At 33.0% G+C, this 72,089-nt stretch overlaps 2 protein-coding genes across 2 annotated transcripts; both read left to right on the top strand.

Annotated features, from left to right (window-relative positions):
• The first annotated feature begins 3,904 nt into the window (after window positions 1-3,904).
• On the top strand, window positions 3,905-6,662 carry LOC133692996 (protein IQ-DOMAIN 17-like). Its single transcript, XM_062114184.1, has 5 exons — window positions 3,905-4,249; window positions 4,366-4,683; window positions 4,829-5,074; window positions 5,253-5,390; window positions 5,487-6,662. Exons 1-5 carry the CDS (start codon window positions 4,127-4,129, stop codon window positions 6,330-6,332), a joined length of 1,671 nt encoding a protein of 556 aa, XP_061970168.1. The 5' UTR covers window positions 3,905-4,126; the 3' UTR covers window positions 6,333-6,662.
• A 54,907-nt stretch (window positions 6,663-61,569) lies between these two features.
• On the top strand, window positions 61,570-71,602 carry LOC133690468 (probable L-gulonolactone oxidase 6). The gene is made up of 4 exons (XM_062110688.1): window positions 61,570-62,263; window positions 70,089-70,344; window positions 70,477-70,578; window positions 70,662-71,602. Exons 1-4 carry the CDS (start codon window positions 61,577-61,579, stop codon window positions 71,381-71,383), a joined length of 1,767 nt encoding a protein of 588 aa, XP_061966672.1. The 5' UTR covers window positions 61,570-61,576; the 3' UTR covers window positions 71,384-71,602.
• Window positions 71,603-72,089: the final 487 nt, after the last annotated feature.

Raw genomic sequence — 72,089 nt, 5'->3', positions numbered from 1 at the left:
CCAGTAAATTAAAACTGTTTCTATTACTGTTGCTAACACTCATTTGCATTGTGGACGAAACAGTGCAGATTAGAGGTACCTTCTTCTTTTTTTGTCCTTGGTTCGTTATTTGTTTCGGCCCCTCAAATTTCTTTTTCCGTTTCGCCTTTTACTGTTATGTCTGGATGAGTTAAAGCCTGCTAATTTTCCTTTCGGATCAGATGAATCATCGTGCTCTTCGTGTTGAAAAATACCTCACCCTTGAATTGATACTTGATTTTGTAAAATCAAATTTAATCTTATTGATCAAAAAACTTAAAATAACTGAGGTTAGTTATATTTTGACCACAAATAAAAATCTAGTTTACTGTCTGGACATTTTTTTTCCATGAAAGGAGAATTATTAAGGTGTTTTTAAGTTTTTATATCATTAAAAAATTTTAAAAAAAGGAGACCAAGGCTAAGAATTTTTTTTGTTTAATTTTGAATTTTTAAACCAATTTAAAAATGTTTTAGGCTTAAAAGGTTGGTTTATTAAGCTTCTCATTATGTTTATTAGGTAAAAAAAAATAAAAATTGAGTTTTCTAACAAATCAAGCTCAATTTTTCAATAATCTCTCCAATGTACAGAGACTAAACCAAAAGACTTGTCACCTCTCCAGTTGAAAAAAAAGTTTTTTTCTTATTGCTTTTGTTTTTATTCAATGTTCTATGGTGGTCATAAAAAAATTGTTTTGTGGTAAAAAAATCAAAATTTCAAGAATGATAATAGAGATATTTTTTTATGAAAAAACATCAAGTTTCCTACAGTTAAAATAAAAAAAATGATGAAATTATAGAGGTTAAATGTAATTTTTTAAAAAATATATTTTTCTCCTTCACAATTTTATTTTTAATCATGTGAATATTTATTTTCATTATTATATAATTAAATAAAAAATAAATTTTATAAAATAAAGTTATTAAACTTGAACAAGTTCATGATCTCTCTCATGGGATGGGATAGATTGATTAACCCCATTTGAAAATGTTTTAGTGGTTTTTAATACAAAAAAAAAATGTTAAATCAACATATCTATTGGGGATTTGTTTTAAAATCAAATGGATTTCTAATAGATTCAACCAAGTTCTTGATTCACTGGCTTGATGAATTGAGCCAGCCCCATCATGTTTAATTTAAAACCGAACACGAGCCAAAAGCCAAGTTAACTGGTCAGCATGCTGGCCTGCCGAGCCGAATCAGAGAAGTTGCCTGCGACAGCTAACTAGTTATATCTATGTTGCAAGATGAGGTTGTTCTTATCTGTCAAATCAGAAATATCAACAAGAATTGGATGATTGTTGAAACTTATTTCTTTATAACTTGATTTCATCTTTGATGTTCTGATGGATAATCTGCAGAGTCTATCTATTTCCTTGGATTAATGCCCAAGATCAGATGAAGAGGTATTTGAGGATATCAGGAGTACTGTTTTCTCCGAGCTCAATCCAGGAAGTTGGGTGGCTTCTACGAATCAATAAAATATCCTGGAATTTGCTTCATCACTTGTACCTTGAACTCAGAGTTTTCTGGTACTTTTCCTATGATTCAACTGTTTTCCCCAAGGATGAAGATGCACTTATTTGTTAGTAACATTCAGTAGCAAAAGAGACCTCATTTTGATGGTCAGTTTTCTCCGAGCATTCAAAGTAGAAAATGAATTATTATTTTTTATGGAAATTGCAATTATTATCGCTTTTGATTTATAAGTTGACAAATGAGTAAAATTCATACTTCGGAGGGGGAGCACTTTGCCCTCGGTACCATGACATGAGACTTGATTTTGTGGTCTCGGGCAAATTAAAAATCCTGTATTTTTTCTTCCAAGCTTCGTTTGTTGGATCCAAGGAAACTGGGTTGTGGCATCCAAACTCCTCTTGTTTTTTGTGCTTCCAGTAGCCTGTTTGCACCCCTCGCATTTTCCATGAGCCCAGAGAAACAAAGACGTGGATATAACGTTTCGTTTGGCTTTGTTTATTCGAAAATATCTTTTTAAATGATTTTATAAAATATTTTTTTAGAAAATATTTTTTTTAATGTTTGATAATATTATAAAAAATAAATTAAAAATAATTATTATTGTTTGTCAATGTCGTAAAAAATAACTTATTAATATTTTTTCAAATATACTACAAAAATAAAAATCAAATTTGATAAGTGAAAAAATTAAATTTATAAATTATTTTAAATAAAAAAATAAAAATCAAATCTAACAGTTAAAAAAGTTGAAAATGAATAAAATTAAAAAAACTTATTTCAAAAATTATTTTAAATAACACAAATAATAATAAAAAATAATATAGACCAAATATAACAAATAAAAAATAATAAAATAATAAAATTAATATTAAATTAATATTATAAATTATCTAAATAAAACAAATAACAATAAAAAAAATATTTAGTCATTTCACTCTTTTTAAATTTTTAGTGAAGGTTTTTTTAAAAAAAAATAGATGAAAAACACATTTAACTAATTTTTTTCCTTCACTGTAGAGTATTTTTCCATTTTCAACTTTCTTTTGGATTATTGAACATTGAAAAGTGAGAAAAATGATTTTTAAAAAAGTTAATTGTTTCTAAGAATAAACGGTGCCTAAATTCGCGTTGTTTCATTGTGCTTGCACGAGGCCCTGTCGAATTACGTCTTCTCAAGAATGGGAGGCGTTCGAAGCTTTTTTGGAGGTCAAGGTGATATGGAATTGGCTCAGTCCTCGAGCCCAATAAAACAAGGAACTGGGTTCCAGCCCCTCCTTTTTTGTGGCTAGCGCATAAGCCTGGCCCTTGCAATAACTTTATGGATAAATTGTAAACACGTTGATCTGTCCCTTTCCTCCTCTAAAAGTAAAAGGGAAATCAAATGGAAACATGGGGAGGGGCCGCATTTCCAACCACTGATCAAAAAGCTTCTGAGCTACAAGGCACTGGAGCTGGATTGGTGAAGATTTTAGGTTTAGATAACCCGAGCACCAAAGATTTTAGTGGATAAAATAGTTTTACAGTTCCGGCTAGATGTTATGATTTTAGGAAATGACAATATAATGTATTTTAATGTTGAGCAATAAGTGGGGGTAATTCATTGCTAGTAATTGATTCATCCAACACTAAGGACATAAAAATCTTGAACTCTGACAATAATTTGGAGGCCGAGGAATGAAATCTAGTCTCGACCAGTCATGATATGATCGAAAGCCATTCTTACGTCCCAATTCATAGAGTTGTGAAAAAGAAAAGAAATGCTTCCTCGTAACAACAAGAACAATTACAAACAATGATATTAAAAGAGATAAAAAAACGAAGCAGCAGCGGAATAACCTCCAGGGAGGGCGGCATCACCACCATTGATTTTAGTGAAAGGTTGTCCAAACCGTGAGCTAACCAAAACACCTGCCTATTGACTGAACTGTGGTCCATCGACTATCAGATAATCTTTCACCAGCTGCTGCTTTCACGTGATGCCATGCGAGGTCACTTTATCCTTTCTTTTTTAAATAAAAAGTGTGTGAAACTCAAAAAAGCTTAAATTGAAAAAGAAAGAACCTTTGTTCCGCCGATTAAAGCTGTTTTTGGTGCCCTATGCAATTCACCCTCCCTCTCACCTCAACTTGCACTCCCTCCCTCACTGTACTTTCAACGTTCTTCTCGATAACACTCTGTTCCTGATCACCACGTTCTCTTAGATACTTAATTATATATGTGTTTGTGTCTGAATCAGTCCATAGATGGAACAATTTAACGTTGACGGACTCACTGACACTACCATTACTGTCTCCTCCATTTTCATGCCACAAAAATACACCAACTTAATTTTAACCTCACATGAAAAAAAAAAAATATATATATATATATATATATATATATATATATATAACGTTCAAATTAATAAATACGTACACACGTTACATTCTATATCGATGTTAATTTATTATTCTCACAGCCCAGCAACTTCCCTCAGAAAGACGACACACATGCTAGCTAGCATCAGGCAAGCAAGACCCCATCATCCTTACCTCAATTTTCTGGCTCTTTATGATATAATTTTTTTCTAGAAGGGGTTGGTGTAAATGCAGCAGCTTGGTATAACTTAACCTACTTATCTTTAATCTGATGGGGAAGAAGGGAGGTAGCTCATGGTTGACTGCTGTGAAAAGGGCGTTTAGATCTCCAACTAAAGAAAGTGACAAGAGGGCTACTGGGGCTGGCCATAACCAAGAAGAAGATGAAGAAAAGGTCCTTCCTTTTCGCCTCTCTTTTAATTTTATCGATTGAAAACTAACGTCTCGTTGTTTCTCGATCTGTTTTTGAGTTGTAATGGCTGACCCTTTTGTGGGCTTTTCTTCTTGCAGAAGAGAGGGAAGCGAAGATGGTTATTTAGGAAACCTACGAATCAAGAACCAGCTACACAACAGAACCTGTCAAAGGCAGGAAATGTTAAGGCATCCCCAGGTGGTTGTGGAGGTGCTCCAACAGACCATGTGTCGGCAGCTGCAGCAGCCGAGCAAAGGCATGCGATTGCAGTAGCAGTTGCTACTGCAGCTGCAGCTGAAGCTGCTGTAGCCACTGATCAGGAAGCGGTGGAGGTGGCTCGGCTCACTAGGCCTTCATATCATCCTAGAGAACATTATGCTGCCATTGTCATTCAAACAGCTTTTAGAGGATACTTGGTAAAAACCGAATATTGAACATATATAGGAATAGATGCTATTTTTTTTCCTCTCTTGCATTGCAAATAGTGAAAAGTCATTCATGAATTATCAATATTTGTAGTGATTAGAAGAGATGGTGTGTGTTAATTTGTGGTGTGTGTAGGCAAGGCGGGCTCTTCGTGCACTTAAAGGGCTAGTGAAGTTGCAAGCTTTAGTAAGGGGACACAATGTGAGGAAACAGGCCAAGATGACCCTGCGATGCATGCAAGCTCTGGCTCGAGTGCAGGCTCGAGTGCTTGATCAACGCGTGAGACTTTCACATGAAGGCAGCAGGAAATCTGCATTTAGTGACACCAATAGCGTGCTTGAATCGCGATATCTTCAAGACATTTCAGATAGAAAATCCATGGTAATTAATTTGTTCTGTACTTTCTAAGCATTGCTTAGCATTTCAATCTGGTCATACCTTGCTTGAACTTAATTCAAAGCAATAACAACGGTTTTTCTACTAATTAATGACCTTATGATTTTGTACTTTAAAGCTATAAGAGTCTAATGTATTTCAGTGTTGAATCAAAATTTGACAGTCAAGAGAAAGCAGTAGCATTGCAGATGATTGGGATGATCGGCCACACTCCATTGAGGAAGTCAAGGCCATGTTGCAACGCAGGAAAGAAGCTGCGTTCAAGCGTGAAAAGACCTTATCTCAAGCTTTCTCTCAGCAGGTTCATTTCTTGCACTTTTTTCTGCCCCTGTTTTCTGAATTGTTAAGAGTATAGCTCATGGCTAATTGGTTCAATTTTTTCAAACCCATGTCCAAGATATGGAGAAATGGCAGAAGCCCATCAAATGGCAATGAAGATGATCTCCAAGAAAGACCACAATGGCTTGATCAATGGATGCCTGCAAAGCCTTGGGACAATAGCAGCAGAGCAAGAGCTTCAACTGATCAAAGAGACCCCGTCAAAACTGTAGAAATTGACACCTCCCAACCTTATTCATATTTAGTTCCTAATTTTAGAAGAACAAACCAAAACCAACATCACCAACACCAGAGATCCAATTCATCAAGCAATGGTGTAGCACACTCTGCTCCTTCTCCACTCCATAGAGCTCATCAAACTGCTCCACTCCACCACTCTCCTATCACACCCTCCCCATCAAAAACTAGGCCTCTTCAGGTTCGTTCAGCTAGTCCACGATGTGCAAGAGAAGATAGAAGTTGTAATTCCTCTCAAACACCAAGTTTAAGGTCCAATTATTTTTACAATGGAAGTTCGAATCAACATGGAATCAGGGGTGGTGCTAGTGTTAGTAGTAATGGCAATGCTACATTGCCAAATTACATGGCTGCAACCGAGTCTGCCAAGGCTAGATTGAGATCACAGAGTGCACCAAGGCAAAGACCATCAACACCAGAACGAGACCGGGTTGGGTCTGCAAGAAAACGGCTTTCGTATCCAGCCCCCGACCCTTGTGATGTCGGTATAGTTTATGGCGGTGCTGGTTACGGGCATGGTTTAAGGAGTCCAAGCTTCAAGAGCGTGAGCGGTTCACGTTTGGGTGGACTAGAACAACAGTCTAACTATTCTTCTTGCTGTACGGATAGCTTTGGTGGTGAGCTTTCCCCTTCTTCAACTAACGATCTTAGGAGGTGGTTGAGATGATTTAATAATGCAGTTGGTGGGCTAGCTTACTGTGAACATGTTCAAGTTTTTTGTGATCAGAAGTGGTTGGGATATAATGGAGTGACTGACCAGAAGAGTAAAGATAAGTTGAGTTTTGGATAGGTGGTTGGGACTTGGATATTCATTGTGTTGTGTGTTCTTCTCTCTCTCTCCCTTTTTTTTTTTTTTTTATTTGTTTGAGGTGATTTGTTGAGGCCTCCTAGCTCAAGATAATTCCTGACCATTTTAGTCACTCATTCCCCGTAGTAAACTGATTTTCTTATGTCTGTATGTATTTGTTTGGAAATGGGTTAATGGTTGTTTTTTTAATAGTTTTTTTATTTAATTAGAAATGTATTAAAATAATTAATTTGAAATAAAAAAATAAAATAAAAATTAATTTTCTTTTAAAATCACTTTTAAAATGTAAAAACAAAATTGTATCTAGCTAGTGCACAGAAGTCATACCTTAATTGAAGCAATCCGTGGTTTTCGTATTTCCTCCACTTCACTGGAGGGTGTGGTGTGGTGTGTGGGAGAACATTTGAGAGAGTTGAAGTGGCAGTTTTTCAAGTTTCAAATTATCTCTCCTTTAATTGTCTGTGGGGCTCCGACTTAAGTGAAATCATTATATCAGGACGGCCTTGACATTCGAGAGAAATCCCCAAGAGGAGGCGTCATGTTGATTTATTTTGGATTCGTGCTAGTTAAGGTTGCCAAACCATCTACAGCTCGCCTTTGCTACACGGTGCTTCTAAATCGAACACTTCTTTTTTAAAAACAAAAAATTACCTATTTTTCTGAGATGTCATGCCCCATTGTTTTTTTTTTTAAAAAAAAAACCTTCCTTAAACACTTCTGTTTTTAAAATGTACCGAAAAAATATGTTTGGTAGTGTGGTAGTTTTTATGGTTATTATTTAAAAAAATTTATTTTATAAAAAGTATTTTTGATTAAGGTTGGTTGGTATTTATAAATATTTGGTTCAAACTATGGTTGAAATTAAGATTGAACAAAAAATAGTTTAATGTGTTTGGTTACGAATGCTTTTCAGATTAAGGTTATAAAATAACTAAAAAAGATATATATTAATATTGATTGTTTTTAATTTAAATATTATAGATTTAATTACTGCTATTACATCGTGAAGTAAATAATACTTTATATAAATTCATCCAACAAGGACTGTAGTTTCTATGGTTTTTTAAGCGTGCAACAAAATCATGTAAAATATCATCAGGAACAAAATTGGAATTACGGTTAAATTCTGTAAATGTTACACTATCATGTGATCTCCTTTTAATTTATACAGTGTCATTGAATAATGTAAAACACTAGTTTTTCAAATAAAATACAAATAAAATTTTTAAAAAATTAGTATTTTTACTGGATCGGACCCGGTCTAATATATTTAGGTTCAGATTGAACCCGGTTCAAGCATTAACAATGGATTCAGCCAAACTATGCAAAGTGAATTAAAAATTCACTTTGAACAGTTCGGCTATAGAGTAAATTATAATTCACTCTGCACAGAGACGATGTGGAACGCTGGCAATGAAACAACAATTGTTCGCTTTTGTTACACCTGAGGCACAACCGCAAGGATGGTGGGTTCCACCAAAACAAAACTCCGGTTTTTTAACTTAACTAAACATCAGTAACAGTGACAGACAATCAACCTCACCCACAGCTGCAGTGCCAAACGGGCACTAAGATTGGGAAGCATAACTTAAATGAAGAGGTGGTGTAGTGACACCTATATAATGGAGCCTTTCAAATGACGAAGGCCGGAGAGTTGCCTCATTTCTGCACCTCTGCCCTTCGAATGACGAAGACCCAAGAGAGTGGATGGTGGACATCAGGGTTGTGTATCGAGAGGCTAATGCATATGCTGAAGCTTTTGCTAACAATTAGGAAATGAGACTGTTTTGTTTTTAACCCCTCCGTACCTTGTTAGTGACCAGTTGTATTGACATCATACTTATGTAAGGGATTTCAGAGCTTGTCGATAATGTTGAGGCCCCATTTGTCAAAAAAAAAAAAAAACACTGGACAACTATGTAGGAACCAACTATGAGCAGCACCTTGAGTAGTAGGGATGATAATTTCACCCAAATTTAAAGAATATCAACTTAAATGGGTAGAAGATTTTTAGACCTGATAAGATTTGGTTTGATATGGTTCGGGCTTGGGTAAAACTTAAAGGTAAAAAGTTAGGGTTTGAGTTAGGTATGGATTTTTGTTGCTTAATTTGAACTTGAGCAAAAATAAATAAATAACCTTAATTTTTTTTAAAAAAAGTTGTATATATATATATATAGAGAGAGACACACACAAAGCTAATTATGTACTATGTACTAAATAGTACTAAATTATAATATTTGAGCTATGAATACCTAATAGGTATATGAAACCTCACTACGTCGGGATATCAATAATTCATACATGTTCAAGTTTGAATCTGGTTTTGGACAGTTATTTTGGGTTTAGTTTGGATATGTATAGTACAAAATATAATATATGGGTATCCATTGCCTTTCATATCATTATATGAAGATTTATATTCCGTTTATTCCAATTCAACTTGTTTTTAAATTGTTTTTTATTTTAAAAAATTAAATTATTATTTTTAAAAAATATTTTTATATGTTAATGTCAAACATTTTTAAAAAATATATTTTTAATTAAAAAGTACTTTAACAAAAACAAACCCACACTAAACCATGTGCCATGTTCTGTGATACTTGGACCTCGAGCGTATCATCTTGAAATGGACTAGGCCTGCCTCGTGCTTTTTCTTGGACCATGTATCAGTCTTATTAGGCTTCATGTCTACTTTAGTAATTGTATTCAATTCCCAATTGTACTTTTGGGTTCTGGAGCTTTAATTAACGATACGTATTTACCTCCCGGTTTTCAATAAATCTAATCGGTTCTAAGCATATTTGAAAAGTATATTTCTAGTTATTTTTTAAAATATTTTTTATTTAAAAATATATTAAAATAATAAATTTTTTATTTTTTTAAAATTATTTTTAATATCAACATATTAAAATGATCTAAAAACATTAAAAAAAATATAATAATTTAAAACAAATAAAAAAATTTAATTTTTTTTTAAAATACTTTTGAAATGCAAAAACAAATAGAACCGAATCATCTTCTCTGCCACCACAAAGGTTTTTTCTCTTTAAAAAAAATCAAGGGAAGTTTTAAGTTAACATAATAACTCCTCATCATTTATATGCCAGGTTTGAGAGCAAATTGGGTAAGAATCAACGCAACATAGTGCAATCAATATCGCAACTTAGCTTATACAATTGTTTGATTGTTTTTAAGAAAAAAAAGAAAATTAAAATAATCTCAACTCAATGCTTTTTTTATAAATAAATATTAAAATAATAATTTATTAATTTGATTCAAGAAAAATAAAGTTACTTTGCTTAACTTATGATTTAGACCATGATTATGATCAAGTTTAGTAATCTTGTTTCTTGAAATTTATTTTTTTATTTAACCTATTAATTATAAAAACAAAAATTCATAGGAATAATAATGAATAAAATCATCGATGAGGAATGTATTTTTTTAACTTAAATTTTTTTTAATTGAACTTAATTATTTGTACAAAAAAATGTATTTTTAATTAAAAACTGGTTACTATCTAAAGCAAGTTAAAAAATAAAATTAAGGCAATGTCTCAATATGCAACATGTTTTTGAAGGAAAAAACAATAAATGTTATAAAATATATCAAAAAAAAGTTAAAGAAAAGTAATTTATTTTCAATTAAGTATCCATGAACAATCTTTATCTCTTATTTTTACATATTAGGCACACAACAATTGAAAAAAAAATGGCAGCACCGCATAAATTTAAGAACCAAGGCATAATTGAAAAGTGATATAAATATCATGTTAAGGTAATTTTTGTCCTTTTTTTTTATTCATAATGCATTTCAATGAAAACCTAAAAAAAATTATTTTTTTTAAAAAAATAGAAATGGACCAAGTGCTTGGGCTAAAGATCTGTGCTATAAAGCTTGGATTTTTTTTTTTAAAGAATAGACAACATATCATTCATCTTTTATTTAAAAATAAAGCAAATGACACACTTTCTACTTCTTAATTTTTCAACCATTTGAAAGGTGGTTGGGAAATAGAGATGAATTTATTTGGAGTCAAAAACTCATTTTTAAGGTATTTTCACTTTAAAGCACCCTTATAAAAATTTGTCATGCCATGTTGTCACACTTGAACTCTTTGAAATATAATAGGAAAATATATAAAAAAAAATTTGGAGTCACACTTGGTAATTAGAGAAAATTAAAAATCCTAAAAATTAACACTGATTATAAAGATTCAAGTTAAAAGTTAGTTATACTTAAGAAAAGAATGACGTCAGCCTTAGTGCATCCTTTCAAATAAAAGATTACTTTTATTATGTGTTTTTTCATAAATTTATCATCTTTTTAATTTTCATGAAATATTCTAATTATTTTCAAATCTTATTTACAATTTTTTTAATCATTTTTAGGGAAAAATTCAATATCAATCCCTAGAAGTAAAAGACTTAATGATTTAGTTTTTTATGGGTTTTCAAACCTTTATCCTTATAAATAAGAAACTCGTCATCTATTAAATTAAAATATTATTGATTTCAATGAAATCTTGATGAAAACTTGCCAATATAATTTGAAATTTATTTTTTATTATTTTATAGAAAAACTATTAAATCTATGTTAGTAAAAAAATTAAAATAAAATTTGACATTGATCCTTGAGATTAGGATCTCATTAAAAAAATCTTTTAAGTTCTAATTCTTATATATCTAAATAAAAAAACAACCTTGAATTTATTTATTGCAAACACAATTTTAAAGGTTTGAACTCTCATCTCCTTAATAATTCGTGCATGCATTCTATATCTACAAATCATTGCACACGACTTGGAACCCTAAGAGACCTATAAATCTGCCTATGAAAGGAGAACCAATCTGCCACAAGAAGTAAGATTTAATACAACTCAATAATTAACTATAGGAATCAAACAAAATCAAATAAAAGAAAAGGCATTCATGTAAGTGATAAAATCAAAGGAACATACCTTTTTGAGAGATCACCAGAGACTGTTGGTTTCTCTGGTAATGAAAGCTTCTCGTATACCTACAGAAAACTTTATGCTCGCTCCTTTCTCCTTTCTCTTTTCTTGTCTCCTAATCTATGCTATTTATAGGTGTGAGAATGGCTAGAATCATGGGATTTAATTATGAGAATCAATCAAAGATTGCTAGATTTTTTGGGCCAAAATCCCGTGATTAAATTATAGGATTGAATTTTGATAATAAATCAATTATTGTTGGATTTTTAAGGCTAAAATTCTGGGATTTCATCTGGGAAAGATAAAAAAAGAAAGAAAAGGGAAAGGATGTTTACTTCTTTTTTTATTTTATTTTATTTTATTTTATAAAAACAACGTCGTCATTATAGGGAAAGGTTGGGGATTCAAATTGGCCCTTGATTTCTATACTTCTTCTTTTTTCTTTTTCTTTTTTTATTGTAGTCCTTCCCCTTTTGATTTTTTATTTTTCATTCAATTAGGGTTTTAATCTTTGATTTTTCTTTTTAATTTCACTCAAATGATTTAATTGAACCCTTTAATTTTTCCACTTTCCCAATTTAATCTTTGGGTTCTAAAACTGTTTATTTTTGGTTAATTTTTCCATAAATTCCATTTTTTTTCAATTTCATCCCTGGTTGAATTACTTGAACCCTTGAGTTTGACCATCTATTACAAATTCATCCTTAGTCCCTCAATTCATTTGATTTTAGCCAAACCAAACCCTTTTTTTAAAATTATATCCTCAATTGCATCCCAAATTATTCCTTACTTTTTCCCCTTCTTCAACTTAATCCCTAGATTGTTAAACTCAATTATTTATCCTATTTTTTAACTATATTTTTCCTCTTTTTTATTACTTTTACTTTTTTCTTATTTTTATTTTGTATTCTTATTTTTCTTTTTCTTTTTAATTATTTATAACTTAACTTGAAAAATATATATATAAAAAAATGTGATGAAAAATAATGAAATATTAAAATTGACTAGATTTATTGAAAAGTAAAAAAATAAACAATGTCAATGTACATTAATTTTTCAGACCCGTGACCCAAATCATTAGACCAGAAACACCAATTTGAAAAAAAAACACGAAGGATGAGATTGGAAATAAAATTTAATTTCATAAAATGATCCAAAACCAAAAATAGCAATTAAAATAATAAAAATCAAAATTGAAATAAGAAAATAAATTAGAGGACAATTTCTAAATTTTTATTGAAGGGTGAGATTAGAAAGAAAAATTAATTTAAAACAATCAAAATAATGAGGATCAAATTGAAAACACAACATATCATAAAAAAATCATTTTTTTGTTTGAAGAGTGAAATTGAAAAGAACAAAATAATTTGACAAGGAATAAAAAACAACAACCGAAAGAATAAGGATCAAATTGAAAAACATAACATATCACAGATTATGATTGAAGAATGAAATTGAAAACAAATTAAAATTTTACAAAATGATCAAGAACAAAAAATAAAAATGAAAGGAATAAGGATTAAAATTGAAATCTTAATAAATAAAATAACAACTCTGAAACTTTGCATGATTATCATGATTTTCAAAAGAAGGAAAGAGAAAAGTGGAAGGAGAAGAAAAAAAGGCCACGACATCTCACCGCCACTCTAACACCACTATACGCCAACTCCAACACCACCATGCATCAACTCTAACAGGATTATTTCATCATGACGTTTCCAACGACAAATAATTTCTTTTTTCTTTAAAAGGAGTTGCAAGCGCCGTTTAAAGGGAACGAGTGCTAGCCATTTATTCAAATACCGAATTGCCTCTTAGTTATTTTGATTGTAAAAAAAAAACAATGTGATTAGTTATTTTGATTGTAAAAAAAAAACAATGTGAAAATAAGAAAAAGCCTTTGTACTCTAGTTTTAAATTTTTTCTCTCCCAAGGGTTTTCTGTACTTTAAAAATATGGAAAGTTTTATTCCTTAAGTATTTCGGTAATAACTAATGAAACTTGTGAAAAGAAATAATTATCCCAAATAATCAATTCAATCATTTTTGGTGGAAAGAACAAATTTGTCATATATCGTTACACTGAACAATAGCTTTAAGAAATTGTTTGGGAACGTGATGCAAACCGCATTCCAAAAAAATTTAATTTTTTTTGCTAGAATTTAATATGGTTTGTATGTTTTGGTTCGTTTTAATATGCTAATATCAAAAATGATTTTTAAAAAATAAAAAAATATCAATGACATTTATTTTGGCATGAAAAGTTATTTGAAAAGCAATTGCTACCATACTCTCAAACATACTCTAAATATGTCTAAATATGTATGAATAATGTTTGTTCAAAGGGAATTAATTTTGGTTAATATTTATAATCATAATAGAATATAAGAAATTAAGAATATGCTAACGACATACTTATTGTTATATATTATAGATGTCAGACTGCCAACGTTTGGTAGGCAAGAGACAAGAGAAGTACAATGGACCCAAGCGTGAAGCAACCATGATCTTTGAGGTAGCTTCAGCATCTCTGCAACCCAGTTTTTATGGGTTCCTCTACCCATTTTCTGACATACAAAAGCAGCGTTTTGCTTTTCCCCATGTAAATAAAAGAGGTCAGTCTTGCATAATGCGTCTGAAAACACATCAAGCTGAAACGAAACCATGTGCTCTGATTTTTACCTTTTTTTTTCGCTACTGCAATGATATCTATTCAAGTCTTTTCCACACTGAAATCCATGAATTAATGATTATGAAATTGATGACCCTTTTTTTTTTTTAAGTGAAAGAAAATCTAGTTAGTGAGTGTGGCAGTGTGCCCTCTGCCCTGAAATCCGTATGAGCTCCCCACTTATACTGTTCAAATAAACGAAGAGAAACCAAGAAAGCAGGAACCCACAAGGGCTTGGACTGGTATTAACCCATTAACTAATTACAATGGCTTGAACCCACAAGGACTTTTCGCATGAAAATGACATCAGCTATACCTCAGTTTATTCATACAGAATTTTAGATGGGGTTTGGCATTTATGATGATTCTACTCATTTCTTATAATGTTCAAATAAACAAAGAGAAACAAAGAAAGATATAATTGGATAAATTGGGCAATTAGTAGAGAAATAAAAAAAATAGTGAATTAATAAAGCAGCAAAAGTTTTTGATGAAATAATATATTTTTAGATGTTCATGGTTAGAATCATTATATTTAATTAATATCACAATTTAAAAATGTGATATATAATTAGTGTTGTGTTTTTTAACCAAGACAACAATTCAATTTCACTAGCCATCTCAACCTTTCCATAAAAATTACAGCAACAAATTTTCTCTGCAACTAAATTTAACAAAAATGGTTATTGTGAGATTTATTATTTAGTTTATTAATTTTATATTTAATTTAGTTAATAATTTTAGAGAGTAAAAAGTTTTCTGATTTTAATAAAATTTGGGCAAAATTTCTCCTACTTAGAAAAATTTTCCATTTTTATTCATATCTAAAATCTTATCCTACTTAAAAATACTTGCAAAGAACCAAAATAACCAAATATAATAAATTTTCACATTTTATAATCATAAGTAGCCTCATGAATGCAAATAAATGAACACACATGCAAAAGGAATATCACAATTTTCTAGTAATTGAAATTTCAAAATATATCAACATAACTCATTTATCTATCTATGTTTACGTTGTATGCTAGATGATCCAGCCTCATCAATAACACGAATGTCATCTCCTTATGTCTAAGATGGATTGTGTGTGTCTCATGTCTTCATCATTCAATTAATGCACGGATCAAGTCGTTGTCAATCTTGATGTGCTAAAGACAATTGATGTATAAAAAAACAGTCTGGAACACGTATGGTTGAACTCACTCATGTAGTTTCATCCACTTATATATCCTGGTCTCATCATGCATAACAATTTAAAATATAATTACATAAATATATACTACATTCAATGTTAAGTATTTATTTTTACAATCCTGACAAAAAATCCTCTGATAAGTGTATATCCTGTAATTGCAAGACATAAGTGTTAGTGGGCCCAATAAACATGTATCATGACTCAAACTCTCTATGAAAATAATCATGCTCTTTAGGAATGTCATCGTGATAATATGGCCGCTCAACATGAGAAGAAGATTTGTCATTTCATGTGCGCGACATCCTATGTAAGAGTACCTATGTTTAATGTGAAATTAGATAAGTTTAATATGCTTTAAAAGAATATCATAATGTATTTTAACTAAATTGCATTACTCCAACTTTTATTGTCAAAATTCATAGAAAATTCAAACAAATTCCTAAAATTTAATGCAAAAGCATACCTGACCAAAATTAAACATAATTTGATGATATCAAATCTAATTGATATTTTCATGCTCAATTTCATTAAATCAAACCCATATTCATAGCAAATTAAAACAATTCAAAGAGAAAACCAAATTCAACAACTTATCCAAAATTCAATACAACATGTAATTCATCATAATCCTACCACATTCATGCTTTATTACATGAAGTCATCAAGCATAATAGATAGCACTATTTGTTGATTCTAACAATCCACACAAAATATATAATTCAGCAACTTATCCAAGATTCAAAGTAACATATAATTAATTAAAATAGTTAATTTGTAACTAATTTAACTTATTTTCATGCTCAGCTATATCAAATCAATCCTGATTGATGGTATTCATAGCTAATTTATCATTAACTCAACAAACTCTAAATTCAACATAAATCCTAAAACATAATTTCATTTCAACTAAACAAAACTCAAATTCATAGCAATGTAGTATGTGTTACCTTGCTTGTAATTAAGACTAGAAAAAAAGCTATGACGGTGGGAGCAGAGGCAACAATGACAATAAAGGATTTTGAAGAGGAAAACATTCAAAGATGCTTAGATACTAAGATGAGTTTGATTTTTGGGTATTTTAATGGATAAAAAAAGTGATTAGTGGCATTTTAGAGAGATAAGAGTTGGGAATATTAGTTTTCAGTGAGAGAGCTACTACATTTGTTGTGTTCTTTAATCTAGGAAGGATTTAAATTTCACGATATGTCATGCTTCTGAACCGCAACATGTTAAGTTATCGTGCTTTTAAAGCATAACATGTTTAATTTTTGCTCTTTTAAAATATAAAAACTATCTTATTAGAATTGTGACATTTAGTAAATAACACGTTTCAGAAGCGCGACAAGGTAAAAGTGTGTTATTTAAGGTTACTGTATTAATAAAAAAAATCCTTATAATTCTCAAAATATTTAGAGAAAGGTTGCTTTAATTTTTTATTCTTATACAATTATTGTAGTTGTATTTCAGAGGTGATAGCTAGGTATAAATAATGCTTCCTATTCGAATGTAAATGAAATCCATTAATAGTCTTTCTCGCTAATTCAAACAAAAAAATACAATCTATGATAGTTAACATGATGTACTTCACTTTGTTTGAAAGTAAAGATACTATTTTGAGAGTAACTAACCATTCATCTTAGATCATCTAAAAAATTCATCCTATTATGGATTTCTTTTTAACAATTTTTTTCCCTTTTGTCTTTTTGGTTACTGATGCAACCATATTATTCAATAGTTTCACCCACATTTAACTAGTGTTTTGCCTATGTTTTATATATAAAATGCCTTGATATTCTTTGTTTTATGTTTTGAAGGCACTTTTGGATGAAAGATGCAAAAAGGAGTAAATTGGAGATAATTGGCAGATTTGACCTTCAGTCGATGTTTTGTGCAGAGCGTGAGCTCTAGAGGTTGAAATGAAGTGATTCTAGTGGAATTAAAAAGGTAACATCCATACCTTTCTGGACATCTAAGGCAAGAAAATAAAATAAGGAAGAGCATGGAAATCGCAGCCTTCAAAGTCAAATCTCGCAATCTGCCAGTGTTGATCTTTGGCCATTCCAACTTGAATATCTGGAGCTACAGAAGTCCAATTGATGCAAACTCAATTTTGTTGGATTCATGACTCAAAGTTATATAAACGCTCAAAATTGCAGCCAAAAACGATGTCATATGAGGGAGATATGATTTTTCAAAGATGACATCTGAATTCTGCCAGCAAACAGGTTTCGTGAAGAAACGAGTCCAAATGACATTCCGAAGCATTTAAACCGATATCCAAGTTTTTATTTCAGCAATTTAGCTCCTCTAAATCAAAGCTTGAAGATTTCATGCAAGGCTATTTCTCCTTTTTAGGAAAATAGTTATTGAAGTACTTAAATGTAAACAGTCTACTTAATGGAGGACTATTTTGTAAAATAGAGACCTAGGGTTTCCTAGGATATAAAAAGAATGAGAGAAGAGAAGGGGAGCAGCCAGCCAAGGAGAGAAAAACGCCCCCTTCCTCTAAGAAACCCTAAATTATGCATTCTTTCTTCTTTTTGATTAGTTGTTCAACAAACATGCAAGGCTAAACACTTTTTCTTGGTTGCAAGGACACGGAAACCTTCGGATTTCAAGAACTGTGAGATTTATTTTACCTTTTCTTTTCAGTTTATATGATGAATATGTTTGTTCTCCTATGCTTATTTTTCCTATGATTGTTTATTTTAATTGCTAGAGCGGACTCTAAGTTATTATTGTAGACAATCTATTGTTAAGTTTGATATCAAAACCGGAGTTGTGGTATATGAACTTGTGAAGCAACTGAGTTTAATAATTGTGGCGGATCTACGTTATTAATCTTAGGGAGAACATTCAATCAAATCAAACATAGACTGCGGACAGTTATGTTTTCTTGATTAATCAACTTATCTAGTTCTTAAGGCTGCCATTGAATTAAATTACTAGTGCGGACACTGTGGTTGTTTGATGGTTAGGGCTAGTTATACGGCGGATCCGTTAACTAACCAATGTTAAGAAGAGATAAATATTCAGAATATAAATTGATGTTTCGTTTCCATGATCAGTTCTGATTTCTGTAGGTGGATGTGTGCTTGTGACCAAGGTTTGTTCTCTTGATAATTTTCTGATTTTATTAAATTTAGTTTGATAGTTTTCTGTTTTCTTTTGCTTTAGCCTAGATAACGTCCAACCCCCCCCCCAAATTGCATATCATCTAGCATAAAAATCTGACTTGAATCTTCCTCGTGGGATCGACCCCTTGCTTGCTCTATACTATCTTGTGTGTTGTGTTTGAAGCTAGGGTAATTAATTTGTGCGACCGCGACATCGCAACAAATTTTGGCGCCGTTGCCGGGGAAGTAATTTTAGTTGATTCTTGTGCTATTATTTTTATTTGCTGTGATTGTTATTTCTTTTTCTGAAAAAAAAAAAAAAAACAGAATTTTTGTTTGCTGCGGTACTGTTCATTACGGCAGCGGTACTGTTCAAAACAGATTTTTTGGTGGAATTAGGTATCGGCCATTTGTTTCCTGAAGGGAAACGACATTCTAAACAGGACTAGTGGTAAACCAGTAGCCCCACCCTATCGAGGCCAAATTCCGCTGTTTTCTAGGGTTTTTAGGCAGTTTTTGTTTTCTACCGTAGGATTTTCGTACAATTTGCATTGTTTTCGATCTCTTGTGTGGTTGGTTTATTTTGAATTTTCTTGATGATTTATGCCAGTAACCCGTTCTACTAATCAAATTCAAGTGCATTTGGATCTCGAAATAGAAAAAACTTTACGCAGGTTACGAAAGGAAGCTCGCTTTAACACCATGGCTGTTGCACGACAACAAACACTCAAGGAGCTTGCTGCTCCTAACGTGGAAAATCAGCCATTGTGCATAAACATCGACAATAATGTAAACTTTGAGCTCAAATCTGGTTTTATACATTTGCTACCAACTTTCAATGGTCTTGCAGGAGAAGATCCTCATACTCATCTCAAGGAATTCCATATGGTTTGCGTTGGCATGAAACCGAATGGAGTTGATGAAGAACAGGTTAAGTTGAAAGCTTTCCCTTTCTCTTTAAAAGGGGCAGCAAAGGTATGGCTTTTCTCCATTCTCCCAGGTTCAATTGGAACGTGGAATGGCATGAAGAAGATCTTCCTTGAGAAGTATTTCCCAGCATCTCGAGTTGCCAACATAAGGAAAGAAATATGTGGGATTCGACAATCTCATGGAGAGACACTTTCCGAGTATTGGGAAAGATTTGAGCAACTGTGCATTCAATGCCCTCATCATCAAATTCCCGATCAGCTGCTCATTCAATATTTCTATGAAGGATTGATGCCTACTGAGCGTAGTATCATTGATGCTGCAAGTGGAGGGGCATTGGTAGATAAGACACCCGAGGCTGCACGCCAATTGATCTCAAACATGGCAGCCAACTCGAAACAGTTTGGCACTCGTGGAGACTTTGCAAATAAACGAGTAAATGAGATAAGTATTTCTAACCTTGAGAATAAAGTTAATGATCTTACTTCTCTTGTGCGTTCTTTGGCTTGTGGAAATGTACAGCAGGTGAAAGTTTGTAGCATATGCTCCTTACAAGGACATGCTTCAGATATGTGCCCAACAATGCAAGAAGATTACATTGAACAAGCTAATGCAGTTGATGGAGCATTCAATGGACAACCTCAGCGTAAGTATGATCCTTTTTCCCACACGTACAATCCTGGATGGAGAGATCATCCCAACCTACGGTATAGGAACCAGCCTCAACAAGGCAATCAAGGCCGACAATTCCATCCCCATGGATTTCAGCCCCAACAGAATTATCAAGCAAGACAACCCCCTTCATTCACAAACTCCAATGTTATGGGGTCGTCATCCAGTGATGATCTTCGTGAGATGATGAAAACTTTGGCTTCTAACACTGTGACCTTGCAACAAAATGTCATGTCTTTTCAACAGGAAACAAGGTCAAGTATTCACAACTTGGAGAAGCAAATGGGGCAAGTAGCTTCAAGTGTGGGGAAATTGGAAGCACAAATGAATGGAAAATTGCCCTCCCAAGCATTGAATCCAAAAGAGAATGTTAGTGCGATCATGCTGCGAAGTGGGAAAGAACTTGAAGAGAAAAGGTCGAAACAAATTGAGATGGAGGAAGAAGAAGAGATAGAAACTGAATTGAGTACAAAAAAGAAACATCCTTCTCCTTCACAAATTGAAACCACAACCAACACTCTAAAGGTAAGTCCTCAATCAATGACTTCCAGTTTTAAAACAATTCCACCCTTTCCTGTGAGTTCTTCTAGGTCAAAGAAAGAGGACAAAGAAAAAGAGATTTTAGAGGTTTTCAAGAAAGTAGAACTCAACATTCCTTTGCTTGATGCTATCAAGCAAATTCCCAAGTATGCAAAATTCTTGAAGGAGTTGTGTACTACTAAGAGAGCTTTCAAACTGAAAGGTCATGAAACGGTAAGTATGGGTGAAGTTGTATCTGCCGTTGTTCAAAAGAATCTGCCTTTGAAACAAAACGACCCAGGTGCGTTTACTATCCCATGTGTTATTGGTAATGCTAGTTTTAAAAGAGCTTTATGCGATTTAGGTGCATCCATTAGTGTTATGCCCAAACATGTTTATGATTCTCTTAGTCTTAAGCCTTTGAATAAAACTAGCATTGTAATACAACTTGCGGATCGTAGTTTTGTTTACCCACTTGGTGTGATAGAAGATGTCCTAGTTAAGATTGATAGTTTGGTCATTCCATGCGACTTTTATATTCTTGATATGGAACATGATTCTTGTGATTCATCAAACAGCACTCCTATATTGTTTGGGAGACCATTCTTGAAAACTGCCAATACAAGGATAGATTGTGGTAAGGATACTTTGTCTATGGAAGTAGGAGATGAAAAGATTGAATTTAATTTTCATGATGCAATGAAATATCCTTATAGCAATGTTTATTCTATCACATGCTATGACCAAGTTGATAAGTGTGTGCAGCAAGTTTTTGATTTTGATTGTGAGGATGGATTAAGCGTAGCTTTGAGCTATGGCTATGATTTTACCGAGATAGAAGAGATGGAGAGGCACATATGTGTTCCCCAAAACGTGCACGAATCAGCATTGGCTTTGCAATCATTGCAAACTGTTCCCCATGGTAATGTCTTTGTTGATTTAGTACTCTCACATAAAAAGCTTTTGCCATCTATTTTACAGGCACCCGAGTTAGAATTGAAACCTTTGCCCGATAATTTGAAGTATGTATTCATTGGCGACAACAATACACTTCCCGTTATTATAGCATCAGGTTTGACAAATACGCAAGAGGAAAAACTTGTGAAATTGTTATGTGATCACAAGACGACCATTGGATGGACTTTAGCTGACATCAAGGGCATTAGTCCCTCAATGTGTATGCATCACATACTATTGGAGGACAATGTGAAACCAACAAGGGAAATGCAAAGGAGGTTGAACCCGCCTATGATGGAGGTAGTGAAAGCTGAAATTTTAAAACTGTTAGATGCAGGAGTCATTTATCCCATCACGGACAGTAAATGGGTTGCGCCAATCCATGTGGTGCCTAAAAAGACCGGAATCACGTTGGTGAAAAACAAAAATGATGAGCTCATTCCTACTCGCATCTCGAGTGGATGGAGAATGTGTGTTGATTACAGAAAGCTAAATCTTGCTACACGCAAAGATCATTTTCCATTACCATTCATGGATCAAATGTTTGAACGCCTAGCAGGTAAGTCTTTTTATTGCTTTCTTGATGGATATAGTGGATACAATCAGATTGTTATTAATCCTGAGGATCAAGAAAAGACTACATTTACATGTCCATTTGGTACATATGCATATAGGAGAATGCCCTTTGGTCTCTGTAATGCACCTGCAACTTTTCAAAGATGCATGATGAGTATTTTTTCTGACTATGTTGAAAGAATAATTGAGGTTTTCATGGATGATTTCACGGTGTATGGTGATTCTTTTGATAAATGTCTAGAAAATTTATCTTTGATCTTGAAAAGGTGCATTGAAACTAACCTTGTCTTAAACTATGAGAAGTGTTATTTTATGGTAGAACAAGGAATAGTTCTTGGGCATGTTGTGTCTTCACGTGGATTAGAGGTTGATAAAGCTAAAATAGACGTTATTTCATCATTGCCTTACCCCTCCTGCGTGAGGGAAATTCGTTCTTTTCTTGGCCATGCAGGTTTCTATCGACGCTTTATTAAAGATTTCTCAAAGATTACAGCACCCTTGTGCAAACTATTAGCCAAAGAAGTGGATTTTGTGTTTGATCAAGCATGTAAAGATGCCCATGATGAGCTTAAGAGGCGTGTCACATCTGCCCCTATCATCCAACCACCAAATTGGGATGAGCCTTTTGAGATAATGTGTGATGCAAGTGACTATGCGGTAGGGGCTGTCCTTGGGCAAAGAATTGGGAAGAATTTGCATGTTATCGCCTATGCTTCCCGAATGTTGGACGGTGCACAATGCAATTACCATACAACTGAGAAGGAACTTTTTGCAGTGGTGTTTGCTCTTGAAAAATTTAGGTCATATCTACTTGGTACAAAAGTCATTGTTTTTACTGATCATGCAGCTTTAAGGTATCTTTTGAAGAAAAAGGAGTCCAAACCAAGATTGATTAGGTGGATCTTGCTTTTACAAGAATTTGATCTTGAGATCAAAGACAAAAAAGGTGCCGAAAATCATGTGGCTGATCACTTGAGCCGACTAAGGACTGAGGATATACAAACCGAAACAATAAGAGAGACATTCCCCGATGAGCAGTTGTATGTGTTACATTCCTCTACAAGACCATGGTATGCTGATTTGGTGAACTATTTAGTCACCAAAGAATTCCCTCCAGGTTTGTCTACATCCCAAAAAGACAAGTTACGAGCTGATGCTAAATATTATTTTTGGGATACTCCTTATCTGTGGAAATTTTGTGTGGATCAAGTAGTTAGGAGATGTGTACCACAAGATGAATTTCATTCCATTCTTACCTTTTGTCATTCTCATTCTTGTGGTGGGCATTTTGGAGCAAAAAGAACGGCCCACAAGGTACTTGAAAGTGGTTTTTATTGGCCTTCTATTTTTAAGGATGCATATCATTTTTGCAAATCATGTGAAAAATGCCAAAAAACAGGTAATATCACTCACAAGAATCAAATGCCTTTAACAAATATTCTTGTGAGTGAAATTTTTGATGTTTGGGGTATTGATTTTATGGGTCCATTTCCTTCTTCTTTTGGCAATCTTTATATCCTTCTTGCTGTTGATTATGTGTCCAAATGGATTGAGGCGAAAGCCACACGAACTAACGATGCTAAGGTTGTTTTAGATTTTGTCAGGACTCACATAGTTGACAGGTTTGGAATCCCTAAAGCTATCATTAGTGATCGTGGCACTTATTTTTGCAATCGTTCAATGGAAGCATTGTTACGCAAATATCATGTGACTCATCGAACTTCCACAGCATACCATCCTCAAACGAATGGCCAAGCTGAAATTTCAAATCGAGAAATCAAGTCCATTTTGGAGAAGACAGTGCAACCTAACCGGCGAGATTGGAGTCTACGACTTGGTGATGCACTTTGGGCTTATCGGACTGCTTACAAATCACCTATAGGAATGTCACCTTATAGGATGATTTATGGAAAAGCATGTCATCTACCGGTGGAGCTTGAACACAAAGCTTTTTGGGCCATTAAAAAATGTAACATGGATTATGATGCTGCTGGGATTGCAAGAAAGTTGCAATTGCAAGAGTTGGAAGAGATTCGAAATGATGCTTACGAGAATGCAAGGATTTATAAAGAAAAGACTAAGAGTCTCCATGACCGAATGATTACAAGAAAAGAGTTTAATGTTGGAGACAAAGTCCTTCTTTATCATTCGCGTTTGAAACTTTTTCCTGGAAAGTTACGCTCTCGTTGGATTGGACCATTTGTTGTTTCTAATATTTTTCCTTATGGTGCAGTTGAAATTACAAGTTTAGAAACCAACAAAGTACTCAAGGTCAATGGGCATCGCTTGAAACCTTTATATGAAGGTTGGACGACAGAACTCACCGCTTCTGCGGAGTTAGCTGAACCAATCTATGAAGAATAAGCATGCAACATGTCGAGCCAATGACATAAAACAAAAGCGCTTACTGGGAGGCAACCCAGCACAAAAAAAAAAAACAGATTTGCTTTCTTTTTCCCTTGTCTTTTATTTTTCGCATTTTACTTTATTTTTATCATTCTCCAATATTCCTTTTCTTTTATTTTAACATTGAGGACAATGTTATGTTTTAAGTGTGGGGGTATTGGGAGAATGTTGGTTTTCTAATTTTGGTTTTCTTTGTTATTTTTCAAAATAAAAAAAAATTATGTTTGATCTTTTGAACTCCCATTGGTTTTTGAGAATATGAGTATTATGTATGAGAATTAGTTGAGATAGATGAAGATATAAATCGAATGAAGGAGTGTGCATGCAAGTTTTAAGGTTTAATTGGTTTAGGGATTGACTTTGAGAATATGCCATGTTGACTTTATAGTGTTATACCAATGCAAGCTTTTGAGCCTTCAACATTATATTCTTTGATTGTGCCTTCTTTCAATGATATGTATCTTTAGAACTTGCTTCATATCTTGTTGAGATTACATTCATATTACATACATACATGAAGATGATAAAGGCATTAGGAATTTTAACCATTTGAGCCAAAAAGCCAACCTAAAGCATATTATCCTTAGTAAACCCCTTTTGAGCTTGTTTATCTTTTCTTTGCTTTATCCATGTATAAGCCTTAACTTTATATATGTTTTCCTTTTCCCTTGGCCAAGGATTAGTAGAGCATATACTAGTGATATTTCATGGAATTATGGTTGGAAATTATGTGAAAAGAAAGAAGAAGTGATGTTTGATGAAAAGATGGGCAAAGTTGCCAAAGGTAAAAAAAAAAAAAAAAAAAAAAAAAACAGAAAAAAGAAAAAGAAAAAGAAAAAAGTGTTCCTTTATGTTCTTAAGATTTTATATTGAAAAAGCTTGAAATCAAAAGAAGTTAAGCATTGGTAATTAAAGATGGAAAATTTATGTGCTTCGATGGAATATCTTGTTTGAAATATCATTTTTCAGAATGCTCTACTTTCTTTGGTTTGAACCTTTTTCTTTTACTCTCTTTTACCTCACCTTTACCTTAGCCCCATTACAACCAGAAAATAAGACCTTTTGATTCATGCATTGTTTGTAATATGTTATTAATGGAGATGAGATTGAAGAGCAAGCTTATAGTAGAACATATTCATTGATTGAATTTGAGAGATTTAAACACATAAGCCCTAAACACGTGAGTGTTGGAGTGTATATCAATGAGAGGACCTATCACTTTGGCATGGCATAGATTTCATTTAAATCCCGACGATTAATTAAGTTTTGAAGTTTGCATGTAAATAAATTCATGAAAATTTATACTCTTTATCCTTCTTAATTGTGTTCTTGTTTATAATGCATATATTCTTGGATATTGATGGGAGATTAGAAGATTAGTCATCGTGATTTCATTTAATTTAACTTCAATTTGGTTTTACCTATCCTTTCTCGAGGACGAGCAAGAGGTAAGTGTGGGGGTATTTGATGCAACCATATTATTCAATAGTTTCACCCACATTTAACTAGTGTTTTGCCTATGTTTTATATATAAAATGCCTTGATATTCTTTGTTTTATGTTTTGAAGGCACTTTTGGATGAAAGATGCAAAAAGAAGTAAATTGGAGATAATTGGCAGATTTGACCTTCAGTCGATGTTTTGTGCAGAGCGTGAGCTCTAGAGGTTGAAATGAAGTGATTCCAGTGGAATTAAAAAGGTAACATCCATACCTTTCTGGACATCTAAGGCAAGAAAATAAAATAAGGAAGAGCATGGAAATCGCAGCCTTCAAAGTCAAATCTCGCAATCTGCCAGTGTTGACCTTTGGCCATTCCAACTTGAATATCTGGAGCTACAGAAGTCCAATTGATGCAAACTCAATTTTTTTGGATTCATGACTCAAAGTTATATAAACGCTCAAAATTGCAGCCAAAAACGATGTCATATGAGGGAGATATGATTTTTCAAAGATGACATCTGAATTCTGCCAGCAAACAGGTTTCGTGAAGAAACGAGTCCAAATGACATTCCGAAGCATTTAAACCGATATCCAAGTTTTTATTTCAGCAATTTAGCTCCTCTAAATCAAAGCTTGAAGATTTCATGCAAGGCTATTTCTCCTTTTTAGGAAAATAGTTATTGAAGTACTTAAATGTAAACAGTCTACTTAATGGAGGACTATTTTGTAAAATAGAGACCTAGGGTTTCCTAGGATATAAAAAGAATGAGAGAAGAGAAGGGGAGCAGCCAGCCAAGGAGAGAAAAACGCCCCCTTCCTCTAAGAAACCCTAAATTATGCATTCTTTCTTCTTTTTGATTAGTTGTTCAACAAACATGCAAGGCTAAACACTTTTTCTTGGTTGCAAGGACACGGAAACCTTCGGATTTCAAGAACTGTGAGATTTATTTTACCTTTTCTTTTCAGTTTATATGATGAATATGTTTGTTCTCCTATGCTTATTTTTCCTATGATTGTTTATTTTAATTGCTAGAGCGGACTCTAAGTTATTATTGTAGACAATCTATTGTTAAGTTTGATATCAAAACCGGAGTTGTGGTATATGAACTTGTGAAGCAACTGAGTTTAATAATTGTGGCGGATCTACATTATTAATCTTAGGGAGAACATTCAATCAAATCAAACATAGACTGCGGACAGTTATGTTTTCTTGATTAATCAACTTATCTAGTTCTTAAGGCTGCCATTGAATTAAATTACTAGTGCGGACACTGTGGTTGTTTGATGGTTAGGGCTAGTTATACGGCGGATCCGTTAACTAACCAATGTTAAGAAGAGATAAATATTCAGAATATAAATTGATGTTTCGTTTCCATGATCAGTTCTGATTTCTGTAGGTGGATGTGTGCTTGTGACCAAGGTTTGTTCTCTTGATAATTTTCTGATTTTATTAAATTTAGTTTGATAGTTTTCTGTTTTCTTTTGCTTTAGCCTAGATAACGTCCAACCCCCCCCCCCCAAAATTGCATATCATCTAGCATAAAAATCTGACTTGAATCTTCCTCGTGGGATCGACCCCTTGCTTGCTCTATACTATCTTGTGTGTTGTGTTTGAAGCTAGGGTAATTAATTTGTGCGACCGCGACATCGCAACAGTTACATATAGACCTCATGGCCCATACCAGCAAAAGAAACCTATCTTAATAAAATCCAAAACTTATATCTGAACATTTATTTTCTATATTCAGGTCATCTTAATAAAATTTAGGGACTCCTAGGATAATTTTGTTTGGTTGTTATATTATATAGTTAAATATAAAATGTAATGTTATTATAACTGGATTGAACCAATAAGTTTTGACTGATGAAATAATCACTAAACTAGTTTGGTTATTTGAATCCTTTATACAATTGAAATGATTAAACTCTTAGGTTAGGTCGAGACCTAGGCATCGCAAGATCAAGTAAAGGCTAAGGTGCTCGGCGTCAAGCCAAGACTAAGTTTAAAGAACTTAAAAGTCAGGTTAATATTGGTTTTGTGATGCTTAAGGATCAACTCGAAGCTAGGTTTGAGATGCTGAAGGATCATGTTGGTTATAGGTTTGGGGCATCGAGGGTTGAGTAAGGTCTATGTCTAAAATGCTTTAGGTTGGGCTAAGATTAGATTTAAAACGTCTACAAATTAGCGTTGGCAACAACTTAAGGATTGGACGGGAACAAGGTTTGGAGTGCTAAAGGTTTGGTTGGGCCTGACTTTGAGTTATCATAAAGTTAGGTAGGTTTTTATTCAAATCGATGAAGATCAATCAGGTATTGAGCTCAAGTTAAGTTTGAGTCTACTATAAGAAGGGACAAAGTTGTGTTTAAAAACCCACAGGTTAAGTCTAGGGTGTTTGGAGTCTAGTGAAGACCATGTTTAATTGTCTTTAATCAAGATCAGTGTGATTAGGGATCGAGTCAGGATTGAATAAGAGACTAGATAATTAACTTGCATGTTAAACCAAAATATTTTGAAAAATAAAAAAGAATACCTAAGAGTTTTTAATGTATTTTTCAACAACTAGAAAATTTTTAATCACTGACTCAAAACGCAACTCTCTTGAACCCGAATCCTTTCCTAAATAGTTTTTTAAATTAAATTATATCTGAGTTGACCTAATATGATCCAATCAATCTAGCAAATCCAAACATAATTTAGATGATTGGTAAAAAAATGGTTTGACCTTAAAAAATTTCAAGATAATATTTTTTTTTAAATACCGAGATGATGATATATTGGATCAATTTAAGTTGACTTGCTAAACTCACCACTCGGGACATGGAACCAAGGGATTTAATAAGCTTATTTTTTTGAAACCATTTTTTTTATCTAATTACATGAAAAAATTAACAAGAAATTATAGTAAAGCAACCAAATTAAATTTTAAAAAAATTGCGATGAATTGAACAAAAAAGACCTGCTAATATTACAAAAATATTTCTATTACCATAAACAATAACAAAGGAAAACATTTAATAAAATAATATCTAATATATATTCTTAATTAATTTTAAAATAATATAATGCAATATATTTGCAATTTTTTTTAAATCAATATTTCTTAGAAAAATAATTAAAAAAGGCAGACCAAACAAGTTAATAAGACCAATTCAAATGTAGAAGACTTCTCCTGAAATAGAGGAGTACAGATAACAAGTTTTTCAAATATATACGTTGTATAGGCAAACAAGTAGGATAGTTGTTGCAGTTTTATTTTATTCAAAATCTATTTAAAGAGTCCTGTATACGTACAAAATAAGAGAAGACAAATTAAGAAAAAAAGACTTTTTAAGTTTTCTTCAGTTTATTAAGCTTTTATGGTATCAGAGCTACTAAAAGACCAATGTCTATTCTCTTTTGAACCTCAATGGCCTTTTCATCTTCTGAAACCTCAAATAATTCTACTAATCCTATCATCATTGTCTTATCCCTCTCTAATCTTTCATTCACTATCAACATCAAACTCAATTCCTCCAACTATCTTGTATGGAAAGCTCAGACCTTACCCTGTTTTAGATGTCAAGGTGTTTTTAGTTACCTTGATACCACAAGCCCAACCCATCTCAAGAAATTAATGCTCCTCGTCCCAGCACAAGTGTTATTATCAAAATTCTAAATCCTTATTATATTCAATGGCTTTGTCAGGATCCTTAATTCTCACCACCATTAACGCCTCGCTCACTAAAGATGTTCTCACTTAAGTCATGTTTTATACAACATGTCGCAAGGTCTGGCTTGCATTAAAGCAAACCTTTTCTCTAATTTCTCTTGCTAAAGCTATTTAGATTTGCATTCAGTTGGCAAATGCTCGGAAAGGTGCCTGTCTGCTAATGCATATTTTCTCTCCATCAAATGAATGGCTAATGAACTTGCTCTTATTGGACAACCACTAAAAGCTAATGACATAATCACTTGTGCTTGCAAGACTTGGTTAGGAATATGATTCCTTGGCTTCCATAATTACTTATCGATTTAATCATGTCACCTTAAAAGAACTTTACTCACTTCTTCTAAAATGTGAGTCAAGACTTTACCACAACAATCAGTCATTTCAAGCTACTGCTTTAGTAAACATGGGTACCAAGCACCCTCAAAAGCAAAACCAATCCTTTTCTCGTTTGACTACTAATTTTCAACATTCCAACCATAGTTGTAGTATCTACTGTGGTAGAGGATGTAATGGTTGTTTCAAACTCAGTTACATGTCAGGTATGTTTCAAACCAGGACATATTGCTTGAAAGTGCTATCATTTTCTTATCAGGACCAACAAGCTACTAAAACCACCCTCAAACCATGGTTGTTACACACTATCAACATACTGATAATGAGTGGCGACCGGACATAGGAGCTACCCATCATCTCACTAATAATGTGAACAATGTTCATCTCCAAAATGAAGATGATGGTAGTCAAGAACATATTCAGGTGGCTAATGGTGTAGGTCTGAAAATCATACAAAGTGGAACTTCTACTCTTTCTTCTCCTTCAAAGACTTTTGTATTTAATCAAATTTTGTTTGCCCTAGATATTTAGAAATTTTTTCTCTTTATTCATTGTTTTTATCTAGACAATAATGTTTTCTTTGAATTTCAACTTCTCAACCTCTTGCCCATCTTCCACTTTTTAAATTATTACTTGGGGAACATCCTGTATCAAGGTCCACTTTGTAATGCCCATTACAACTTCTCAACCTCTTGCTCATCTTTAGCCATAAGGTTTATCCAGTGTTCATGTGTTTGCCAATATCTAACACCGTTATCTCAGTCATGCTTCCCTTCTAGTTATAAATAAGGCCATTTCATTAGCTATCCAAAATAAAAATTCTTCTATTTGTTCTGAATGTCAATTGGCTAAGAGCCATGCTATGCCCTTTAAATTCTGTTTTGAAACCATTGAAGTTAATATATTCAGATATTTGGGGCCTGCTCCTGTTCTACCCACCATTGGTGCATGATAGAATCTTTTAAGAATCATCAGGTTAAAATGTTTTGGAAAACACCAAACAGTGCTTGCAAGGGTGAAAGTAATTTGGCTAACCAAAAGAAGATTATAGTCAAGAGATGGAACAATAAGGACTGTCGCACCCTCGCGAGCGGAGCGCGACGATCCTCAGTTGATTTCGGAGTCTTTTGTTTTGATTGTGGATAAAGGGAGTCGCCACCTAGCATTATGGTCACTAGGAAACCTAACTGGTCTTTCAGAGATTCTAAGGCAAGGGACTGGTTGCATAAAGGGAAGGTATTAGCACCCCTAATACGCCCTACCTAAGGTAAGCTGCTTGGTGTTAATTTGGTTTGTCTTATAATTGCTATGGTGTTGGTGTTTTCTAATCCCATCAATTTTCCTAGGTTTGATTCAAACTAAATTTATTAAGATAGAAATCCAAGGAGATTCCATGTGCTTTAAAAGCTCATTTTTCCCTTAGTATTTCATACTCTTACGGCTCGTAAACCGCGGAGTAAAAAAAATTGAAATGTCCTCGATTACAATCAAGGCTTCTTTCAAGGATGTGTGATGACTTATTATCCCTAGAAAATTATTTTGGATATTTACCACTTATGGTTTCTTTATCCAAATATTAACAGTGAATAATAACAAGTTATTCCCATTAAATATTTTGGATATTCATCCCTTTAGGATTTCTTTATCCAAACATTAACGGTGAATAATAGATGAATTCCCCCCACAATAAGATTCTTTATTTTTTTGGAATATTGGCCAATACTCTTTGGAGTTTTACAAACATCTTGTAAAATCCAGAAATGCAAGAAAATAATTTTTTATTGTGTTTAAGAAATCAATGCAAAAACACATTTTTAAAACTTCAAATATTTGTTTTTTATATATATATAAAAACGTTCAAAACATGTTAGGGTATTGGCCGTATGCAACACACAAAAAAAAACATTTTTTATATTTTCTTTATCAAAAATACAAACATTACATTTAATCACAATAAAAAGACACATGTTAATCAAATTCTTAAGGCTTTAATAAATCAGTTATTAAATCCTAAAAAATATATAGAAACATGTTCTTATATTTTCACGGGAAATACAACAGGATTTTATTTGTCCTTCAGATACTTGATCATATAAAAATTAAAAAATTAAATTCATTTTCTTTTTTTATCTTTTTGATTTTTTTATAATTCAATGACGTACATAAAAAAAATACAAACACACACACACACATCCCTTTTTATTATGTTTTTTTTTTACACTCATATGTCATTACAAATAACACAAATTTAAAATAAAACAGACAACACATCACACAAAAAAAAAAAATACATAATAGCCCCCAAAAATCCAGGAACCAACTAGGAAGGCTTCTGGCAATGCAGGAACAGTGGTGGCGCATGGTTCTCACTCGCCGCCAGAAAAAATAACAGGGGAGATCTGCAACGGCTTCCTCCCCTCTTCATTGTCTTCGCTGGCGGTGACAACCATCGTGACCTGCAACAAGAAAAAAGAGAAAAACACAGGCAGTTGATTTTAAACCATTTCTTTTTTTTCAAATATGTTCTCGGTCTTCCCCTTTTTTAGATCTGATTCTTCTGTAGGTCTGTTTTTCTTTGTTTCACCTTCTTCTCTGTTTCAGGTGGCCGGCGGCAAGGAGGAATTATTTAGAAAGGGGCATCACTGCTGGGGAAAGGAACAGCGGTGGCTGGCCTTACTGCTGCTTGTCTGTCGCCGTTACTGTTGAGGAGACCAAAAGGGAAGAAGATCTGTTGAAATGGGGGGAGCTCCGCTAGTTTCTGTGAAGGCCGAATGAGTCGGCGCCTGTGAGGGGGAGAGGGAGATCGTGACTGAGGGGCTGTGGGTTTGTTTGACCGGCTGAGAAAGGAGAGGGACGATGGTGGAGCGGCTGTTTCTAAGTTAAATGGGAGACGGGAGCAGCTGAGTCTGTTTGAGAGAGATGAGGGAAGAGACCGGGCTCTGTCGAAGAAGAAGAGAGGATGAGCGGCTACCTTTTGTTGGCTAGGAGAGGGGGAAGGGAGGCGGTGTTCGGCGGCTCTCTGATTTTTGGCCAAAAGAGAGGGGATTGGCTGGAGGCTTGGGAAGAAAAAAATATATCAAAAGGGAGGGGCCCCGGATTGTTGGCTTGTTTTTGGCTAAGGACGGGGGCAGCCATTGTAGCCTTTTTTTAATAAAGAGAATAGGGTTAGGTTTTTTGTTTGCCCTCTATTTTTATCTCTAAAATTCTCTCTTCTTCATTTTCTTTTTTTCCTCTTTCTATATGGTCGGGTGTTCTTTTTATATAGAAAATCTCTACACGTGCTATTTAAAGAAATATTACAATAATTATTGCAGAGATTGTCTATTATAACTAGCACCAACAAATCCTATATATATGGTATTTTTTTAATTGCAGTGATTATTTTCCCTAACCAGCACGAATCAAATCATATATCTATGGTATTTTATATTGTAGTAATTATATATGATTCAGTAATTATCTCCTTGATATATTGCTTCCTTAACCCTGATGCTCTATGTTACCGCCACATGTAAGCCCTTATTATTATTATTATTATTATTATTATTATTATTATTATTATTTATTTTAATTATTTATTTGAAAATTTATCAAAATATGGGTCAAAAATTGGGTAGCAACAGATGCCCCCTCTTTACAATGCTTACGATGCAAAACTCCTCAATGTTTTGTATAGTAAGCTTGTAAAGAAAATAAAATAAAATAAAAGTATTCCTTGCTAGCTGAGTGATCCACTCATCCAAGGACTTCACTTTTTAAAAGAAAATTGTCTCGTTATCATGGGTGACTTGTCCATTTTATTTTTTAAAGAAAATTGGTTTATTTTCATGGGCGACCTGCCCATACACACTCAAACCTGGTTTATTTTCAAGGGTGACCTGCCCACATACTCATGCTGGTCTATTTTCACGGGCGACCTACCCCTTTGATTGGGTTAACTTAAGATCCCATCTAGCGATCTCCTTTAACCCAAAGCAAAGTCGGTGTGTAATTCGGTCAACCTGAAATCCCATCTGACGATTCCCTTTAACCAAAGCTAAACTCTGTGTGTGGTTGGCTTAACCTGAGATCCCATCTGGCGATCTCCTTTAACCAAAACCAATACAAAAATGTGTGTGTGGTCTTATTATGACGGGTGACCTACCCAAATGCAAGATGGTCTCATTCTGACGGGTGACTTACCCAAATGCAAGATGGTCTCATTATGATGGGTGACCTACCCAAGTGGAGAGAAGGGAAGAATAGTCTCATTCTTATGGGTGACCTACCCAGGGGAAGAATGGCCTCATTATAATGAGTGACCTACCCAAGTAAAAAAAAAAAAGATAGAGAATGGTCTCATTCTAATGGGTGATCTACCCAAGTGGAAAGGGGGAAGAGTGGTCTCATTCTTATGGGTGACCTACCCAAGGGGAAGAATGACCTCATTATAATGGGTGACCTACCTAAGTAAAAAAAGATGGAGAATGGTCTCATTCTAATGGGTGACCTACCCAGAAAAAATGGTCTCATTATGATGGGTGACCTACCCAAGTGGAAAAGGGGAAGAGTGGTCTCATTCTTATGGGTGACCTACCCAGGGGGAAGAATGGCCTCATTATAATGGGTGACCTATCCAGGTAAAAAAAGATGGAGAATGGTCTCATTCTAATGAGTGACCTACCCAGAAAAAATGGTCTCATTGTGATGGGTGACCTACCCAAATGGAAAAGGGGAAGAGTGGTCTCATTCTTATGGGTGACCTACCCAGGGGGAAGAATGGCCTCATTATAATGGGTGACCTACCCAGGTAAAAAAAAAGGATGGAGAATGGTCTTATTCTAATGGGTGACCTACCCAGAAAAAATGGTCTTATTGTGATGGGTGACCTACCCAAGTGGAAAAGGGGAAGAGCGATCTCATTCTTATGGGTGACCTACCTAGGGGGAGAATGACCTCATTATAATGGGTGACCTACCCAGGTAAAAAAAAGGATGGAGAATGGTCTCATTCTAATGGGTGACCTACCCAGAAAAAATGGTCTTATTGTGATGGGTGACCTACCCAAGTGGAAAAGGGGAAGAGTGGTCTCATTCTTATGGGTGACCTACCCAGGGGGAAGAATGGCCTCATTATAATGGGTGACCTACCCAGGTAAAAAAAAAGGATGGAGAATGGTCTTATTCTAATGGGTGACCTACCCAGAAAAAATGGTCTTATTGTGATGGGTGACCTACCCAAGTGGAAAAGGGGAAGAGCGATCTCATTCTTATGGGTGACCTACCTAGGGGGAGAATGACCTCATTATAATGGGTGACCTACCCAGGTAAAAAAAAGGATGGAGAATGGTCTCATTCTAATGGGTGACCTACCCAGAAAAAATGGTCTTATTGTGATGGGTGACCTACCCAAGTGGAAAAGGGGAAGAGTGGTCTCATTCTTATGGGTGACCTACCCAGGGGGATGAATGGTCTCATTATAATGGGTGACCTACCCAGGTAAAAAAAATAGAGAATGGTCTCATTCTAATAGGTGACCTACCCAGAAAAAATGATGGTCTCATTGTGATGGGTGACCTACCCGTTTTGAATTTCAAAAGAAATTATCTTACCTCAAGGAATGAAGCAGTGCTGGTTCATAATTCATATTCTTTTCCGTAGTTCCATTGACCTGAGATTCCATATCTCAGCGAGTCCCAAAACTTGGAACTATTTGGCTTTCATCACACCTTTCATGACAGGTTAGTGTTATGATAATATAGCATGCATGTTTTTGTTTACCTATTTTTGGAAACCTAGGTCCTCCTTTTCGTTGTAGCCTTCTTCGAGCTCCTGTTTCCATTTGTTTGCCCGACCTATCCTCTTGAACTGGAATATGCTCCATGCGCTATATGTCCTATCCTTCTTATGCTTGGTGAAGAGATCTCTAGTTTATTATGGGGCCCTTTCTTGCTCCATTGAATAGTCTTTTATTATACTTTTGCAGATGTTTTAATCGTTTTTTTTATTTTTAAGAAATTATTTTCAGAGAAAAACTCAAAGGATCTGGTTTTATTCATGAAAACTAAAACTTTTAATGCAATCATCATATTTTGTTTTAAGCAACTCTCATAAAAGGTGTTTCAACAATTTTATAATGATAACCCTTTGGGCTTTGGTTCACTAATAGACCCCTATGTGCGCTTTTTGCCCCCTAGTGTGGTGTACAAAACCTATCAGGTTTAAATTTGGTTTAGGATCCCTCCAATTTTGAGAATGGATGGAGTCATCTTCTTAGTCATGTGTAAAAACAGTTTTTTAAAGTAAAAGATTTTGAATGCTATGAGATCATGCGCTTTATGAAGAAAAGGTTTTTTACAGAGAGAATTCATGGCCGAACTTTATTTTATGGATCCGGAAGCATAGTATTTCTTTATAGAGTTAGCATTCACAGGTCTAACTAGATCTTCTTAATCCATTCTAGATAACAATAAAGCTCCTCCCGAGAACGCTTTCTTTACCATGTAAAGGCCCTTATTGTTTGGCGTCCATTTACTCTGATCTTCTCCTAGTAAAGGCTATATTTTTTTCAGTATAAAATCTCCTTCATGGAATCCTCGAGGTCGGACCTTCTTATCATATGATTTGGTCATCCGTGATGATGATAGATTGCAGCTATCCTCTTTTACTTATCAGATTCAACTATTCATATCTAACTTTTACCCATCCCACCTCTTCTAAACTCAAAGTCTACCAATACTCTTTGTTGCGATGTCGCGGTCGCACAAATTAATTACCCTAGCTTCAAACACAACACACAAGATAGTATAGAGCAAGCAAGGGGTCGATCCCACGAGGAAGATTCAAGTCAGATTTTTATGCTAGATGATATGCAATTTGGGGGGGGGGGTTGGACGTTATCTAGGCTAAAGCAAAAGAAAACAGAAAACTATCAAACTAAATTTAATAAAATCAGAAAATTATCAAGAGAACAAACCTTGGTCACAAGCACACATCCACCTACAGAAATCAGAACTGATCATGGAAACGAAACATCAATTTATATTCTGAATATTTATCTCTTCTTAACATTGGTTAGTTAACGGATCCGCCGTATAACTAGCCCTAACCATCAAACAACCACAGTGTCCGCACTAGTAATTTAATTCAATGGCAGCCTTAAGAACTAGATAAGTTGATTAATCAAGAAAACATAACTGTCCGCAGTCTATGTTTGATTTGATTGAATGTTCTCCCTAAGATTAATAATGTAGATCCGCCACAATTATTAAACTCAGTTGCTTCACAAGTTCATATACCACAACTCCGGTTTTGATATCAAACTTAACAATAGATTGTCTACAATAATAACTTAGAGTCCGCTCTAGGAATTAAAATAAACAATCATAGGAAAAATAAGCATAGGAGAACAAACATATTCATCATATAAACTGAAAAGAAAAGGTAAAATAAATCTCACAGTTCTTGAAATCCGAAGGTTTCCGTGTCCTTGCAACCAAGAAAAAGTGTTTAGCCTTGCATGTTTGTTGAACAACTAATCAAAAAGAAGAAAGAATGCATAATTTAGGGTTTCTTAGAGGAAGGGGGCGTTTTTCTCTCCTTGGCTGGCTGCTCCCCTTCTCTTCTCTCATTCTTTTTATATCCTAGGAAACCCTAGGTCTCTATTTTACAAAATAGTCCTCCATTAAGTAGACTGTTTACATTTAAGTACTTCAATAACTATTTTCCTAAAAAGGAGAAATAGCCTTGCATGAAATCTTCAAGATTTGATTTAGAGGAGCTAAATTGCTGAAATAAAAACTTGGATATCGGTTTAAATGCTTCGGAATGTCATTTGGACTCGTTTCTTCACGAAACCTGTTTGCTGGCAGAATTCAGATGTCATCTTTGAAAAATCATATCTCCCTCATATGACATCGTTTTTGACTGAAATTTTGGGCGTTTATATAACTTTGAGTCATGAATCCAACAAAATTGAGTTTGCATCAATTGGACTTCTGTAGCTCCAGATATTCAAGTTGGAATGGCCAAAGGTCAACACTGGCAGATTGCGAGATTTGACTTTGAAGGCTGCGATTTCCATGCTCTTCCTTATTTTATTTTCTTGCCTTAGATCTCCAGAAAGGTATGGATGTTACCTTTTTAATTCCACTGGAATCACTTCATTTCAACCTCTAGAGCTCACGCTCTGCACAAAACATCGACTGAAGGTCAAATCTGCCAATTATCTCCAATTTACTCCTTTTTGCATCTTTCATCCAAAAGTGCCTTCAAAACATAAAACAAAGAATATCAAGGCATTTTATATATAAAACATAGGCAAAACACTAGTTAAATGTGGGTGAAACTATTGAATAATATGGTTGCATCAAATACCCCCACACTTACCTCTTGCTCGTCCTCGAGAAAGGATAGGTAAAACCAAATTGAAGTTAAATTAAATGAAATCACTATGACTAATCTTCTAATCTCCCATCAATATCCAAGAATATATGCATTATAAACAAGAACACAATTAAGAAGGATAAAGAGTATAAATTTTCATGAATTTATTTACATGCAAACTTCAAAACTTAATTAATCGTCGGGATTTAAATGAAATCTATGTCATGCCAAAGTGATAGGTCCTCTCATTGATATACACTCCAACACTCACGTGTTTAGGGCTTATGTGTTTAAATCTCTCAAATTCAATCAATGAATATGTTCTACTATAAGCTTGCTCTTCAATCTCATCTCCATTAATAACATATTACAAACAATGCATGAATCAAAAGGTCTTATTTTCTGGTTGTAATGGGGCTAAGGTAAAGGTGAGGTAAAAGAGATTAAAAGAAAAAGGTTCAAACCAAAGAAAGTAGAGCATTCTGAAAAATGATATTTCAAACAAGATATTCCATTGAAGCACATAAATTTTCCATCTTTAATCACCAATGCTTAACTTCTTTTGATTTCAAGCTTTTTCAATATAAAATCTTAAGAACATAAAGGAACACTTTTTTCTTTTTCTTTTTCTTTTTTCTGTTTTTTTTTTTTTTTTTTTTTTTACCTTTGGCAACTTTGCCCATCTTTTCATCAAACATCACTTCTTCTTTCTTTTCACATAATTTCCAACCATAATTCCATGAAATATCACTAGTATATGCTCTACTAATCCTTGGCCAAGGGAAAAGGAAAACATATATAAAGTTAAGGCTTATACATGGATAAAGCAAAGAAAAGATAAACAAGCTCAAAAGGGGTTTACTAAGGATAATATGCTTTAGGTTGGCTTTTTGGCTCAAATGGTTAAAATTCCTAATGCCTTTATCATCTTCATGTATGTATGTAATATGAATGTAATCTCAACAAGATATGAAGCAAGTTCTAAAGATACATATCATTGAAAGAAGGCACAATCAAAGAATATAATGTTGAAGGCTCAAAAGCTTGCATTGGTATAACACTATAAAGTCAACATGGCATATTCTCAAAGTCAATCCCTAAACCAATTAAACCTTAAAACTTGCATGCACACTCCTTCATTCGATTTATATCTTCATCTATCTCAACTAATTCTCATACATAATACTCATATTCTCAAAAACCAATGGGAGTTCAAAAGATCAAACATAATTTTTTTTTTATTTTGAAAAAATAACAAAGAAAACCAAAATTAGAAAACCAACATTCTCCCAATACCCCCACACTTAAAACATAACATTGTCCTCAATGTTAAAATAAAAGAAAAGGAATATTGGAGAATGACAAAAATAAAGTAAAATGCGAAAAATAAAAGACAAGGGAAAAAGAAAGCAAATCTGTTTTTTTTTTTGTGCTGGGTTGCCTCCCAGTAAGCGCTTTTGTTTTATGTCATTGGCTCGACATGTTGCATGCTTATTCTTCATAGATTGGTTCAGCTAACTCCGCAGAAGCGGTGAGTTCTGTCGTCCAACCTTCATAGAAAGGTTTCAAGCGATGCCCATTGACCTTGAGTACTTTGTTGGTTTCTAAACTTGTAATTTCAACTGCACCATAAGGAAAAACATTAGAAACAACAAATGGTCCAATCCAACGAGAGCGTAACTTTCCAGGAAAAAGTTTCAAACGCGAATGATAAAGAAGGACTTTGTCTCCAACATTAAACTCTTTTCTTGTAATCATTCGGTCATGGAGACTCTTAGTCTTTTCTTTATAAATCCTTGCATTCTCGTAAGCATCATTTCGAATCTCTTCCAACTCTTGCAATTGCAACTTTCTTGCAATCCCAGCAGCATCATAATCCATGTTACATTTTTTAATGGCCCAAAAAGCTTTGTGTTCAAGCTCCACCGGTAGATGACATGCTTTTCCATAAATCATCCTATAAGGTGACATTCCTATAGGTGATTTGTAAGCAGTCCGATAAGCCCAAAGTGCATCACCAAGTCGTAGACTCCAATCTCGCCGGTTAGGTTGCACTGTCTTCTCCAAAATGGACTTGATTTCTCGATTTGAAATTTCAGCTTGGCCATTCGTTTGAGGATGGTATGCTGTGGAAGTTCGATGAGTCACATGATATTTGCGTAACAATGCTTCCATTGAACGATTGCAAAAATGAGTGCCACGATCACTAATGATAGCTTTAGGGATTCCAAACCTGTCAACTATGTGAGTCCTGACAAAATCTAAAACAACCTTAGCATCGTTAGTTCGTGTGGCTTTCGCCTCAATCCATTTGGACACATAATCAACAGCAAGAAGGATATAAAGATTGCCAAAAGAAGAAGGAAATGGACCCATAAAATCAATACCCCAAACATCAAAAATTTCACTCACAAGAATATTTGTTAAAGGCATTTGATTCTTGTGAGTGATATTACCTGTTTTTTGGCATTTTTCACATGATTTGCAAAAATGATATGCATCCTTAAAAATAGAAGGCCAATAAAAACCACTTTCAAGTACCTTGTGGGCCGTTCTTTTTGCTCCAAAATGCCCACCACAAGAATGAGAATGACAAAAGGTAAGAATGGAATGAAATTCATCTTGTGGTACACATCTCCTAACTACTTGATCCACACAAAATTTCCACAGATAAGGAGTATCCCAAAAATAATATTTAGCATCAGCTCGTAACTTGTCTTTTTGGGATGTAGACAAACCTGGAGGGAATTCTTTGGTGACTAAATAGTTCACCAAATCAGCATACCATGGTCTTGTAGAGGAATGTAACACATACAACTGCTCATCGGGGAATGTCTCTCTTATTGTTTCGGTTTGTATATCCTCAGTCCTTAGTCGGCTCAAGTGATCAGCCACATGATTTTCGGCACCTTTTTTGTCTTTGATCTCAAGATCAAATTCTTGTAAAAGCAAGATCCACCTAATCAATCTTGGTTTGGACTCCTTTTTCTTCAAAAGATACCTTAAAGCTGCATGATCAGTAAAAACAATGACTTTTGTACCAAGTAGATATGACCTAAATTTTTCAAGAGCAAACACCACTGCAAAAAGTTCCTTCTCAGTTGTATGGTAATTGCATTGTGCACCGTCCAACATGCGGGAAGCATAGGCGATAACATGCAAATTCTTCCCAATTCTTTGCCCAAGGACAGCCCCTACCGCATAGTCACTTGCATCACACATTATCTCAAAAGGCTCATCCCAATTTAGTGGTTGGATGATAGGGGCAGATGTGACACGCCTCTTAAGCTCATCATGGGCATCTTTACATGCTTGATCAAACACAAAATCCACTTCTTTGGCTAATAGTTTGCACAAGGGTGCTGTAATCTTTGAGAAATCTTTAATAAAGCGTCGATAGAAACCTGCATGGCCAAGAAAAGAACGAATTTCCCTCACGCAGGAGGGGTATGGCAATAATGAAATAACGTCTATTTTAGCTTTATCAACCTCTAATCCACGTGAAGACACAACATGCCCAAGAACTATTCCTTGTTCTACCATAAAATAACACTTCTCATAGTTTAAGACAAGGTTAGTTTCAATGCACCTTTTCAAGATCAAAGATAAATTTTCTAGACATTTATCAAAAGAATCACCATACACCGTGAAATCATCCATGAAAACCTCAATTATTCTTTCAACATAGTCAGAAAAAATACTCATCATGCATCTTTGAAAAGTTGCAGGTGCATTACAGAGACCAAAGGGCATTCTCCTATATGCATATGTACCAAATGGACATGTAAATGTAGTCTTTTCTTGATCCTCAGGATTAATAACAATCTGATTGTATCCACTATATCCATCAAGAAAGCAATAAAAAGACTTACCTGCTAGGCGTTCAAGCATTTGATCCATGAATGGTAATGGAAAATGATCTTTGCGTGTAGCAAGATTTAGCTTTCTGTAATCAACACACATTCTCCATCCACTCGAGATGCGAGTAGGAATGAGCTCATCATTTTTGTTTTTCACCAACGTGATTCCGGTCTTTTTAGGCACCACATGGATTGGCGCAACCCATTTACTGTCCGTGATGGGATAAATGACTCCTGCATCTAACAGTTTTAAAATTTCAGCTTTCACTACCTCCATCATAGGCGGGTTCAACCTCCTTTGCATTTCCCTTGTTGGTTTCACATTGTCCTCCAATAGTATGTGATGCATACACATTGAGGGACTAATGCCCTTGATGTCAGCTAAAGTCCATCCAATGGCCGTCTTGTGATCACATAACAATTTCACAAGTTTTTCCTCTTGCGTATTTGTCAAACCTGATGCTATAATAACGGGAAGTGTATTGTTGTCGCCAATGAATACATACTTCAAATTATCGGGCAAAGGTTTCAATTCTAACTCGGGTGCCTGTAAAATAGATGGCAAAAGCTTTTTATGTGAGAGTACTAAATCAACAAAGACATTACCATGGGGAACAATTTGCAATGATTGCAAAGCCAATGCTGATTCGTGCACGTTTTGGGGAACACATATGTGCCTCTCCATCTCTTCTATCTCGGTAAAATCATAGCCATAGCTCAAAGCTACGCTTAATCCAACCTCACAATCAAAATCAAAAACTTGCTGCACACACTTATCAACTTGGTCATAGCATGTGATAGAATAAACATTGCTATAAGGATATTTCATTGCATTATGAAAATTAAATTCAATCTTTTCATCTCCTACTTCCATAGACAAAGTATCCTTACCACAATCTATCCTTGTATTGGCAGTTTTCAAGAATGGTCTCCCAAACAATATAGGAGTGCTGTTTGATGAATCACAAGAATCATGTTCCATATCAAGAATATAAAAGTCGCATGGAATGACCAAACTATCAATCTTAACTAGGACATCTTCTATCACACCAAGTGGGTAAACAAAACTACGATCCGCAAGTTGTATTACAATGCTAGTTTTATTCAAAGGCTCAAGACTAAGAGAATCATAAACATGTTTGGGCATAACACTAATGGATGCACCTAAATCGCATAAAGCTCTTTTAAAACTAGCATTACCAATAACACATGGGATAGTAAACGCACCTGGGTCGTTTTGTTTCAAAGGCAGATTCTTTTGAACAACGGCAGATACAACTTCACCCATACTTACCGTTTCATGACCTTTCAGTTTGAAAGCTCTCTTAGTAGTACACAACTCCTTCAAGAATTTTGCATACTTGGGAATTTGCTTGATAGCATCAAGCAAAGGAATGTTGAGTTCTACTTTCTTGAAAACCTCTAAAATCTCTTTTTCTTTGTCCTCTTTCTTTGACCTAGAAGAACTCACAGGAAAGGGTGGAATTGTTTTAAAACTGGAAGTCATTGATTGAGGACTTACCTTTAGAGTGTTGGTCGTGGTTTCAATTTGTGAAGGAGAAGGATGTTTCTTTTTTGTACTCAATTCAGTTTCTATCTCTTCTTCTTCCTCCATCTCAATTTGTTTCGACCTTTTCTCTTCAAGTTCTTTCCCACTTCGCAGCATGATCGCACTAACATTCTCTTTTGGATTCAATGCTTGGGAGGGCAATTTTCCATTCATTTGTGCTTCCAATTTCCCCACACTTGAAGCTACTTGCCCCATTTGCTTCTCCAAGTTGTGAATACTTGACCTTGTTTCCTGTTGAAAAGACATGACATTTTGTTGCAAGGTCACAGTGTTAGAAGCCAAAGTTTTCATCATCTCACGAAGATCATCACTGGATGACGACCCCATAACATTGGAGTTTGTGAATGAAGGGGGTTGTCTTGCTTGATAATTCTGTTGGGGCTGAAATCCATGGGGATGGAATTGTCGGCCTTGATTGCCTTGTTGAGGCTGGTTCCCATACCATAGGTTGGGATGATCTCTCCATCCAGGATTGTACGTGTGGGAAAAAGGATCATACTTACGCTGAGGTTGTCCATTGAATGCTCCATCAACTGCATTAGCTTGTTCAATGTAATCTTCTTGCATTGTTGGGCACATATCTGAAACATGTCCTTGTAAGGAGCATATGCTACAAACTTTCACCTGCTGTACATTGCCACAAGCCAAAGAACGCACAAGAGAAGTAAGATCATTAACTTTATTCTCAAGGTTAGAAATACTTATCTCATTTACTCGTTTATTTGCAAAGTCTCCACGAGTGCCAAACTGTTTCGAGTTGGCTGCCATGTTTGAGATCAATTGGCGTGCAGCCTCGGGTGTCTTATCTACCAATGCCCCTCCACTTGCAGCATCAATGATACTACAGTCAGTAGGCATCAATCCTTCATAGAAATATTGAATGAGCAGCTGATCGGGTATTTGATGATGAGGGCATTGAATGCACAGTTGCTCAAATCTTTCCCAATACTCGGAAAGTGTCTCTCCATGAGATTGTCGAATCCCACATATTTCTTTCCTTATGTTGGCAACTCGAGATGCTGGGAAATACTTCTCAAGGAAGATCTTCTTCATGCCATTCCACGTTCCAATTGAACCTGGGAGAATGGAGAAAAGCCATACCTTTGCTGCCCCTTTTAAAGAGAAAGGGAAAGCTTTCAACTTAACCTGTTCTTCATCAACTCCATTCGGTTTCATGCCAACGCAAACCATATGGAATTCCTTGAGATGAGTATGAGGATCTTCTCCTGCAAGACCATTGAAAGTTGGTAGCAAATGTATAAAACCAGATTTGAGCTCAAAGTTTACATTATTGTCGATGTTTATGCACAATGGCTGATTTTCCACGTTAGGAGCAGCAAGCTCCTTGAGTGTTTGTTGTCGTGCAACAGCCATGGTGTTAAAGCGAGCTTCCTTTCGTAACCTGCGTAAAGTTTTTTCTATTTCGAGATCCAAATGCACTTGAATTTGATTAGTAGAACGGGTTACTGGCATAAATCATCAAGAAAATTCAAAATAAACCAACCACACAAGAGATCGAAAACAATGCAAATTGTACGAAAATCCTACGGTAGAAAACAAAAACTGCCTAAAAACCCTAGAAAACAGCGGAATTTGGCCTCGATAGGGTGGGGCTACTGGTTTACCACTAGTCCTGTTTAGAACGTCGTTTCCCTTCAGGAAACAAATGGCCGATACCTAATTCCACCAAAAAATCTGTTTTGAACAGTACCGCTGCCGTAATGAACAGTACCGCAGCAAACAAAAATTCTGTTTTTTTTTTTTTTTTTCAGAAAAAGAAATAACAATCACAGCAAATAAAAATAATAGCACAAGAATCAACTAAAATTACTTCCCCGGCAACGGCGCCAAAATTTGTTGCGATGTCGCGGTCGCACAAATTAATTACCCTAGCTTCAAACACAACACACAAGATAGTATAGAGCAAGCAAGGGGTCGATCCCACGAGGAAGATTCAAGTCAGATTTTTATGCTAGATGATATGCAATTTGGGGGGGGGGGGTTGGACGTTATCTAGGCTAAAGAAAAAGAAAACAGAAAACTATCAAACTAAATTTAATAAAATCAGAAAATTATCAAGAGAACAAACCTTGGTCACAAGCACACATCCACCTACAGAAATCAGAACTGATCATGGAAACGAAACATCAATTTATATTCTGAATATTTATCTCTTCTTAACATTGGTTAGTTAACGGATCCGCCGTATAACTAGCCCTAACCATCAAACAACCACAGTGTCCGCACTAGTAATTTAATTCAATGGCAGCCTTAAGAACTAGATAAGTTGATTAATCAAGAAAACATAACTGTCCGCAGTCTATGTTTGATTTGATTGAATGTTCTCCCTAAGATTAATAACGTAGATCCGCCACAATTATTAAACTCAGTTGCTTCACAAGTTCATATACCACAACTCCGGTTTTGATATCAAACTTAACAATAGATTGTCTACAATAATAACTTAGAGTCCGCTCTAGCAATTAAAATAAACAATCATAGGAAAAATAAGCATAGGAGAACAAACATATTCATCATATAAACTGAAAAGAAAAGGTAAACTAAATCTCACAGTTCTTGAAATCCGAAGGTTTCCGTGTCCTTGCAACCAAGAAAAAGTGTTTAGCCTTGCATGTTTGTTGAACAACTAATCAAAAAGAAGAAAGAATGCATAATTTAGGGTTTCTTAGAGGAAGGGGGTGTTTTTCTCTCCTTGGCTGGCTGCTCCCCTTCTCTTCTCTCATTCTTTTTATATCCTAGGAAACCCTAGGTCTCTATTTTACAAAATAGTCCTCCATTAAGTAGACTGTTTACATTTAAGTACTTCAATAACTATTTTCCTAAAAAGGAGAAATAGCCTTGCATGAAATCTTCAAGCTTTGATTTAGAGGAGCTAAATTGCTGAAATAAAAACTTGGATATCGGTTTAAATGCTTCGGAATGTCATTTGGACTCGTTTCTTCACGAAACCTGTTTGCTGGCAGAATTCAGATGTCATCTTTGAAAAATCATATCTCCATCACATGACATCTTTTTTGGCTGAAATTTTGAGCGTTTATATAACTTTGAGTCATGAATCCAAAAAAATTGAGTTTGCATCAATTGGACTTCTGTAGCTCCAGATATTCAAGTTGGAATGGCCAAAGGTCAACACTGGCAGATTGCGAGATTTGACTTTGAAGGCTGCGATTTCCATGCTCTTCCTTATTTTATTTTCTTGCCTTAGATGTCCAGAAAGGTATGGATGTTACCTTTTTAATTCCACTGGAATCACTTCATTTCAACCTCTAGAGCTCACGCTCTGCACAAAACATCGACTGAAGGTCAAATCTGCCAATTATCTCCAATTTACTCCTTTTTGCATCTTTCATCCAAAAGTGCCTTCAAAACATAAAACAAAGAATATCAAGGCATTTTATATATAAAACATAGGCAAAACACTAGTTAAATGTGGGTGAAACTATTGAATAATATGGTTGCATCACTCTTAATGAGGGGGTTTCCACTTCTAAAGGCATCACCGCCTCCATTCTATATACCAAAGTGTACGGTGTGGCTCCTGTTGAAGTTCGGATTGCGGTGCGGTACGCATGAAGGGCATATGGCAACATCTCATGCCAATCCTTGTAGGTGACTACCATATTCGAAATAATCTTCTTTGACATTTTCTTAGCAGCTTCTACCGAACCATTCATCTTTGGCCTATAAAGCGAGGAATTGGGATGCTTGATTTTCCATTTAGCACATAGTTCTATTATCATCATGCTATTGAAGTTCTGTGCATTATTAGTTATAATATTTTCTAGTGGACCATATCGACAGATCAAATCTCTTTCCAAAATTTTTTTACCACCTTTTGCCTCCACGACATCCAAATCTCAACAATGTTTCGTCAGATGATTTCTTATACAAAGTTTCCCCATCAAGATAGAAATACATTACCAACCTCCTCAAAGTCTTTTTATTGATTTTGGATGCGCCCATGGGATATTTCTGGTTTTGGATGAAATTCTTGATATCATAGTACCAAAGGTTTCCATCTATTTCTCTTTTAACTGAGCAACAATGAGCTGGGTTATTTCTGGTATCAATGTGTACCGGCCGCACCTTGTGCCCAAAGTCTATTCTAGTCATAGAAGCTAGTGTGACCAAAGCATCAGCAAAATGGTTTCCTTCCCTTCCTAGATGGGTGAACTTTATTTCCTCAAATTCTCTAGCCAATTTAGACAGGTATTATTAGTAAGGTCTCAACTTCTCGTCCTTGGTTTGCCATTTTCCTTTCACTTGGAAAATAATCAAAAATAGAGTCTTTATACATATCTATCTTTCTAATATTTAGCTTCAATGCCACCTTTAAAATGAGAATGCAAGCTTCAAACTCCTATGTTGTTAGTGCACCCAAACTACGACTTAAATGAAACCGGATAAAGTTTCTTATCATGAGAGATTAGCATTGCCCCCACTTCGTTACCATAGCACCATCAAAGTACATAATACACCAATCTGATTTCCTTTCCTTGACTAAAAGCACATTTTTATCAGAAAAATCAAATTTTAACGGCTCATAATCTTCCACAACATGGTCAGCTAGGTGATCGGCGATGACTTTCATAGCTTTTCTTGTCATATATACTATGTCGTACTTAGCTAGTAGAACTTGCCATTTTGCAATTCAGCTTGATAGATAGGGGTGGATTTAGTGGGTACCGCTTGATTTTCACGAAAGCTTCTTCACACTCTTATTCCAAATTCTGAGATTCTTCTTCCTTAACAATTAAAGATGAGTTCATAGGTCGTGGTTAATTGGGATATAAACGGAGCAATGCAATTCAACCTTCCCAAGAACCTCCTTACATCCTTCTCAGTCTTGGGAGTTAGCATAGATTAAATAGCCTTTACTTAACCAGGGTCCACTTCTATCCCTTTGTCACTCATCATAAATCCCAACAACTTCCTAGATTTCACCCCGAATGAAAACTTGCATGGTTAAGCCTCAACTTGTACTTCCTTAGTCTTTCAAATAATTCCTTCAATATTTGGACATGATTCTCTCCCTCTCTAGATCATGTCATTCACGTATACTTTAATCTCCTTTTGCATCATGTTGTGAAATAGAACCATCGTGGCCCTTTGGTAGGTAGCCCCGACATTCTTTAACCTAAATATCATGACTTTGTAGCAAAAGGTTCCCTATGGTGTTACAAAGGTTGTCTTCTCCTTATCCTATTGTGATATTTTCATCTTATTGTAGCCCAAAAATCCATCCATAAAGTAATATATGGATCGAACAATACATCTATGTGTGGTAGAGGAAAATTATCCTTAGGGCTAGCCTGGTTTAAGTACCTAAAGTCCAAACATTGATTTTATCTTTCTTTTTGGGCACGACAACTATGTTAGACACCCATTTAGAAAATCAGTGTTCCACTGCTTTTCAATTTCTACCTTTATTCGAATTGGTCCTTCTCAACCTTTGCTTAACCGATTTGCATCCTTCTACTAGTGGTACCTTATACAAACCAGGCATATCCTTGTATGACCAAGCAAAAACATCTACATAATCTCGGAGTTGTGCAATCAACTCTTCTCTTTCTTTAAGGGTGATCAAAGTCTGTATCTTCAACCTTCTTTTGATTTCTTCATCGCCCACATCTATGGTTTCAAGCTCCTCTCTAGCGGGTTTCCAAGCTTGTTCATGTTTATTAATTTTTGTGAATCCCCTAATGTTATTTTCCTACCATTCTTCCTCCTCTACAACTAATATTATTCTTTAAAGTCCGGCCATTCATTCTCAGTGTAAAGTGCAGGTGTAGTTATGGAAGATTCGCTTTGAAAAACGAAAGTGATGTGTAAAAACACCAAGATGAACTTTTTGAAAATGCATGATCTCATTAACAGGAAACGTTTTGCTAAAAAAACGATAAAATCCCATTGACATTTGGAACCTCGATTTAAAAAGTTGAAAAAGGCAAACAACACAATATCATGATCAAACAAGCATTGTTGATTAAATTTTGAACACCAATGGAGCTTTTTGGGTCTCCCAACTCTAGAACATCTCTCCCTTGGCTAGCTTTTGAATGAAGGTCTTGAGATTCAAGATGCTTTGAGCTTAGGCTTGTTTGGATGCAAAACGATATAATGGAGCATACACCCTAAGGATAGGTTCTAGTTCCTTTATATGAGACATAGGGTAGGTTTACTACTTGGTCTCTAAAAAGGGTATCTTGCTGTCCTAGTGATCACCCTCGTAAAGGCAATATGGGGGTTTAGCAGATAGTGGGATGGCACATGTACCAATCACTATCAGTCTAAACACTCAGAAAAGAGTTAGGGTTTACACAAACTTAAACCTTGACTCAAGTCATAAGGCAAGCTGCTAGTCCCCCACTTAACTTAAATTTTAATGTGTGTGCTCTCCAAAAAGAAAATAATGATAAAGTGATGAATGACTACATCATGTATGACAGAATGTAAAGATACATGCTAAAGCTTTTAAACAAATTATCATTCATAGTAAAAAAAACAACAACACATAGCATAATAAAAAAACAATTACCAAGCTTAGTCCAAGGGTCCCCAGTGGAGTCGTCATCCTGTCGCACCCTAGCGAGCGGAGCGTGGCGATCCTCAGTTGATTTCGGAGTCTTTTGTTTTGATTGTGGATAAAGGGAGTCGCCACCTAGTATTATGGTCACTAGGAAACCTAACTGGTCTTTCAGAGATTCTAAGGCAAGGGACTGGTTGCATAAAGGGAAGGCATTAGCACCCCTAATACGCCCTACCTAAGGTAAGCTGCTTGGTGTTAATTTGGTTTGTCTTATAATTGCTATGGTGTTGGTGTTTTCTAATCCCATCAATTTTTCTAGGTTTGATTCAAACTAAATTTATTAAGATAGAAATCTAAGGAGATTCCATGTGCTTTAAAAGCTTATTTTTCCCTTAGTATTTCATACTCTTACGGCTCGTAAACCGCGGAGTAAAAAAAATTGAAATGTCCTCAATTACAATCAAGGCTTCTTTCAAGGATATGTGATGACTTATTATCCCTAGAAAATTATTTTGGATATTTACCACTTATGGTTTCTTTATCCAAATATTAACAGTGAATAATAACAAGTTATTCCCATTAAATATTTTGGATATTCATCCCTTTAGGATTTCTTTATCCAAACATTAACGGTGAATAATAGATGAATTCCCCCCACAATAAGATTCTTTATTTTTTGGAATATTGGCCAATACTCTTTGGAGTTTTACAAACATCTTGTAAAATCCAGAAATGCAAGAAAATAATTTTTTATTGTGTTTAAGAAATCAATGCGAAAACACATTTTTAAAACTTCAAATATTTGTTTTTTTATATATAAAAAAACGTTCAAAACATGTTAGGGTATTGGCCGTATGCAACACACAAAAAAAACATTTTTTATATTTTCTTTATAAAAAATACAAACATTACATTTAATCACAATAAAAAGACACATGTTAATCAAATTCTTAAGGCTTTAATAAATCAGTTATTAAATCCCAAAAAATATATAGAAACATGTTCTTATATTTTCACGGGAAATACAACAGGATTTTATTTGTCCTTCAGATACTTGATCATATAAAAATTAAAAAATTAAATTCATTTTCTTTTTTTATCTTTTTGATTTTTTTATAATTCAATGACGTACATAAAAAAAAATACAAACACACACACACACACATCCCTTTTTATTATGTTTTTTTATACACTCATATGTCATTACAAATAACACAAATTTAAAATAAAACAGACAACACATCACACAAATAAAAAAAATACATAATAGCCCCCAAAAATCCAGGAAACTGCTAGGAAGGCTTCTGACAATGCAGGAACAGTGGCAGCGCGTGGTTCTCACTCGCCGCCGCCACTGGCGGCGCGTGGGTTCACGCACCGCCAGAAAAAATAACAGGGGAGATCTGCAACGACTTCCTCCCCTCTTCATTGTCTTCGCCGGCGGTGACAACCATCGTGACCTGCAACAAGAAAAAAGAGAAAAACGCAGGCAGTTGATTTTAAACCATTTCTTTTTTTTTCAAATATGTTCTCGGTCTTCCCCTTTTTTAGATCTGTTTCTTCTGTAGGTCTGTTTTTCTTTGTTTCACCTTCTTCTCTGTTTCAGGTGGCCGGCGGCAAGGAGGAATTATTTAGAAAGGGGCATCGCTGCTGGGGAAAGGAACAGCGGTGGCTGGCCTTACTGCTGCTTGTCTGTCGCCGTTACTGTTGAGGAGACCAAAAGGGAAGAAGATCTGTTGAAATGGGGGGAGCTCCGCTGGTTTCTGTGAAGGCCGAATGAGTCGGCGCCTGTGAGGGGGAGAGGGAGATCGTGACTGAGGGGCTGTGGGTTTGTTTGACCAGCTGAGAAAGGAGAGGGACGATGGTGGAGCGGCTGTTTCTAAGTTAAATGGGAGACGGGAGCAGCTGAGTCTGTTTGAGAGAGATGAGGGAAGAGACGGGGCTCTGTTGAAGAATAAGAGAGGATGAGCGGCTACCTTTTGTTGGCTAGGAGAGGGGGAAGGGAGGCGGTGTCCGGCGGCTCTCTGGCTTTTGGCCAAAAGAGAGGGGATTGGCTGGAAGCTTGGGAAGAAAAAAATATATCAAAAGGAAGGGGCCCCGGATTGTTGGCTTGTTTTTGGCCAAGGACGGGGGCAGCCATTGTAGCCTTTTTTTAATAAAGAGAATAGGGTTAGGTTTTTTGTTTGCCCTCTATTTTTATCTCTAAAATTCTCTCTTCTTCATTTTCTTTTTTTCCTCTTTCTATATGGCCGGGTGTTCTTTTTATATAGAAAATCTCTACTCGTGCTATTTAAAGAAATATTACAATAATTATTGCAAAGATTGTCTACTATAACTAGCACCAACAAATCCTATATATATGGTATTTTTTTAATTGCAATGATTATTTTCCCTAACCAGCACGAATCAAATCATATATCTATGGTATTTTATATTGCAGTAATTATATATGATTCAGTAATTATCTCCTTGATATATTGCTTCCTTAACCCTGATGCTCTATGTTACCGCCACATGTAAGCCCTTATTATTATTATTATTATTATTATTATTATTATTTATTTTAATTTTTTATTTGAAAATTTATCAAAATATGGGTCAAAAATTAGGTAGCAACAAGGACGATGTCTAAGGTAAGGGTATCAAACAAAATGATAGATCCCTCTCCAATAATAGGGGAGGTACTACCATTGGCTATGAAAATAACTGACTGACGAGAAGGTTTAAGAAATTTTAACTGACTATAATCCATAGTCATATGATTGGATGCACCTGTATCAATAATCCATTTAGAAAAATATGAACTTGAAGTCTTGCCATGGCAAAGTGCAACTGAACCACCCCTTCAATTGTTCCTGCTTGTGACATATTCTTATGATCAATATCCTTTATAGTATGTTGAAAGAGGGCTTTCATTCTGCTTAGTAGAAAATGACCTTTCATTTAATTTCAAAGTACAAATTTCATCCGATCTATCATAAAAGGTTTTTGACATTGCTTCCCATATTTCTTTAGTCATGGGAAGATGAATAGATTATTGCATTAATGATGGACTCATCAAGTCTATAAGCTGATTCTTGACTTGATGATTTTTAGTTATCAATATTGCCAACTTTAGATCTTTAGGTGCAGGTTTCATCACTTCTCCTATGAGATACCAGCCTTGTTATGAGCACCAATCCACATCTTCATGATTTGGGATCATAGTGAATAATTAGTCTCATTCAGTATAATTCCATTTGGGAGTGGAGAATTATTTTGATGAACTATGATTTGTGACGCTGGAGTTGGGACTCGTACGTTGGTAATGTCTGAAGTAGTTTTCATTTAGACCAAAAAGGAAGAAAACAAAATATGATATTCAGAATACAGAATAGGAAGGGAAAAAAAGAAAAAAAATTGTCATTATATATTTAGAGTTTTACAATGTCTCTACAATACTTTTTTATTCACAAAGAAAGTCTTTGTATTTACAATCAAGTGTAGAAGGCAAGATACTAGTTGCCATCATTAAAAGATTACAATATAAACATGAGATTATAATTACAATCAATTAGCCTTATATTTCGTTTAACTAATAGCTAGAATAGGAAATACAACTTATGCTAACACAAAATAAGAAAATGGCTTTGAAAATGAAGATCAAGCCATAAAATATTAGAATATTGTAGAATAATTTAAATTATATCTTAGGTTTCACTTAATAGCTTAAAATTTCGAATTGATATAGTTTTTTAACATGATATTAGAGTCTTATTGACTAAGTAGTCATAAATTCAAACCTCATCACTTTTATTTTATTTGATAAAATAAACATAATATAGTAATGAATTTGTGCAAGTTTCAAGATCAAAGAACTTTCACTTGAAGGAATATATTATAAAATAACATAAATTATATCGTTTACTTGAGATGATATATTAAAGAATAATATAAATTATAGCTTATAGTCTTTTATTTAAGGTATGTTAAAAAATAATATAAATTATATTTTGAATTCTTATTTAATAGTTTAAATTTTCAACTTTTGGATTGAAAAGATTGTTAATTTTACACGAAACAAAATTCTGGTTTAAACTTTGGTGGCGTATTATTAAAACAATTGTGCAAAACCCATGATAAATGAGGAACTACTTATATAATAAAAAAGGACAGTAAAATGTTGTGCAAATGTGTTGGCTTCACACATGGTAAGAGCTAGTTATAATGGAACTCCCACCAAAATACTTGCTCCATCACCATTCCTCTTGCCCTGTGCATCAACAACTTCACTTGATAGCCTTCAAGTGTGAGAGATGGAACACCTCTCTTTCAAGGTATACATTTTAGGATTTACTATTAAGACAATTCAGGCCCACTTGTCACGAGGATACATTCATTATTCATGGATTAATTAGTCATGCTTTTTGAATTTACTTTCTTGTCTTTCCTATAATAATAATAATATAACAAATTAAAAAAAAATGTTTTACTGTGGCTTATGAGATTCACAATGTGTTGTTTGTTTTTAATCTCTCTTTTATTTTTTTTCCCTCTCAATTTTCTCTTTGTTAGGATTTGAAATTCATAATTTGTTTTGATTTGTTTTTAATGTGGTTATCGTGATTTAAAAAAAAAACATCTCAATATCGGATTAGTACTCGATTTTATAAAAACAATTTTGAATTTGTTCTTTGCAAGAAATCAAAAGCGAGGAGACCAAAAATAAATAAATGATGACATGCCTTAAAAAAAAAACAATGTCAATTCTAGTCCATTTTTTTTGCCTTTTGTCTTAAATATTTTTTTTTTCAATTTGATCCTTCAATGTTATATTTATCGAGGTTTGAGGATGATAGTTTATTTTGATCTACTCCTATATAATTATCTCAATTTCAAAAAAAAATTCATGTTAGTGGATTGATGTTTGATTTCACAAAAAAAAGTCAAATTTTATTGTTTGAGAAAATTGAAAAGGAGATAACCAAACTTGAAACAAAGAAAAAATATGAGGTCTTTTTTAAAAATTGTTTTAAGTAAGCGCATCTTTGCCTCATTTTGCCTTTGAATGTTTGTTAAAATTCTTTTTCCCTTAAGTTTGTAAATTAAACAGTTTGGTCCAACACTTTATTTTACTCACATTTTAGTCCCTGAGTTTGAGAGAAAATAGAGTCATCGGATTAGAACGGAAGAGAGAGAAAGATGACAAACAACCACTTTTTGACAATGAAACTTGTCGTTCTTATTATAAATGAGTTTCATTTGACAATAAGAGTTTCATTTAGGTCTTTTTTCCTTTTATCTTACCAAAAAAAAAAGACCAAGCGTCATAATGTTTTGGATATTTCAGTTTGTTTTTTGTTTTTTAAATGATTAAATGTTAATTTAATATCAAAAATGGGTTTTTGATGTTCTCAGGTGTTTCTTAGGTGTTTTTGGCTGAACAAAATAAGAGAAAATGGGTTTTTACCCTTAGGGGTTGGCTGCATGATTTTCTAGCCATGACATCTAGAACAACAACCAACACATTGCCTATTGTTTTTTTTTTAAAGGCGAATGTCATGTTATCCATCTTTTTAAAAAAGAAAAAAATAAATAAAAGAAGGTCAACGCATATGGGCTGGCCCAGCCCCGCATGCTTATGCTTTTTTAAAGCATAAGTGTGTTAGGCCAAACGACTTGTGTACTTAGCCTTTTTGTAATATTTTTTTTATTTTATCCTTCAACATTGTGATTTTACTGATTTTTTTTACCAACTTATTTTTTTCTTCCAATTGCATCCTCTAATATTTGATTGGTTTTGAATTAGATTTCATGATTTGTTTTGGTTTGATTTTTATAGATTTATCATTGTCTCAAATAAACATTTTGACATTTGACCGATGATTAATTTTGTAAGTGACTTTTTTTATAGTTAAATAAAAAATAGTTTTTTTTAAAAAAACAAAATTATTAAACCCAGAAAAGTCCATGACCCAGATTGTAATTTTCAAAGGTTGAATTGGATTGATAGGAAATTGAGCTTCATAATTTGTTTTGGTTTTCTTTCTATTTTGTTATCACAATACTAAATAAATATCTTAATATTGGGTTAGTTCTTTATCTTGCAAACGTTTTTTTTTATTATACAGCTAAATAAAAAAATAGTTAAATATATGTTATTAAACCTAATGGAGTCAATGAATAGGGTCGTGAATTTAGCGAGTTAACTTGGGATGATTGAGAATTGGTTTTGTAATTTTTTTTATTTGATTCCTATGGTAATATTGCAGTCTGAAACAAATATTTTTACATAAAGTTGTTACTTAATTTTATGAGCAACTATTTTTGCTATCAAACATTTTTCCATACATTTAATGAAATAAATCGAGAATTATATGTGCTAATAAATATTAAAAGAACTGTTAACACTAATAAAATGTTGAGTCGAAAAGCTGAGAAAAATAAACAAATTAAGATATTTGATCTCGTGCCATAAAAAACTCTTCACTTTTTTATTATTATACGGTAATAGATTATCATTATTTTTTGTAAGAAGAGTAATAATTTAAATTCAATTAAAGCAAAATGTATTTATTTTCTTAGAATTTATTTTTTAATAATAGATTTTCAAAAAAGAGATTAGCTTGTGAAGCCATGTTGTTTATTCAATAAAAACCAAAGGCAATCAAAATAAACAAAAACTATCTGAACAAACAAGTGTATTGCTTTAATTAAAATTCCTTCACCTTATTATTGAGTTCATTTATTGGGACATTTCTTTTTCAGTATAATTGTTTGCAAATAATAACTTATTTGAACAATAAAAATAATGTTGGTATAATTCTTAAGTGAATGAATTAAAAAATAATATAATATAACATTAGTGAAACATATAATAATGAAGTAATTGGAGGAGTTAAGTTAAAAACCCAAAACATATATTTATTTAATTTAATTTAATAAATCTTAATTTAAATTGAAGTAAAATGGTAACATCATTTTACCTTTTAAAAAACATTAAGAGGATGATGGTTTTATCATTCTAGTTAAACCTAGATTAACTCACAAAATTAAAGACCGAGTTATGTACTTGATTCAATTGATTTTCATTTTAAATATATATATTTTTATATAATTATACCAAACTAAAAACAAACATCCGCAAAGAAACTAAATAACTTTTATAAAAACAATCAATAATAGTTGTTCAAAATAAGTGCTTGCTAATATTATAAAAAGAGTGCTATAATTTTATTAGAAAAAAAATCAAAACTAAACAATATTTAATAAAATAATACCCCATATATATTTCTAATTAATTTATTTTAATGAACTTAATTTTAAGTTGAAGAAAAAAAAAGCAAAAAGAGATCAGACACATCAATTTAGGTGGGCGAACTGGCCCATACAAAAAGGCTACATGCATTGGCTTGCAAATGAAAAATAACATATTATTTTCATGTTTAATTTTTGACTATTAGAGAGGTGTTTAAAAATTAGGTTCGATTTTTTTTTATTCAAAAACTACTTTTCAATATATTTTCATCTAAAAACATTTAACAAACACCGGTATAACATCAATAAACTAATTTATCAACTTAAAACACTAAAAAATTAGTCAAAAAACACAAAATTAAAATTAAAAAAAATATTCTACCTCAATCTACTTTTTTTCCAGCAAGATAATAGGTAAAAAAACATCTAAATTGAACCTTTTATTATAGAGAATCCATTGACACAAAACAATAGCTTTTTTTTGTTTTCTAGATATGATTAACTAACAACTTTTTCTTTTCTTTGTGGTTTTTTGAGGAATTTCACTCTTTTTTTTTAAATGTAGGAACTAAGAAATTAACAAAATAAATTTTGAATCAATAGGGAAAAAAATATAAATCGATAGGGACTGAAAAGGCTCTTCATAAATAATCCATGTAAAACAGACTCATTTTTTGCCTTAATCTCATTTTTTTTGTCTCCGAATTTTAATTTCTTTCTTGAGCACTAAAATAATTTTTTAAAAAAAAATAAGCATATACTGAATATCTATATATTTTTTTATACCGTGATAACGTCAAAGAAAAAAACTAAATTAAATCATCAAACCTAATTACTTGTAAGTGTAATATAGATGGAAAAAATTGAAACACAAATTTTGATGACTGAAAAAATAAATACTATTTAAATAAAAAAAACTTACCATAACATGAATAACAAGTTTTGATGAAGAATACATTGGAAATCGTGTCTCAATAATCTATATGCAATTGACGAAAAAATAAAAATGAATATGAGAAAATTATGTAACAAATTTATAATAAAACAGTAACAAAACATAAATCTTATATTCATCGAATATTCATGACAATGAATTTAAAAACTCTTTCTTTCTATATATATATATATATATATATATATATATAAACAAAATAATTGCTAATATTACAAAAATATTGTTACAAACTTATTTGAAAACAAAAGAATATTTTATTTTTATTTTAATGGAATAGTGTTTAAAATATAACTTTAATTACTTCAATTATAATGAATTTTAATTAAAAAATTTTGTAAAAAAAATTAAAATGTTGTACGGAAGGAGTTCAAGCATTTGGACTTGAGTGGGCAAATGCTCGTGTCACGTTACAAATAAGCCTAGAAAAGTGTGGGCATCCAAGGCCAGACTAGCGTGCCTGTCATTCGTTCCCCATTTTTTTTTATATATATAATTGGATGGATGCTTTTTTTTTTTCCCCTTAAAAAAAAGAGACAACGCATCATTTATAAGTAAAGATTCTAGCCCGTTTCGATGACCAAAAGGTCATCTCCAAGTTGTGGGATCCCATAAAACACCAAATTTTATATTCAATTTTTTGATGTTTTTCTCTCTCCTTTTTTAAATTCAAATACAAAAATATAAATAAAATAAAGTTGAGAACCTAAATGTAAAATTCTAAAACTAACAAAAAAACGAATAAAAAAATATTTTTAAAATGAAAATGAACTTTTTTGTGCGAATTTGAAAAAAGTCCTGTATTTGTTTTTGTCATTTTTAATATTTTATAGTTTAAATTTAAATTTTATTTCATTAAATTGATCACTAATTAAATTCTAAAATTTGATTGATCTAACAACTTGAATTCTCAAGAATATGCAAATAGGAGAAAATATCAATACAAAAAAACAATATAACAAACAATTATTAATGAAAGGATAAAATAAAAAAATATTCATTGGCCATAATGAAAGATGAAAAAATAGCATTTTTTCATCAACAATAACACACACAGAGTAAATGAGTATAAGAATGTTTCTTTTTAATTGTATTGTGTAATGTATAATAATTCACACACTCAAGGAAATTATGTGGATGTTAATTAAATTAAAAAAATTACATTTAACATCGTTTCGTATAGCTAGATAGTTTTTTTAATTACTTACTATAATTTGAAAAATTACAATTTATATACTTAGTTAATTAATACAAAATGTTAAATTAAATAAAAAAACCAAACCACTTCTCGTGGAACTCGTACTTTTTTCAAAAACCCTAAAAAGAACTTCAAGTTGAAGCTTTAGGTAGAGCCCTATCTTTTTTTACATCCACCAAGCTAAAACTTTCAGTACAAAATACTCAAAGTTGAAGCTTTAGGTAGAGCCCTATCTTTTTCCTTATCCACCAAGCTAAAACTTTCAGTACAAAATCTCCAGATTCAAAATCATTTGGACACCTAAAAAAAACCTCCTCTAAATTTAAACTAGCTAGTTTGCGAATTCAAAGGCCTTTTGAGTATAATTCCAGAAGATTTGGCTTGAAAAACTTGATTCTCAAACTCCATTAACAATGAAGCTGCTATCTCTTACATCATCGTCTGCAAATGCATCTTCTGAGTTTGACAATCTCCCAGTGGAAACAATCTCAAATTCACCCTCTTTTTACCACCATTCTCTTTCTACTTGAATGTGTTCATAAGAGACAATCATTGATAAGAGAGTAGTGATCAACCCTTTTGTCCTGGCATGTGGGAATATATTTATATATATATATATATAGCTATTTTTTTTCTCTCATATATTTTTTATTTTATTTTATTTTATACTTGTATAAGCTACGATTTTAAATATAGATACTCAATAAACATTATCACCAAAGAAAACTGTTATCTTTCGTGAAGAGCTAAACAAGATATTTTTTATTTATTTTATAGATATTTTTTAATATTATATATTCTAAAAAAAATTAAAAATTATTCTACATAACACTACACTTAACATTTCTTATCTATATATATATATAAAAACACATATTTTATCCTATTAATTTTTAAAATGCTTGTTAGTTGATGAAATAAAGTCAAATATTTATTTAATCATCAGAATGATACTTATTTAATCATTAGACTGACCAGAAAAGGAGAGGGGAGACGTGCTGTAGATTTAGAAAAGGTTTTTTTCTGGGTTGACAGGGATACCCCTGGATGCCATTAATAGGTACTGACCACAATCACTGGGTCAGACGGCACACCGGAAATAGATTCCATTTTCGACTAAATAAAATTTACCATTGGGGTTGCTAGGGATGGTTGTTTCAGATTTTATCAACGGAGTTTCTAGAATTGGCTGTTTCAAATCTTTCTTGGTCGGCAGTGGAGACAAAAACATCCCTATTTTCTTAGACTCTTTGTTGTTTTCTTCCAGTTTGGTCTTCTAATAGATTTTCTTTCTGGATATTTTAACATTGTGGTTGGATTAAGAGGTTTTTTTTTTAGTTTTGATTCAAATGGATCTCATGAAACTTGGATGCAAACAAGGTGTTTGATGAAATTAATTCCATAATAAAAAATTTAGCTCTAGATAAGATTATAATATTAGTTTGATGACAAATTGGTAATTATAGATTGATAGCAAGATTATAATATTAATATTATAATGACTCTTTAGCCATTAAATAGAAAATAATAACAATTAATCTTGTAAATAATTATTTTTATTATTATCTTGGGTAATGATATTACATGTTAATGCATGTATAAAGTTCATGTTGTAAGTGTTAATTTCTCAAACTATAACAAGTAAGTGAAAAACAAATTAAATTACAAGAAGAGTAATTTTCTTGTTCTAGTATTTCTATTCTTTTTTAATTTTCCATACAAAAATTCAATGATCTATAGCTATTCAGCAAGTAGTAAAATCAAGTGGTCTAAAAATTAAACATGTTCTCGTAACTTAGAGCATCTCGATTTTTTTTTTGGACAAACCCTTGATGTTATATATATATATATAGGTGTCCACGGATCATCATCTTCTCAACCTATCTACTGTCAATGCTCAAGAAAATGGAAATATTCCAGCAAATCCTCCTATCAACCAGCGGCCTCCTATTGGCGGTCTTTATGGTGGCTTGCAGCCCCCCGGAGAACCATATCAAATGTTCATCAACAAACACAAACTGCACCATCACAAACTCTTATGGCACTTTCCCTGATCGCAGCTTATGTCAAGCAGCAAACGTGGCATACCCCACCACAGAAGAGGAGCTAATTTCAATAGTAGCAGGAGCGACGGAGGCCGAAAGAAAGGTGAAAGTAGCAACTCGTTATTCTCATAGCATCCCCAAACTAGTTTGCCCAGATGGCCAAAACGGATTGCTTATAAGCACCAATTACCTCAATCGCACACTGGAAATTGACGTTCAATCGATGAAAATGAGCGTAGAAAGTGGAGTCACTCTGAGACAGCTTATCAACGAGGCTGCCAAGGCTGGCCTTGCATTGCCTTACTCGCCATATTGGTGGGGCTTGACCATTGGTGGCCTATTGAGCACGGGTGCGCACGGCAGCACATTGTGGGGAAAAGGGAGTGCAATTCATGATTATGTGGTGGCACTAACAATTATTAGCCCCGGAGGACCGGAAGATGGTTATGCTAAGGTCCGGAGCCTCGACGAGAGTAATAGTACTGAACTTAATGCTGCCAAGGTCTCGCTTGGAGTTCTTGGAGTTATTTCGAAGGTACGTGAGGTGTTAATTATCTCTCTTTTTTACCTTCATCCTGTTCATAATCTACCGTGGCGTTCCATGAGTGTCCCTTTGGAAAGTTGTCGGCCACAGAACGGAAACCATTCACTATAGTTAACTACTACTTTATATACTTCTTAAATAATTATCCAATAAATTAATTTGTATAATTCCAATAAAATTGTCTAAATATCAAAATTAATAAAAAAAAAACATATGTAAACTTTATGATACGGTGATTAAAACAAGAATTATACTATATTTATTTCTTAGCGTAAGAAGAATCAATGAGATTACTTGATAATAAAAAAACAAAATTAATGAGAAAAATACCACACAAGAACTAATTAGATTAAGTGTGTGTTTAGTGATATGGTGTGGAGTGAAAATGTATTAAAATATTTTTTTTTTATTTTAAAATAATAAAACTATTGAAGGATATTTTTTAAAAAATTATTTTGATGTTTTTTCATATAAAAAAATTAAAAAATATATTTTAAAAAGCAAAAAATTACTGTAATACTACACAAGCACTAAAACGTAAGCATGAAAAGCCATCCCGTTAACAAGTTGGATTTAGCAACTCAAATCAAAGAACAAACTATATCATTAAATTTTTGGAGTCTTCTCTTCCCTGGGTAGAAAATTTATTATGACAGGGCAGGCCCATATAAGCACGCATGTAAAATATGATAATTACAGCGTCCCATTCTTTCCACCGTTGGATTGCATTTCACGTTTAATCACCTCAATTAATATAATTGGTTTCCTTCTTTTCATTGTTGGATTGCATTTCAAGTGAATTACCTGAAGTCATATAATTTGGAGATGAACGAGAGTGTTGCAATAGTTGTTGTATTTTTAATTTAGTAATGTATTAAAATAATATTTTTTTATAAAAATATAATAATTAAAAAATTAAAAAATTTCAAACTTTTTTAAAAATACTTTAAAAAATATATATCTTATAAGTGTACCTCAATGACACATGGCGTAAAGAAAGAGTCGCAAAGGACACATTTTGTTTGCTGGGAATAGAATGTAGAACTAGTCGAGTAACCTTTCCTCTGCAGCGGGGAACAAAGTTTTTTTTAGCAGAAAAATAAAAATGGACATGTTATTAATGTTTTTTTAGGAAAAAAAACGAAATAATAAATTAAGAAACCATATACATATCTAACTAAATAAATTGTTAATATGTGTCTCGTTATGGGTCATAATGTTTTTATTAGAAAAATGTATTCTTCTAACGTTTTTTTTGAAAAAAAAATTATAATTATAAATAGAGAAACTCATGCATGCATTTAATTAAATCACCGTAGAATCACCGTAGAAATAAAAATATTAGAGTTCCAATTCCACCTACTTTGCTGCGGGCAAGTGCTCACACCAATAAAATTATAAAAATAAAAATAAAATTATCCAATAAAAATAAAATATAGATAAGCTTGATATCCAAAGCCAAAATTTTCATCTAATGCAAGTGTATTTTGCTTTGTCGCAAAGCTTACCCTTTACCATAAAATTTTTTTTATCCCTAAAAATAAAGTAAATTTATATAAAGCAAAAAAACAAATCATGGAAGATGAAATTATACCTTGTAACCATGTTTAAAATATATAACAAAGTTAGAATTTTAATTTAATTTAATTAACCTATGAGGTTTTACAAAATAATCATGGTAGAAGACAATTAAATATGTCTCTGTCTTAATTATGTCATTTAATATGTTTTAATTTTATTATTTAAAAAGTGTGTTGTACATTATGAATCAAATTTCACACTTCCTAACATAATTTTTTTTTTAAGTGAGGGAAAAAAAAACGATCCGACCCGCGGGGTAAGTGAGCTTATTTTTTTCTTAACTTTTAAAAAATATTAAGAACAAATATGAAAATGGTAGCATGTTGGATGATATATTTTTTAAAAAATAAAAAAACTAATTTAATTTAATTTAAAATCAAACTCCCTTTAAAAAAATGGTATAAATTTAACAAAAATGATGAATTTAAATATTCAAGATAGCCTGGGTATTTTCAAAATTAGTAAAAAACAATGGAGTATAATCCACAAGAAAATAAAGGATAAAAAAACTAGGTGAATCTTTAAAACCTGACTTAATCTTTACGTTGTGGGTAGGCAAAAATTATCCCAGACACAAAAAAAAATCATATTATGCTAGTATTTTTAAAGAGATCAAAGAAAATTTGAAAACTATGGTAATCAATTAAACTGGGTTGAATAATTTCAAATAACTTAAATCCAACTTAAAATGCAAGTAATGGATACTTGTTGATATTAAAAAAAAAAAAGATAACAAAAAAAACCTTGAGCAAACCCGACAACCAACTTGGATCAACAAATCAAACACATGACTTAGAACATGAAATTGATATGACCCCGTAAATAGGAAAGTGAGAAAAATATCGGGAAAAAAATATTTGAAAAAAATACTTTAAAAAAAGACCGAAATCGACTCAAGCTAATCTTTCAAATCTATAACCAAGATTATGAGGTGACCTCATTAAAGGAAAACCTAAAAAAATATAGAAGCAAGATTCTTAATCAAATAATTATTGAGGGATGAAATTAAAAAACAAATTAACAAAAAAACAATGCAAAACAAAACAAATAACACATAAAAGAATTATGACTAAATTTGAAAAAAAATGAAATGAAATTAAATGTTTAAGGATAGAATTGAAAAAACAAATCAATTAAGAAAATGATTTGTTAAATAGAAATTAAGAGAATTATGACCAAATTTAACATAAAAATTAAATGAAAATAAATGCTTAGAGATAGAATTGTAAAAACAAATCAATCAAGAAAATGATTCAAAATAAAACAAATAGCAATTAAAAGAACGAGAGTCAAATTTAATAAAACAAAATTAAAAAAATCAAATGATCAGGGATGAAATAAAAAAATAAAATATAATAAGAAGTAATCAATTTAAATAAAACAATTGTAATTAAGAGAAGAGTGATTGAATCAAAAAAAAAAAATTGAAGAGCTAATATAATTTTTTACATGATTAATATACAATCTGAGAAAAAAAAACTAAATCAAGACCAAACCGGTGTGAATCGACTCACACATGCCAGCCTTTTAGTAATCTACAAAAGGAGTACATACTGGCTATGTGATGGAAGCTTCACTGCATATGGAGTAATTTTTTTTCAATAAAATAATTAATTTATAAACTTTTCTAACATGTTTTTGGATATTAAAAACTATCAATCACGAAATAAAATGTTTATACACATATTTAATTAAAAGAAATTAATATTTTATTAAAATATAACTAAAATTAAGATATTTGATAACACAACATAGGCTATACACTTATTTGTATCTAATAACTTTGTTTATTATTATAAACTTTTTATTCAATCAAACGATTATCTATTCCAATAAAAGATTAAAAAAAAAGTCATCACCGAAAGCAAATTGAATAAAATTATGAAGCTCAACTATCAAACAATCTAATATTGAATAGTGAAATAAAAACAATTAGTTTTTTTAAATTAAAAAAAAGATATGGATAACCTTGCTAATCAGGTGACTATGGGCACAAGATGAGGATAGAACCACAGAGAGAAAAGTGAAAAAAAAAAACAGAAATCAATTTCTCAAAAAATATATGTTGAAAGATGAAATTGAAAAAAAAATTAATTTTAAAAAAATTATAAAACAAGATGAAAATCAACTTGTGTTAACCTTCGAAACCTATGACCATGGTCATGAGGCCGCGACCGACTGTAGAAAAGGTAAACCTCAAAACAAAACAATGCAAAACTTCCAAAAACAAATGCTTAGAGATAAAACTAAAAAAAATTAATTTTAAAAAAAGCAATAAAAAAAATTCAAGTCCACCCGAGATTGGATAACCTCACATAAAGAAAGTGAAAAAAAAAAGAAAAAGCACGGAGACCAATTAAAAAAAATCAAATGTTGAATCACAAAAACAAAAATAAAAACCAAAGTCAATCCGCATTAACCTTTGAAACTTGTAACTTTGGCCATAAGATCGGGACTAACCTTGTACAAGGGGAAAAAAATAATGAAGAAAAATTCTCAACAAAAAAAAATTCAAGAGATTAAATTGGAAAAAAATGCAATACAAAAACATTTAAAACAAAACAATCAAAAATAAAAAGAACAGGGACTAAATTACACATAAAAATAAATTAAAATTAAATGCTTAAGGATAAATTGAAAACAAACTTTAATTAGAAAAAAGGCAAAAAAATATTTAAAGAATAAGGATCAAATTTGACATGAAAATCAAATTAAACGAAATTATAGAGATGAAATTTAAGAAAACAATTAATGAAAATAAGATAAAAACAAAACGAAACATATATTAATAAAAAAATGATGATTAAATTGGATATTAAAAAATAAATGATTAACACAACTATATTTTGGCAAGGAGAAAAAAGAGAAAAGAGGGAGGAGAAGAAAAAGATCCATAGGGGCCCAATCGTAGCTCCACCACACACATGTATCGCACCACAGCATAGTGGATGTTAGTGCGCTTCCAACACCAGCTTTTAAGGTGACATCTGACCGCATCACAAGTGTCTACTCGCTAGCGTGTGCTACAAACACCTAAGCAATTTTTTTATTTTATTAATATTTTATATTTACCAAAAGATCAAAGTGCCTTCTTAGCCCTTTTAAGAATAAAAAAAATTAAGATCAGAAGATGAAAAAGCCCTTGTAAGGAAACTTTAATTTTTTTTTTCCTTAAAGCAATTAAGTAATTTTATTGTGCATTAAAAAATAAAATTTCAATAAATCCCCTCTACCAACCTATTATTACAAAAATATATCAAAATATCAAAATGCCCCTGACTATTAATAAATAAGACATAACTTCTTAGGGATGATTTAAACATTTTACTTTGTATATAATAGAACAGAAGAAAACACCTCTTGGCACCAACTTTAAAAATTTTGGTTGCAATGGTAATGAAGTCATTTTACCGTGTACAATATACGTGGAAACAAAAGCATATTTATCCCCTATGTATATGGTAATGATAAATAAACATATGTGAAATAACAAAAATACCTGTAAAAACTATTTAATTAGATGGTTTTGAGATGAATAAAATGGGAAAAACAATGTGTACTGTAAACAATGTTTTTCTCACCACTTTTAGATTTACTTATAATATTTAAAATATTTTGACTTACCTGTGACTATGAATTAATGAAATATGAAATTCAATAATATACACTAGTTAGATTGCTCGCACTACATTATGGGTATTCATAAAAAATATCAATGAACAGTAGTGAAAAAACAACATTTTGTAAGATAGATGGCTTGGGCATTACTACCGACTCATTCACAAACAATATAAATCATTATGATAGTGGTAGATGGAAGTTAGATTTGTGAATATCATGCCAGACCCAAGCAACTTTGGGTCTTGCAACCATGTCATACGCAAGCATCGTGGATCTAGTTATAATAATAATAATAATTTTTAATTTTACCATTGAAACCAAATCTTTGTTTTTTTTCAACAGTAATAAAATTTTTTTCAAATTTTATTATATTAATAATAATATTAAACATGTGTAACATAAGTTCTTATAGTTTTAATTTTACTCTTCAAATCAAATCTATGATTTTTCTTCAATAGTAATAATATTTTTTTCAAATTTAATAATAACAATAATAATAATAATAATAATAATAATAAAAATAAAAATAAAAATAAGACTCACGTTCCTTGGATCTGGCATCCCCTGCTAGACCTAAGTAACAGACACAATAAACTTGGGTCTAGGGCCCTTGCCAGACCCAAGTTACATAGATCTGTTGGTCCCAGACCCAAATTCTTTGGGTATAGCTTCCCTTGCCTAACCCAATTATCATGGGTTTGGTGCCCTTGCTAGACCCAAGACGCTAGGATCTGACAGTCATGCCTAACCCAAGCACCTAGGGTGTGGTTACTTTGTCAGATCTAAGCACTTAGGGTATGGAAAATATACCCTATAACATACGTGGAAAAAGAAACATATTTATCACTACCACAATCTTTAGATTTACCAATGGAATTTTCTGTCGGTATTTGTACTATCATTCCATTGGTAATTAATTTACCAACAAAATCACCGACAAACATGCTTTGTCGGTGAATCTTTCATCGGTAATTTTTTATTTATCAGTAAGTTTATTGGTAATAAAAAATATTATTACCGATTGATTTACTGACAGGAAAGGCGAGCAAAAAAAAAAGTGTCTGCTTCATTCCGTCGGTATTTCCCTCAGCAAAATACCGTATGTAATTTCGTCGGTAATTATTTAAAAATATTTTTTTAAAAATATATTTTACAAAACTATAAAATAATTAAATTAATATAAATCAACACTCTATAATACTCAAAATGTTTGCAAAAAAGAAGAAGAAAATCAACTCAAACAAATTTGCAACAAATAAAAAACACGAAAAAATAAATTCAACTAAAAAATTTCATGTGAAAAAAATTTAAAAATATTATAAATAAATCAACTAAAAATTGATCTCATTTGAAAAAAAAATCCTACAACAACATTCATACAATTATTAAGAACAAAAACATTTAAAAATAAAATAAAAAACAAATATAGTGAAAAAAACGAGGAAAAAAAAAGAAAAAAATCTTACCTTAATCTAGTTGCAAATGAAGCTAAGAAGAGGGAAAAAAAACAAATTCGTAAAGTATACTAATTAAAAAAAACTAAGAAGAAAAAAGAAGAAAGGAGAAGAAGACATACATGAGTAATGGAGGAGAAGAGAAGGAGTTGAGGAGAGAAGAGAAGAAAAAGAAATGGATATTTATGTTTTTTACATATGGGGAAAAAGAAGAAGAAAAAGAAGAATAAGAAAGGAGACGGTTCTGTTGTGAAATTAGAAATTCTAGGCTTTTTATTGCGGCATTTTACCGACGGTTTTACCATTAGATATTAAATATTAATATTGTTAATCATTTCGTCTGTGATTCTGTCTATAATATTTAATTTAAATTTTGAATTTAATCAAAAAAATTTAGACACCGCTAAATATCACCGACGACTTTTCAATTCGTCGGTGATTTCGTCTGTAATATTTAATTTAATCTAAATTTTTCAGACAATCACCAAATAACACCCATAATTTTTCAATCCGTCGGTGATTTTGTCTGTAAAGAACCGTAATTAACAGTGTAATTGAAAAGTGAATAGTTCAAGAGCTCTCTGTAAAACATCAACAGAATTTTCCGTTGGTGATTCCATTTGTAATTGAAATGATGAATAGTGTTTACAGTTTACCAACGATTTTATTGACGGAATTCCCTATGTTAAAAATGACACGTCATTGTTTTTTTTTTGCTTTGTTTTAATTATTTTTTCCTACTGTAATTCTGTCGGTAAATATCGATGGAATATATCCGTCGGTAAAATTCGTCGGAAATTTACCAACGAAAATATTCTCTCGATATTTCCATTTGTATTTATCAATTTTCTAATATTATATCCCCTATATATATGGTAATGATAAATAAACCCTTGTGAAATAACAGAAACACCTATAAAAACTATTTAATTAAATGGTTTTGAGACGAGTAAAATGAGAAAAACAATGTGTACTGTAAACAACGTTTTTCTCTCCACTTTTAGATTTACTTATAATATTTATAATATTTTGACCTGCCCGTGACTCTATGAATTAATGAAATATGAAATTCAATAGTATACATACTTCAAATCTCATCACAGAATGTGAAGAATCTAGGATTCGTAAAAATATTAAAAAACAAGTTTCGGCTCTGTCAGGTTACTCTGCAACTGCAACCCCTCTTTAAAAGATCCATTTCCTATGTGGTGAAGAAAGATGCTGACTTGGGAGATGAAGTGGCTAGCTTTGGTAGACAACATGAGTTTGCAGACATAACGTGGTATCCTAGTCAAGGCAAGGCAGTCTATCGAATTGATGATCGGATTTCTTCTAATACCTCTGGCAATGGCCTTTACGACTACATCGCCTTCCGCTCTACTCTTTCTCTCGGATTGGCCGCCATTAGAGCTACAGGTTTGCTACTATACTGTAAATATAAAGAAAATATGTGTTTCCTATACACAAATCGATTCCTCAAACATTTTTCATGTCAAGCAGCTGCATTGCCATATGAGTAATATTTTTCCCTTTTGATTTCGTTATTAGAGGACACTCAAGAATCCTTGAAAGACCCTGATGGGAAGTGCGCCAGCGCAAAACTAATTACATCCACCCTCGTGAACTTGGCTTACGGACTGACTAACAATGGTACTTTTGTTTCCAACTAATTAATTTATGTTCATATTTCTGCGACTAAATTGTTGTGATTGTAGACTTCGATTGATTTTCAGGAATAGTTTTCACGGGTTATCCTATAATTGGGTACCACAATCGCCTACAGTCGTCAGGAACTTGTCTTGATAGCCCTGAAGATGCATTGATCACGGCATGTCCATGGGATTCAAGAATTATGGGTGAGTATTTTTTCCAAGTCACATTCAGTATCAGCCTGTCAGTTGTGAAGAGCTTCATTCAAGATGTGCAAAACCTCGTCAAACCGGAGCCTAGAGCATTATGTGGCCTAGAATTATACAATGGTATCCTCATGCGCTACGTGAAGGCATCAAGTGCCTACCTGGGCAAGGAAGATGATGCTTTGGATTTTGATATGACATTCTACCGAAACAAAGACCCCACGAAACCTAGACTTTATGAAGACATATATGAAGAAATTGAGCAACTCGCAGTGTTTAAGTACGGAGGTTTGCCACATTGGGGAAAGAACAGAAACCTAGTGTTCAACGGTGCACTCAAGAAATACAAAAATGCTGGAGCATTTCTGAGGGTAAAGGAGATGTATGATCCACTGGGGCTCTTTTCCAACGAGTGGACAGACCAAGTCCTTGGACTGAAAGGAGATGTGAACATAATAAAAGAGGGATGTGCACTGGAAGGATTGTGTATATGCTCACAAGACATTCATTGCGCACCAAGAGATGGCTATCTCTGTAGAGCAGGGAAAATTTATCAAGATGCAAGGGTTTGTGCCCTTGTTAGCACTTCTGAGCAGTAACGATGACAGGTTATGGGCCTGTCACCGGCGGATGGATTGATGGCTCTCTAGACTCTAAAATAAGAACTACTACACACCAGTACACCGTCACCGCCTTCCGTTTAGCTGCTGCTACTTTACCGTTACCGCCTTCCGTTTAGCTGCTACTTTACCGTTAAACATGCGCTAGCAGTGGTGAGATTAATTGCAATAAAATTGTCTCGTTTAATTTTTATATAAGCGCACAATATATGTTGCATACATGTTTATTCCTATTTAATATATTAAAAAATATATTGCATGCACATTTAACAAATGAGAGTAAGTTTTAAACTTATAACGAAATTAATTCAATTTATTAGCATGAAAATAAACATATATAATAATAAAATACTAACCTAAATTTCTATTTTCTAGATGAATTGAGAGAATTAATTCTGGCATTTTTTATCAATTACAAAAACGTTAACAACTTTTAATAAAGTTTAAAACTTTAATGCATATGTTTAGAATTTAGATAGGTATTGTTTATGTGCTGGAAAAAAATAATCATTTTGAGGTAAAAAAATATTGATTCAACTCAAGCACTTGAGTATGATTTGAGGTTAAAGATAACTTAGTCTAAAACCTTTATTTTTAAAAAAACTTTAGTGCTCTACAAATTTAATTCTAACTTTTAAATTTTTTACTATATAATAAGTCACAAGTGACTTTTGTAATTCTTTAA

This window comes from Populus nigra, chromosome 4 (genome assembly GCF_951802175.1).
Source record: "Populus nigra chromosome 4, ddPopNigr1.1, whole genome shotgun sequence".
NCBI lineage: Eukaryota > Viridiplantae > Streptophyta > Magnoliopsida > Malpighiales > Salicaceae > Populus > Populus nigra.
The sequence above is the reverse complement of the archived record's forward strand: the minus strand, read 5'-3'. Positions and strand labels throughout refer to the sequence as shown.

Excerpts from the sequence above, each read along its gene's own strand:
- LOC133692996 (XM_062114184.1), top strand. The coding sequence starts at position 4,127 with ATGGGGAAGAAGGGAGGTAGCTCATGGTTGACTGCTGTGAAAAGGGCG. Across the intron at positions 4,250-4,365 it reads AAGAAGAAGATGAAGAAAAG|AAGAGAGGGAAGCGAAGATG; the intron begins GTCCTTCCTTTT and ends TTCTTCTTGCAG. Across the intron at positions 4,684-4,828 it reads CAGCTTTTAGAGGATACTTG|GCAAGGCGGGCTCTTCGTGC; the intron begins GTAAAAACCGAA and ends TGGTGTGTGTAG.
- LOC133690468 (XM_062110688.1), top strand. The coding sequence starts at position 61,577 with ATGCTCAAGAAAATGGAAATATTCCAGCAAATCCTCCTATCAACCAGC. Across the intron at positions 70,345-70,476 it reads GGCCGCCATTAGAGCTACAG|AGGACACTCAAGAATCCTTG; the intron begins GTTTGCTACTAT and ends TTTCGTTATTAG. Across the intron at positions 70,579-70,661 it reads TTACGGACTGACTAACAATG|GAATAGTTTTCACGGGTTAT; the intron begins GTACTTTTGTTT and ends ATTGATTTTCAG.